Consider the following 72,089-nt stretch of genomic DNA (forward strand, 5'->3'; position numbering starts at 1 on the left):
ATAACTATAAGAAAGAAAATATCAAAATCAACAAACAACTATGAACCAGAGACACCCTATGGGAGATGGAGGGTGGGGAAAGGAAGGTTTAGGGTCAAAATAAGGGGGTTATAATTGTATGGGGAATATAAAAATAAAATTTAAATAAATAAATAAATAACAAAAACATGGGGCCAAAGGAGATAGTGCATCCTCAGGACATGCAATAGTAAAGCCAAGAACTTACCAACTACTTCATTTCTCCCTAGAGACTTTCTCACATCTCTTTGCTTGTGTTACTGACCCTTGGAATTAAATTTAATGAGCAGTTGTGATTTATCCTGTGTATTTATAGTAATCTAAACTGTGATAATAAATTTTTCAACATTGATTTCCTTGCATTTGAGACCTTTGCACCAGGTTTAGAAAAACTATTTTCTCTGTTTTGTTTATAACAGTTGCTAGAGAGCTATAGCCAAGAAAGAACAAAGCAACCATCACTTATCTCCACAGCCTCCAATCAGCTTCTCAAGTTGATCTGAAAAACAGCACAGGCAACCTTACAAACTGCACAGAAATGCAAGGGGTTCATCCTTTCTTACAGATACACAACCCCCAGTAAGTTTTTAAAAAACCTTTTATGTTCATGTGTGCTTTTTTTCCTACAGGAGCTATTTAAGTGTTTTTACAGACTTAAAATACAAAAACAATAACATGGAGTTCTTTATTATTAAAGGACTGACAGACTTAAAAAAGAGAAATAATCAATATGCAGAAGTGCCAGATGATGGACTGAAAATTATCTGCTAATTGACACAGGGTCTCTTTTTAGAGTAATGAAAATATCCTGGAACTGATTTTGGTGCTGATTGCACAACCCTGATGTATTTAAAACCATTGACTCATCTAACTTAAAAGGGTGAACTGTGTGGTATGTTGGTATGTGAAATCCTAGTGAAATCCTAGTGACTATATAACAGCAGTTGGCTACAGAAGAAGACAGGATACAGATGGTGTATATTCACCAGCAACCTCTCCACGTTTGTGAGTAATTCACATCTCAAAGTCAACATGCACAAAAGCTACCGCCTGGTCTGTCCTCAGACCATTCCACATGCAGTGCTCCCATGCACACTTGGATGGGACAGCCTTCTCGCTGCACACGTGCTGTTCAAATTTGTCCTCCAAAGTCCATTCTCAACACTGTGACAGCCTTCTCGCTGCACACGTGCTGTTCAAATTTGTCCTCCAAAGTCCATTCTCAACACAACAGCCCATGTGGTTCTGTCAAATGGAGAGTTTGATGGCACTCCCCATGGAGAAGGTCCCACGACTGCAAGTAGAAGTCCTGCTGGCCTAGACCACTCTGGGGCTGCTGCATCTGCTCCAGGCACCCATCCTTAAGCACAGGCATTTCCCTCCTTGCTTCCACTTCTTCCAACTGATAGTGTCCTGACGCTTTGTTCTTATCGCTTGTAAATATCCTTACACTTTGCAATCACTTGACTGACTGGTATCATTAACTCACAAACTGGGTGACTTTGGGAGAAAGAAAAACTCAACAGCTGCATTTCCATTTTACAAATCACAGGCTGCAAGCAGCATTTCAGACAAACTGAAGCAACTAAGTCTGAAAATGAATTTCCACAGCCAGAAGACAGCAATATATAACAAGTGGAGGCTTGGGTGGTCCTGCTTACAGGGTCCAAGGTCACACAGCTCTGCCTTGGTGGGGGTGGGGGCGTCTGCTGGGGAAATGATGGCCACTCCTTCCCGGCTCTGACCTGCACTCCTGCTTTTTCCCCTTTGCTCTTGGTTCGCTGAACCTCTTCTTCCCTCTTCTCCTCTCCCAGTGACCCTCCACCCCCAATTCCCTCTTATTGCCATCTACTGCCACTGCCAAGTTTTAGTTCAATTTAGAAATCCAACATAGTTTATAAAGGTTTTATTAGATATGAAATCAGAAATAATTTGGATCTTCCTATAAGACTTTTATTTTCAATGTCACATTGGCTGAATGAAAACCTTATTTGGGAACTTAAATTTCAATGGAGAGTATTTGTTATAGGGTCTGTGGCTCCATTTTCAGTTTCATAAACCCAATTTTCCCCAGGTTACTCAAGGGGAGAAACCCTTGAAGCTTTCTGTTAATGTAACCAATTTCCCCCAAAACTCACAGACCTGCACACTTGCAGAGGGTGACCCAGCCACCCTGAGGCGCTCCAGAGAACACACTAGGCAGCAGGGACCTGTCAATTTTAAGGTTAAAAGGAACATATTTCTTGGAACTCAATTATATAATTTTCTTATTTAAAAAGCCTGGAGTTTCTCTCACCTTCTGCATGATCAGAGCAGCACTTTGAGTCTGAATGCGGACCCCATGTGGATGAACTTGAGAGCATTCCTGTGAAGAGTCCTCTCTTACTGGACTCTCATCCAGCACCTCCAGTGTTTGAGTGAATAACTATTTCCACTGGCAAGATAACTACACTGTCCCCAGCAACTCAACTGTGTCCCATTGCATGGGGACTCAGCATTCTCCCATTTCTGAAATAAAGTGAGGAAAATCTCAGAAACTGCTTAATTGTCAGAAGGACTGAAATGTGAAATGCATAGAGACTCACTCTAGGCAGAGTGAGTCAGGGCCTGGGCTGCAGGCAGTTGTTAGCCGAGGTGGACCAAAACATTCAGGTTCTCTGGAAACCTCCACCCCCAGCTGCAGTGGGTTCCTTGGGGTGCTGGTGACAAATTCAGTGCCTCTGGGAACAGGCGATGCCAATAGTGCCTGAAGAGGCAAGAACGGAAAATGCCAGCTTGCCATAGAGATACTCAAATTCTTCTCCTTCATTAGGCCAAAGTAACCATCTGACGATTACCTCCAGCCAAATCATGATTCCCGAGACATTCTGTGATGAGGAAATTGTAGCAGATATGCAATACCTTATTGGCACAATGTGCAGTTTCCAAAAGGTTGTCTCAGGTTCTGTTTGTTTCCAGCCTCATAAAAAGTCATCAGCACAGTAGGATGAGAAATCCCATTGTTCCCTTTACAAAGAGTGAAAGGAGACACCTGCCCACAATTGACAGAAAAGCAGCAGATCCCAAGCTGGATAGGATCAGAGACACTGCCCCCTGCCAATAGCAGCCTGCCTCCCCAGGAAGTGAGTCAAGGCGTCTCCACACGTCTCTGCACTTGAGTTCTACTGAGCATCTCTAGTGGATCCCCTGGTGGATCCACCACACAGTCTGTCTAATTCCTCACTGGTACAGTCATGTTGGCCTTGAAGTATTGGAAGCTTCCATCCCTGGTGTCAAGCATCATCACTCAAAACTTGGAGCCACATATCATGAGGAACAGAAAGGATCCAAGGGACCAGCAACCCCACCCCACCCCATCCACTGCACCCCTATCCTGGTCTGGACAAATGACTTCCTTCCAGGGATTCCCTGTCTTTCTTGCATCAGAAGATAAGACTTAAAATAATTCCTGGAATACTGAAAATGCAGAGTTGTATGAAGAGAAAATGAAATAACATGTAGAGTATCTTGTGAACTTTATTTTTTTTAAAGATTTATTTATTTATTTATTTATACAAGCACTGAATACAGTCAGAAGTGTGGGAAGGTGAAAGAATCCACCAGAGCCAGAGCAGGGAGAACAGGCAGACTGACAAAGTACACTGCTGAGGGGAGCAGCGGGCATGGCAGGAGAGGTCGGCACGCCATGTGGGACCCTCGCTGTCCCGGGGATCGAACCAGTGCTGCAGAGGCTGCGGGCAGCTTCACAGCCCAGTGCTCAACCACTGCGCCATGGGGGAGGCCCAGTATCTTGTAAACTTTAAAGAGCAACATCCACTTAAGGTGTGACCCACCCCCCCCAGGGACTTATAGCCTCAGGTAGAGTCTCACCTGCAACTACTGCTGCGTTCCCTTTACAACAAGTTTTTTTCCCATGTTCTTTCCTTGCTAGTAATGACTGAAAAAATCATTGCTGTGAAACAAATTCAAAGTTTAATAGAAGAGGAATTTACTGGAGGTTATTTAGAGCCAAACTGAGGAAACTTGACCTCATTTCTTGAAGTGACTGCCCTCCACTGGAGGTTTGACCTCAATTTATTTCAGTAAATTAACTACATAGAAAGTAAACATAATGGTTTTGGTTTTGGTTTTGGTTTTTAACAAAGAAAGGACACCACTAAGTTAATTTCTAAGGTAAGGTCCAAAAGGTTTTTTGACTCTCCTGTCCGGAAACTACCCCTACAGAGAGGGTGCAATCAGGTTGCTATGCTCCCCTTCTTCCAGCACCTCAGCCTGACACCTGAAACTGTGGATTTTCCATAGGTTTTCTTTCCATTTGGACTTGGGGCCTCTTCACAGCAAAGCCATTCAGGCATTGTGTCCATTCTGTCATGTAGGGGGGGACACATCCAGCAGAACAAAATGCAGGATTCCCTTTTTCCTCTTCTAGTCTGCAATACAAAGGGACCCTGAAGAAGGAATCCTGGCCTTTCTAGGTGCCCCAGAGAGAGCTGACGCAAGTTCGAGGCTGCTAATTCAGTGCCGCAGCACCAAGAGTGGGCTTCCACAAAAAAGGCCCTGCACTTTAGTGCCAAAGCATCCCCCTGGGACACAGCAAGGAAGCTGTGATGGGAACACAAGGTAAATTCTATAGCCCGGCTCCTATGGCCAGGATGGCCTGCGCTGACCTCAGGGAGTCAAGTGCTTCTGCAGCAGAGCAGACCAGACAAACAGAGCAGCTCACCCCTGCCTCCACATGGTGGAGAGTGCATCAGGTACCTGGCAGATGGCAGCACCTAGGAGCTGTGGCCTCTGGGTCCCAGGAGACACTGGAAATATGGGGTGGGGGTGGGGATGCTGGGAAGGCGACTGGAGAACAAGGGACTGATGCTCAGAGCTCACTTCACAGGTCACCAGAGGTGATTCCCACGCCTGCGTGTGTGCATAACATCTGCTCCTCCCCCTCCTCAGGGACCTCCATTCCCACCAACTACAGGGGATTGAATTAGCTGGTTCCTGGAGGCCTCCTGAAACCCCATCCACCTGGGAGTCTCATGACATCACAGCTCCTACAGGGCCCCCCACCCACCCAGGCGCTGCTCAGGACGGAATTACCCTGTGTTACTGAGATCCCCACACAAAGGAATGAGGAGGAACAGCTGGTTTTGCCATCCAGGCCCCTGGAGGGAGCAGGAGTGTTGAGTTTCACTACACTCTATTCAATTCTGGCCTCTGGGAGGAGAGTACTCTCCCTGCTCCCAGGCCCCAAGACCTCTAGCCTCTGGCCCCAGTCACAGGAAGACCCACTGGGACACAGGCCCGCTGAGACCTCCCTGCCAAGACCCAGACTCAGACCTGTAGGAAATTTAGTCATAGACCCTAGACACACCACATGGGCAACCACCAACGTCCCAAATCCGCCCTCCACAGAGCACAGCAGGATGGAGGCCTGAGGGGGCTGCCTAGTTGAACTGCTCTTCTGGGGTGCCTATGGAACCTGTGCTCTGAGCCCAGGCACACCTCACAGGGCATCCCTGCATCCAAAGACCTACAGGCCCCAGAGGAGGCACCATTCCATTGTCACTTTCACTTTGCATCCTCCATAAAAGCAGAAACCCAAAGGAGTTGTGCTTCCCTCCCTGTAGACCTCATCCAAAAGCATCGTTCCAGGACATTGAGAGGAGCAGTGTGTGCAGGGCAGCAGAGGCTGGGGCGACAAAGACACGGCCATTCCAGCAGGCGGTGGGTACAACCCAACCGTGCTCACAGGACCAGTGCTGACCTGTGCCGTGTGCCTCGTGGCCTGGCACTGGGGTCTCAGCACCTAAGGGAGTGAATGGCAGAAGCACCCACCTCTACCTGACTGGAAGATGGGGGGAAGCTGGTGTGCCCTACTGGCCCTTGTAATATCAGTGCCAACTACCCTGCAGTGGTTCCTGGGGCACAGGATGCACCCTCCTATTTTGGGATATATTTTCTACACCAATGCTCTGTTGTGCCCAACACTCATCACCCCAACCCATGAAAATGTCAGTTCCTGAAAAGGATCCCTCCTGAAAAATAATGGGGTCAGAGGTGGTGAAAGGCAGGTCCTGGGGACTTCCCTGCCAGCTCTGAACTCTGGCTCTGCTGCGACTAGCTGAGCTGTGTGTCTATAGAAATGGTAACTCTCTAGTGTCAGTCCCCTCATCTTTAAAAGGATTTAATGCCTTTGAGTGCCCAGAAGTGGATTCCAACTGATGACTTTGAGAATCAGAATGTGAAATGGGGTGAAAATGGAGTCTCACAGTCTGTTTCTGGAAGGGAACAGTGTCCTCAGCTCTGGCTGCATGAATTATCTATGGCGCCTGCCTCTTGGGAAAATACTAAATGTTGCCTGACGCAACCCAGACCCCTTCTCCAGAGCAGCCTGAAGCTCAGCCTCCAACCAGGCTTTTTGCTCATTGTGAGGGGTTAGGGGACCAGAGGTGCTCTTTGGACAAGTCCCTTTGCCAGAGTTCTGATGTCTGCTGATCAGGGAGAGACACCAGTCAGTGGCATATGTCAGTCCATCCGGGTAGCTCCGGCCTTTAGGAAGGGATGCTGGATTTACAGGGTTTTCAGTAGCCCCTCTATGGATACTCGGGACTAAAGAATCCCACAGAGTTCAGGACCTTCCCCTGTAGAGGGGCACCTAATGGACTTCCATGTGATCACAGTTTGCACCACGCCCCCCCCCCCCCCAACACACACACATCAGTGGTGATGACCAACTTCATAGGGACAGCTTCCCACCGGGTGTCATCTCTCAGTCCCCAGTATGCAACCTCAGCACCTCTTTAGAGGGCATGCTGAAAACCCCTATAAAGCCAGTATCCCTTCCTGAAGGCTCTGCCCAGGCACACTGACACATGCCATTGACTGGTGACTCCCCACGAACAGCAGACACCTAGTCAGAACTCTGGCAGAATGACCTGTCCCAAACAGGAGCAGGGCACCTCGGGCCCCCTAACCCCCCACACTGAGCACCATGGACGCTGATGGGAAGTGACAAGAGTGTTCCACACAAGGCAGGGGGAAGACCAGGCTGCTTTGTAAGCTTGGACCATCACAGCCAAATCCCACTGGGTGGTGGCTCAGCAACACTGACTGTTCACTGTCCTGGAGCAGGAAGTCTGTGCTCAGGCTGCCAGCATGGTGGGTTCTGCTTAGAGGCCTCTCCCTGGGAACAGAAGGTCACCTTCCTGCTTATCCACACAGGGCAGTGAGAGAGTCCAGAGGAAGTTCTAGCTTCCCTGTCCTATAAGGGATCTAATCCCATCATGTGCCCCAACCCTCATGACTCTAAGCACCTCCCTAAGTCCCCAACTCCAAATGCCACCCCATTGGAGATTTGGGTACAACATATGGATTTGGAGGATATTACATTCATCCCACAGCACTGAACTTTAGGACACCATCTGTTTAAGAAATCCAGCAATGGAGAGCCTATTGATATGAAGTAAATGCCAAGCGCATGGAGATGCTGGGTGCGGACAGCACCCGCTTCAGGAGGACAATACAGCCAGTCCCACCTGCAAGGGTGATGGCAACCATGAGCTCACACAGCCTCATTATATGAGGGGTCCATTATCTGGCAGAATTAGGGGCAAAGGAAGGCAGTGGAGTTAGACCTGCCCACTCCATCCTGGGTGGAGTGGGCAAAGAAACAAACAATAAAAACCAGGCTTTGAGAATTAAGTGGGCTTTGTTCATTCATTGTTCCTCAGACTTTTGAGAAAGGAAAGCCCAATTAATAATGACCACAGGGTGACAGTGGGGGACAACTGGGCCTTTGGTCTCTGGAGGCCAGGCTTTCTTTTTTTTTTTAATTTTTTATTTTTTACATCATTGTTGATTTTTAAACAATATTTGCTTCCCCCCTTCCCCGCAGATGTAGTTCCCATAGAATTTCCTTCCCCAATGCACCCGTGCACCATCACCTCAGTCCCCTGTGCTCCTCCCTCTCTCCCTCTGATCCCTCTCCCGCCTCCTCCCCTGCAGTATGTCCCTGATTTATAACTGTCTGGTTTTGCTTTGTTGTGTTTTGTATTATTATTTTTTTAGACTGATGTCTTATTTGGTTCCCCTATATTTCTGCTATAAATGAACCCATCCGATATTTTTCTTTTTCCTTCTGGCTTATTTCACCGAGCATAATTCCTTCTAGCTCCATCCACGTTGCTGTGAATGGCACGAGTTTGTCTTTTTCGGTTGCTGAATAACATTCCATTGTGCATATGTACCACATATTCTTGATCCAGTCATCTATTTTTGGGCATTTGGGTTGTTTCTGTGCAAAAGCAGAGCTGATCTCAGGGAACTGACCCAGAAGAGTCAATTGTGGTCCTCTTCCAGGCACCTGACGCTGGTTGTGGCATTATCTAAAATATTGCATTTACCTTAAATAAAAAAATACAAAGTTACCATCCATTTTAAGATGAATCCTGAACATTACACCTAAGTGCCTCTCCTCCAGGTATACAAGGAGCATTCCAGAAAATTCTGTGTACAGCTCAGACCTCCACGAGATTGGTGAGCTGCTATGGTGGGGGAACTCTGGACCACAGAAACTTCAGTCTATGTCTCAGGGCCCTTGGGGACCTTCTACCTGGGGACCTGCTTTCAGACTTGCACTCTCATCTGAGAGGGAAAAAGAGCCCTGAACAAATTGGTAAGAGCCGTAGGGGAGCTGGAGCCTGCAGGTATTCTAGGACAGGGGCACGTTCCATCCTCTTGCTCACCTGTCATGTCCACATCCCAGGGCTCACCTCTAAAATAGTTGCTGTCCTCTGCGTGGATAATGTCCTTGGTCTGAAGATGACTGCCCAATTTTCAGGCACAAGCTGCTGGAGCCTCAGCCTGGGCCAGGCTCTCCTCCACAGTCTCATCCCACCTCTAGGACTCTTCCCCAGACACATGCCCACAACTTCACCTGTCTCCACAGCGCCTACAGACCCCACAATCTAATGACCAAAGTCCCCACTACCCCTAGCAGTGTGGACTTGTGCCATCCTGCATGGGTGCCAGACACTCTACAGCAAGGAGGGGGGTCTTGGGGGCACTAGCAGAGATAAGGAATCCAAAGACTTTTCTTGAGACCAGGGGTTTGACCAGGTACTTGTGAAAGACTCAGCTACGAGGTCTCAGGCCCAACACAGCACAGCACATCTCCAGACACAAAATTTCACCTGCCCTTCAGGGATCAGCCCAAAGATGATGCTCCCAACTTCACTGCATTTAACCAGTCTTTGGGGGCAATGAAATTGATGAGAATATTAAAGACAGGAGACTCCAATAATAAGAGGTTTCAGTAAATTAGGGTATATTTTACAGTGAATATATACACATTTTAAAAATTTAGAATGATGCCTTCAAATAATAGGAATTGATATAACACTATATTACTTAAAAATAATCTATAAAATATGACTCCCTTGTGAAGTTAGATAAAGAGGTGATGGATGGATGGATGGATGGATGGATGGATGGATGGATGGATGGATGGATGTTCAAAACGAAGCAGCTATACATCAAAATAGTTCCCTGTGAGAAACAAGACTGGGGGGATTGTATCACCACATGCTGGTCTACAACCTAGAGGTCACATGTACATTCAGGCCTCGGCCTCCTGCTCTGTGAAGCCAGGATGGTGTCACAGTGGTCACTGCCGTAGGCCATCATTACATATTTGCATTAACATGCTTAGGAAAGCACACAGACCAGCTCCTACAGGAATGTCAGCTGCTCTATCTTCTTCATATAGTGCATAGTCATCATACCTGTAGTAAAGAAAAATAATTGAGGCCATCTAAGAAAATAAGGTGAAAATTTTGACTGGATCCTGTATCTGGGTGGATAAGTCACCAACATTCTGAATGATAGTTAAACACTAACTGAGCCCCAAAGACAGTCCAGCCCAATTCAGGAAGCCCAAGCAAGTAGGAACTGCCAGAAGTGTGGCTGGTATTCTGCACCACTCCTCACAGTGGGATTGGTAAATGCAAGAGATGCACAGAGAAGTACCCACCAGAGGCATGACCCTCTGCACATGACATCTCCTCACACAAAGGTCTCCCTTCTCTCCAGAAGAGTCCCTCCTCCAGCCCTCATATCACGGCCCTGGGAGATTGGCCTGGAGCCTCAGGAACTGCACAGTCCTGTGCCCATCGTGCCTTTGGATGATACCTTGGGTCAAAGCTGAAGAATCTCCAGCAGAACAAGGACCCAGATTCTTTCAGAACTGCCTATTGCCTGACCCAGACTTGCCTATGAGAGCCCCTTCAGAAATGAAGAAAATCCTAGAAATTTTGACTGGGGCAACATAAAGGCATTTGAGTGAAAGGCACTCAGACCAGCAGGTTCACCAGGAAGTTGGTCCTGGGCGCACAACTGGCCTCTCAACTCCCAGCTTTCTCATCAGCAAAGGTGATGCCAGCATTATCTCACAAGTTTGCTACTAAATGAAAAAAATGTACAGGTGCTTAGCTCAGAGTCTGGAAAATAACCACAACGGATGGTCTCACTTATAAGAGGAATGTAGAGGATCCAAATAAGGGATCAAGGGGGGAAAAAGTAACTACAATAAAGTAAAAATAAAATCAACAGGCAACTATAAACCAGAGACATTATGCAGGTGGGGGAAGAAGGGAGTAGGATCAAAACAGGGGTGGGAAGAACACAAGGGACCATGGTGATAGTTCACAGGTGAATGGGGGTGGAAATTTCACAGGGACTATAACCAAGATGAAAATGCATACATTGTTCGGTTTTGGTATTAGCGTAATGTTGGCTTCATAGAACGTATTTGGTATTATCCCTTCCTTCTCAATTTTTTGAAAAATTTGTGAAGGATAGATACTAATTTGTTTCGGAATGTTTGGTAGAATTCATTTGTAAATCCATCAGGTCCTGGGATTTTGTTTTTGGGGAGGTTTTTGATTACCATTTCAATTTTGCTGCTTGTAATTGGTCTGTTTAGGTGTTCTATTTCTTCTTTATCAAGCTTTGGGTGATTGTAGAGTTGTAGGAATTTGTCCATCTCTTCAAGATTGTTGAACTTGTTTGCATGTAACTGTTCATAGTAGTTTCTGATTATTCTTTTGATTTCTGCTGTGTCTGTTGTGATTTCTCCTCTGTCATTTGTGATCCTATTTATTTGTGCTTTCTCCCGTTTTTCCTTTGTGAGCCTAGGGGTTTGTCTATTTTATTTATTTTTTCAAAGAACTAGCTTTTGGTTTCATTGATCTTTTGGATTTTTTTTTTTTTAGTTTCTATTGCATTTATTTCTACTTTGAATTTTATTATTTCTTTTCTTCTTCTGGTTTTGGGGTTTTTTGTTGTTCTTTTTCTAGTTCTTTGTGAGCTTTGAGATTAGGTTGTTTCTTTCAGTTCTTTCTTGTTTCTTGATGTGAGCCTCTATTGCTATATATTTTTCTCTTATTACAGCTTTTGCTGAACCCCCTACATTTAGGAAATTGGTTTCCTCCTTGTCATTCAACTCAAAGTATTTTTTAATTTCTTCTTTGATCTCCTCATTAGTCCAGTGGTCTTCCAGTAGTGTGGGTTTCAAACTCCATGAGGTAGAAGAGTTCCTTGCCTTCTTTTTATGGTTTATTTCTAGTTTGATGCCTTCATGGTCAGAGATGATGGTTGGTATGATTTCAGTCTTTGTGTATCTGTTGATGTTTGTCTTGTGTCCCAGTATGTGATCGATCTTGGAGAATGATCCATGTGCACTTGAGAAAAATGTGTACTCAAATTTTGGGGGTGTTAAGTGTTCTATAGATGTCTGTTAAGCCCATGAGCTCTAGATCTTTATTTAGAGTTTTAGTGTCCTCACTTATTTTTTGTCTCATTGATCTATCCATTGTTGATATTGGTGTGCTGAAGTCTCCTACTACATATGTGTTTTCTCTGATGTCTGTTTTCAGAGATGATAATAGTCATCTGATATATTTTGGTGCTCCTTCATTTAGTGAGAATATGTTAATGAGTGTTATTTCTTCTTGAAGTATTGTCCCCTTAATCATAATTTAGTGACCGTTGGGGTCTCTTTTTACATTTTTGAGTTTGAAATCTGTTTTATCCGATATAAGTATAGCTGTTCCTGCCTTCTTTTTTGGTCCATTTGCTTGTAGGATTGTTTTTTCCATCCTTTAACTTTGAGTCTATTTTTGTCTTTTGTAGTTAAATGTGTTTCCTGGAGACAGCAAAAGTTTGGGTTTTGTTTCTTAATCCAGCCTGTGACTCTGTGTCTTTTTATTGAAGAGTTTAGTCCATTTACATTTAGAGTTAATATTGATATGTTAGCATCTGTATTGCCATTGTGTTTGTCTGAATAGCCAAACCCTGAATAGCCAAAGCTCTCCTGAAAAAAAAAGAAGGGAATGGAGGTATCACACGCTCAGACTTCAAACTATACTACAAAGCCATAATCATCAAAACTGCACGGTATTGGAATAAGAACAGACATACGTACCAATGGAACCAAATAGAAAATCCAGAAATAAACCCACATATTTATGGTCAACTAATCTTTGATAAAGGAGCAAAGAATATGCACTGGAGGGCCTCCCCTAGTGGTGCAGCAGTTGAGCGCTGGGCTGTGAAGCTTCCCACAGCCTCTGCAGTGCTGATTTGATCTCCGGCCACCAGCAAGGGTCCCACATGGTGTGACAGACCTCTCTTGCTGTGCAACTCTGCTCCGGTCAGCAGTGTATTTCATCAGTCTGCCTGTTCCATTCCCTGCTCTGGCTCTAGTAAACTCTCTCACCCTTCCATGCTTCTGCTTGCACCCAGTGCTTGTATATATAAATAAATAACTCTTAAAAAAATAAAAAGAATATGCACTGGAGCAAAAAATATTTGTTCAATAAATGGTGCTGGGAAAACTGGGTCACTACATGCAAAAGAATGAAGCTTGACTACTACCTCACACCATGCACAAAAACCAACTCAAAATGGATTAAAGAACTAGACATAAGACCTGAAACCATAAAATACATATAAGGAACTACAGGTGAAACACTACATAACATGCACCTCAAGGACATCTTATAGACACATCACCCAAAGCAGTGATAGTGTAGGCAAAGATAAGCAACTGGGACTACATCAAATTAAAGAGCTTCTGCACAGCAAAAGAGACAATAACAAAAACAAAGAGAAACCCCACAGACTAGGAGAACATTTTTGCACACAACACTAATGATAAAGGACTGATCACAAAAATCTACAAAGAGCTGATGAGACTCAACAAAAACAAAGAAAATAATCCAGTCAAAAAATGGGCAGAAGAGTTAAAAAGAAACTTCTCCAAAGAGGAAATGCAAATGGCCAACAGGCATATGAAAAATGTTCAACATCACTTGTAATCATTTCATCACTTGTAATCATTTCATCACTTGAAATGCAAATCATACTACAATGAGATACCATCTCACACCAGTGAGAATGGCACATATTAAAAAAACTAGCAACAACAAATGTTGGGGAGGTTGTGGAGAAAAAGGAACTCTCCTGCATTTCTGGTGGGAGTGCAGACTGGCCCAATCACTACGGAAAGCTGTGTGGAGATTTCTTGACCTACTAAAGATAGAGCTTCCATATAATCCAGCAATTCCACCGCTAGGTATTTACCCAAAGGACACAGAAACATCAATTCCAAAGAGCACCTGCACCCCTATGTTTATAGCAGCACTATTTACGATAGCTAAGCTTTAGAAACAACCCAAATGCCCAAAAATAGATGACTGGATCAAGAAGATGTGGTACATATACACCATATATATGTGGTACATATACTCAGCATTCAAAAATGATAAACACATGCAGTTTGCAGCAACATGGATGGAGCTGAAAGGGATCATGCTCAGTGAAATTAGCCAGAAAGAAAAAGAAAAATACCGGATGGTCTCACTCATAGCAGGAATTTAGAAAACCTAAATAAGGGACCAGGAAAAAAACTAATTAATACAAAGTAAAAATCAAATCAACAAGCAACTATAAACCAGAGACACATGGGGGGGGGGTGTGGAGGGGCAGGGAGAGTAAGGACTAGGGTCAAAATAAGGGGGGGGGTGTGCAATTGTATGGGGAATATAACCAAAATGAAAATGCATACATTGTGCAAAAATGAAAACTGATGTAAGAATCATATAAAATAAAAAAAAGAAAATGCATACATTGCACAGAAGTGAAAAATGATGTAAAAACATATTAAATAAAATATTTTAAATTAAATAAATAAATAAGCAGATATAAAATTGCAAGCATTTTAGATTTACTCTGAGTTTGAGAACTTCATTAGTGGCAGGAGTAGCCTGAGTGGACACAGGAAGCAGCTTGAGACCAGCAGTGGCCTTCCCCCAGCCTGGCATGCTCTTAGAAAAATATACTTGGTGTTGCTTTGCAGTCTGAAAACAGTATGATTGGGGTCTTCATCGAAACAAAACCCTCCCAAGTCAGGGCCCTGCATGCAGTTGAGAGGAACCAAAAGAAGCAGGAAATGAGAGTCTAAACCCCAAAGCCACACACCCAAAGGTAAGGAGAAGTCAGGAAGCTTGCTTTAAAGGAAAGCAGTGCAGATGAGGGAAATGGCAGTGTTGTGCTCTGAGCAGGGTCTCCTGTGAGCGGGAGGAAAGCCTGGCAGCCCCTCTCGGAGGGGACAATGGGTGGGGCCACATCCTAAGCCACTGTCCATGTCCTTGATGACACCTTTTCTCCAGGCCTGGGCTCTTGATTGAGGATCTGACTGTTCCTGGGGGTGCCTCTGACTCCCATTAAGACACCCCTTGACCAGCACAGGTGACTGACCACACTGAGCCCTAAGCCCCCTGCCTGCCCTCAGTACTCTCCCCATTGATGAAGCCCTGGTTCAGCTCGCCAGTGCTGTCCTCCAGCACATGCCCTGTGCTCCCCGCCCATGCTGGGGATGTGAGCATGCCTTGCTCTGCTCTCTGTGGTTCCACTCATCATCACCCTAACTCTGCAGAGCTCTTCCTGAGTCCCCACGTTTCCTGTTCCTGCCCTACCTCCATTATCAATAAAAACCTACAACCCCAAAATTGACCGAGACTGAGTAATTAAAATAGTAAAAGTCATGTGCATAGGGAATTGCTTGTTAAAGTGAGGAGGGACCACTTTTAGTCCCATGACTCCATCTCCCATAGGCCCCCAGAGAGAACATGAGGGTGCTCCAGAATACAAGAAAGCCCATTTTCCTAAACTCTCATCTGATGAAAAGTTTCCAGATTCCTGGTTTCTGGAAGTCAGAATGGAGGTAAACATTGGAGGGAGGGTTTAGGAGCAACCAGATGCTTCCCGATCCAGAAGAGCCAAGTGCAAAAGAGAGACGGAAGATGAAATGCATTACCTTTAATATAAAAGCTTACTCTGAACAGAAAGCCTTACCTTTTATGGAACACCAACCCATTCCCGAAGTGCTCGGCTATCCAGTCTTGGTTTTTGCTGTTCTGCTGGCTCTGGTGCATGCATCTGTGACCTTGGAACGGGAGCAGATGCTCAGCCAGGCTTTATCACAGCAGGTGAGGAGTGGAGACAAGATGTTCCAACTTCATACATTTGCCAGTGTGATGGGACTATCAAGAACACTGTTTGGGGCCTCTCTGGTGGCTCAAGGGGGTAAAACACAATCTATGAAGTTATCCACAGCCATTGCAGCATGAGTTCGATCCCGGCCGGCCAGGGAGCAAACCACATGGCGCAGCAGACCTCCCCTGACTTGCCCGCTGCTCCCCTCAGCAGTTTATTTCAGTCAATCTGCTTGTTCCCACTCTGTCCCTGGTGAATCCTCTCATCCCTCAAACCTCTGGCCTGTACCCCAGTTCTTGTATGCATAAATAAATAAGTAAATCCTTTGGGGAAAAAAAAGAATACTACTGCCCCTTGGGAAGTGGACTTCTGCTGTGGTCAACACTCCCTAGCCCAGGCCCAGAACTGCCAGCCTGCTCCAAGCCCTTCCATTGGTCCAGGAAGAGACTTTGAAACAGCAAATGGGCACTGCCCCAGAGTTTGGAGGGTTGGGGCAGTGAAAGCACTTTCATCAGAAAAGGAACTAACTGACTTGGTAAATCCTTTGTCTCAACATGAATTCAGTGGATCCTGTCAGAGTAAAGAACTATATTCCAGTGTTTAAAAATAAATAAGGGCCTCCCTGGTGGCACAAGAGGTTAAGACGCAGCCTATGACACTGTCCGCAGCCTCTGCAATGCGGGTTCGATCCCGGCCAGCCATGGAGCTACCCACATGGTGCAGCAAACCTCTCCTGTCTCGCCCGCTGCGCCCCTCAGCAGTGTACTTTAGTCAATCTGCCTATTCTGTTCCCCATTCTGTCTCTGGTGAATCCTCTCACCCCCACACCTCTGGCCTGTACCCAGCTCTTCCATACATAAATAAATAAATCTTTTAAAAAGAAATAAAAATAAAAATAAATAAATAAGGATCTAGGTAGAAAGCTAAAGCTGAAAGTCATGTCCAATCTGTCTGAAAACTGTACTACACACCTTCTTTTTGGCCACAGAACTCCAAGATCCAGCCTTCCTGAAAGCCCTGCAGTGGTGCAGTTACAGCCTCCATCCCTGCTGATGGGCACAGCAAAGTGATGCACAAAGAGGGGGTTCTGAGAGCTGTTCCCACCCACTGAAATAATACCCTCCATCTCTGAAACACAAGCAGCATTATAAACCAATGTTACCTTAATTTAAAAAAAAAAAGATAAAAAAGAATAAGGAATACTTAACAAAAAAAACACCCCCCAACACACATAAGACCAGAAACTGCCTCCCTAGTCCCAGGGGCCACCTGAGGCCCTGGACCACCCACTACATCCGCCTCCTGTTGACCTAAGTTACCTACATTGAATCTCTTTCTTAAGTTTCAATCTAATAAAAATGCATTTATTCTTCAAAAACTTTTATAATAAGAAGAGTAGCTGACTAGCAACAAATCTTGGCCTTTAGAACTTAAAAGCACAGAGCACAGGTCAGAGCGGGCATTGCTGGCATCGCACTATGGCAAGGTGTTCAGCAGGATAGCCCGGGGAGGCCAAAAACAGTTAATATCTCATAAAATCTATGTTCACAGGAGCTAATTACTCTCTAGAAATATCTACTTTGATATAAAAATGATTATATATAATTATAGTTATTACCTTTTTCTCTACTTAGGAGATTTCTGTGACTTCCTGCTTCTGGTGAAGTAAAAAATTCCCCTACAGATGGTTTCCTGGTGGAATTTTTTTAGTCACTGCAGATAGCACTCCTCAGAACTGCAGAAAACAGGGCCGGGCTGTAGGCACTCACCAGATATTTAGCAGATATTTTATTTTATAAGCAAAATTGGCAGTTTTCCAAGAATAGTGCTTAGGAGCCCTATGGGGGAATCTTACAAAGGAAGCAGATGCTTGTCTTCAACCATATCAGACGAACAGAGAGAAAATGCCAACTTCTAATGGCAATGGGGTGAAGAGAAGGCTCCATTCCTCTGAACAAAGAAGAGGCACTAAAACGCCTACATGACCAACTTTTCAATGGATTCCATCAATGGCAATAACATGTTAACATTACCATATAGATTAATATAGTGATGGCTTCTGAAAAATTTCAACACCATAGGTTACTAACTATAGAATAACTTTTTCTCAGAAAAGTTTTTCTCTTCTTAATATGGTTGGCTGGGTATTTCTGGGTCATCACAATGTCTTTTATGACATTGTGTCTTGTCACACAGGTAGAAACTCCATGGTGGAGAGGACCCTGGCTGTAAGGTAAAAATCAGAGATCTAGACAGAACAGGGGCTTGTCTCCCTGGATCATAGCTGTTAGGAACCATCCTTTACAGGCTGTGTAAGTCCAAGGTATCCCAGAATTCACAGAATAAAAACCCTCTGCAGAGCTGATGTCCAGCAGGTGATGTGGGTTCAAAACTCCAGGGAAAAGGCTCTCTCCAAAAGGAAGCCACATCAGGTCTTTCTGCATGAACACAGATATGTGGATAGTATGACTTCACTTCAGGGAAGACTGTATATCCAGACCTGGTCCAACTAGAGAAGAACTTCATCTCTCAGACCCACACAGAAGCTTTCGAGCTTGAGCACCTCAGATACTATATGGCACCAGCTGATTGGAGGCTGACACACAAGGACTCCCATGGGGACCAGAACCCAGACCTGGCACAGATGAGCAGGAGCTCAAAGTTGCAATGTAAAAACACTGCAGAGTCCCCACACACAGGTTGGAGCGGAGGAGGGAAGGAAGGGCGGGATGTGGTCATGCATCAGTGCCCTGCTCAGATACCTCCACCACCTGGGCCTGCCCGGATCCCCACCTGGGCACCAGGTCTCACTCCATCAACTAAGTGAACTGCTCCCAACAAGAAGTCCCCAAATAGTTGCCTGTTGATTTTGATTTTTACTTTATTATAATTAGTTTTTTTCCTGATCCCTTATTTGGGTCTTCTAAATTCCTGTTATAGGTAAGACCATCCAGAGACATACTACAGGGGGAGAGTAGGGAGTAGGATCAAAACAAGGGTGGTGGGAATTGTATGGGGACTATAAACAAGATGAAAATGCACACATTATACAAAAATGAAAAATGATGTATAAAATATATAAAATAAAATTAAAAAAAGAAGTCCCCAAATACTCCTACCATGTTTTCTGGGCAAAAGGAGTCACCCTGAAAATGTTCAAACCATCTCCATATGGTGCCTCACTTATTGAAGATGAGGTGTGAGGTGTGACTAGGGCCTCCGTGTGCTTGGCTAAAAGTCAAGCTCTGAGGGTTTGCTATAAAGTCACATATGGATTTGGAATTTGCCCAATTACCTTTCTTCACACAGTGAACTAGCACCGAAAATCTCACAAATATGGAACTCAGGCCCTTCCAAAGCCCTGCCACTTTCTTCTGCATTTCAACATTTCCTAAATGTTGTTCTAAAGTGCAGACTGCACTTCTTGGTAGTCCCTCAGCTGTGTCTGCTGGAAATTTTTTTTTAATATTTATTTCTATTTATACAAGAGCTGGGGTACAGGCCAGAGTCACAGGAGGGTGAAAGGATTCACCAGAGACAGAGAGGGTTGCAGAACAGGCAGACGACCGAAATACACTGCTGAAGGGAGCAGCGGGTGAGACAGGAGAGGTCTGCCTCGCCATGTGAGATTCTCCCTGGCTGGCCAGGAATCAAACCTGCGCTGCGGAGGCTGTGGACAGCTTCACAGTGCTGAGTTCAACAAGCTGCGCCACCGGGGAGGCCCTCTGCTGGAAATTTTGCAATAATTATTTGTTAGCAGTTTGCTAGAAATCTTCCTTGCTCTTACTCTGTATTTTATATATTCCCTATGAATAATTTTCATGCTCAGGATCTCCAACTTGTGAAGCTAACAATGACCATGTTTAAATAAATCTCAAATTACCCTGTGACTGGAGCAAAAGGGGGCTGACAATCATAACTCTCCACACACGGTTTATTTTTCCTAACTCCCTCACTACAATTAACAGAAATTATTTCCTTCATTCCAATAAAATACAGCCAATCTTTGGTCATTAAAGTATTTGGCAATTTGAATTGATGGTTGCACCTTTGCCAGTCTTGAAAATCATTGCCTCATTGTGGCTTTAGCTATTAATTTGTTAAACTAAAAACAAATGATATCAGAAAATGTGGATTTGTATCTAAATCATATATGCATACACATCCACACATGAAAGAACACACAAGCACTCACACTTGTGCACATGCACAAATTCACACACAAACATACATTCCTGGAGGAAGGCTGTTCCAAATGGAATAGGGAAAGTATCCCAGATCAGAAATCACTTCCACTGTCTCATCAAGAAATGGACTCTTATCCAACAACAAATATTCTGACTCATCAAAAGCAGCTAATGTGCCACATGACAAAAGAAGTTTTTATTTTTTTAAGTCTCTGGTTTCACATATTTACCAGAACATCTTCCTCTTCTATTCTCTGAGGCTTTTTCTCAACCCCAGGTTCTAGGGTCAGGCTGGACTTCACCTGCAAGACATGTTTTACTCCAGCAAATCCAGAATGACTGGATCCTCCTAAGCACACAGGGTTGTGACTCCCGTGCATTTGCCAAGAGCAGAGCACCCTGAAGAGTCCCTCTCATCCTTCTGCAGGTGCGCTTGGCTAAATGAAATGCCTGCAGGTCAACACAAATTATTGAAATAATAATCAAGGGAATACGAATAGATGACTTGCCGTTATGTTAGGCACTGTAATTTTGCTCTCTCTATACTGCCAGTTTTAGATACCCCTGGAGTTTAGAGAAATGGCTCTGTGATCTGAAAATGCTGCAGTTTCCCCACCCCATGCCCAGGCTTCAAGCAGGACCTTAGGCAGTTCCCACAAAGGCAAGCGGGGAGAGGCCCTTAGCACCATTGCTCACATACGCCCTCTACACTGAGGAGCGAGCTTTCCCAGTCAGGGTCCATGTCACCCACTCAGGAGCTACTCTGTCTCCCCTGTGAGGGGCAATTAAGAAGGGGCTGAGGTGATGGTGCACAGGTGCATTGATGAAGGAAATTCTATGGGGACTACACCTGGTGGGGAGGGGAAGCAAACATTGCTTAAAAATAAACGATGATATAAAAAAACATATAAATTTAAAAAAATAATAAAAAAGGACCATCTCAAAAAGCAGGACATCAGACTTCATAAATAACCCTCCCAAGCAGTTTTACTAGTGTCCCATGGCCTCAATCACATGCCTTCTAACACCTCGCCAGGTTTGGTCCTCTAAATATCTGGATTCCTCCCTTTTATCCTACATCCTCAAACTCAGGAAGTAGCTGCACAGTTCACTCATTAAGTGAATAAGGTCCTCTGCATTGAGAGATATTTGAAATTTCATTGAAAAAATAAATGACAACATAACCATGCAGCGAAGAAGCACATGCTCGTAATAAAAGGAAAGCAAATTCCCAATATACGGTTACAATTTCTCACCAGTCAGATTGGCCAAGAGATTGGCCACCTATAGCAGTGCCAAGACTACAAGAAATGCTTTGTCACACCTACCTAGGGGTAATGCAAGTGGCACAATTCTAATGGAGGGGAATTTAATTAGGAACCATGAAACTGCCCCTTGACCTAGCAATGCCAAAAATATTCTAACCAAAACTTTAAAACTTTAAAAGATACACGCTCAGAGTTACTCATAGCACACCTAACAAAAATACAAAAAAAAAAGGGGGGGGGCAGAAGAAAAAAAAGAATGCCAAAGCCTCAAAACAATCCAAATGTATATCAATAGGGATTATTTAGAAAAGACACCACACACTCATTTGACGGATTGCGATGCATCTGCAAAGATAAGTGAGATATCTGCTTCATAGTGGAGCAGAAAACATGGTAAGAGGTCACTGTATACATCAAAACAATGAGAAAAGAAGATAAATTGCATTTTACTTAACCCCCATCAGAGAGATAATCAGGTGCATAGAAGGTAAATTAACTAAATTACAGAAGGGTTCTAATTCCCTTCCCAGATGGCAAAAGACCAATGACCATTTTCCTCCTTGAGGTCATCACAAAGCAGTAGATGAGCAAGTTTGCTGGAATGAGATTTAATGGGCTGAAATGTTGGGGTAGAATCTGGAGAGCCCTAAACATGGAGTTAGCATAAATTTCCTCCCAATTCTCTCATGTTAGGCTACAAAGAGGAAAGAGGGAGATCTCCATAGTTTCAAGGTAGTTAGAGCCAAAGCTGCTACTACAGAGAAGAATCTAGTGTCACCTGCAAGATGCTTGAAACAGAAATAAAGCCACCCATATATACACAACTTATCTTGGACAAAGGTGCAAAGAATATGCAATGGAACAAGGACAATTTGTTCAATAAATGGTGCTGGGAAAATTGTACCACCATAAGCAAAAGAATGAAACTTGACCACTACCTCACACCATACACAAAAATCAACTCAAAATGCATAAAAGAACTGAACATAGACCTGAAATCATAAAATACATAGGAGAAAATATAGGTAAAACACTACAAGATATACATCTCAAAAACATCTTTAAAGACTTATCCCCCAAAGCAAAGAAAGTAAAGGAAAAGATAAACAGCTGGGATTACATCAAACTAAAAAGCTTCTGTACAGCAAAAGAGACATTAACCAAAACAAAGAGACACCCTACTGATTGGGAGAAAATTTTTGCACTTCATATAGCTGATAAAGGACTGATCACAAAGATATACAAAGAACTCACACAACTCAACAAAAACAAAGTGAACGATCCACTCAAAAAAATGGGCAGAAGAACCTAAAAGACACTTCTCCAAAGAGGAAATGCAAATGGCCAACAGGCAGATGAAAAAATGTTCAACATCCCTCATAATCAGGAAAATGCAAATTAAAACCACAATAAGATACCACCTTATACCAGTAAGAATAGCACATATTTAAAAAAATTAGCAACAACAAATGTTGGTGAGGATGTAGTAAAAAGAAACACTACTACACTGCTGGTGGGAATGTAAACTTGTCCAACCACTATTGAAAGCTGTCTGGAGGTTCATCAGTCTACTAAAAATGGAGCTATTATATGACCCAGCAAATCCATTCCTAGGGATCTAACCAAAGGACACAAAAACATTGATTCAAAAGAACCCCTGTACCCCTATGTTTATTGTATCACTATTGAATATAAGTAAAACCTGAAAACAACCCAAATGCCCAAAAATAGATGACTGGATCAAGAAAATGTGGTATATATATATATATATATATATATATATATATATATATATATATCATGGAATACTATTCGGCAATCAAAAAAGATAAACTCATGCCATTTGCAGCAACATGGATGGAGCTAGAAGGGATTATGCTCAGTGATACAAGTCATGAAAAATATTGGATGGTTTTAGTTATAGGAGGAATATAGGGGAACCAAACAAGGAATCAAGGAAAAACAATAATAGCAAAAAAAAAAAAAAGAACCACAAAACAAAAGTAAACAGACAGCTATAAATCAGAGACATCTGCAGGGAAGGAGGAGGGATCATGCTCAGCGAAATAAGCCAGAAAGAAAAAGAAAAATACCGGATGGTCTCACTCAGAGCAGGAATCTAGAAAACTTAAATAAGGGACCAGGAAAATGAATATAAGAAAGTGAAAATCAAAATCAACAAAAAACTATGAACCAGAGACACTTTTTGGGGGGCGGGAGGGGAGGGATTGGGGTCAGAATGGGGCGTTTGCAATTGTATGGGGGAATATAAAAATAAAATTTATTATTTAAATAAATAAATAAATAAATAAATAAATAAAAATGAGGGTGGGAAGAGCATAAGGGACTATGGTGATGGTGCACAGGTGAATTGGTGGTAGAAATTCTATGGGGTCTACACCTGAGCAAAGAAAGCAAATATTGCTTTTTAAAAAATTAACAAGGATGCAAATATATATATAAATAAATAAATTTTTAAATTGTATGCCCTAGGGCCTCCCCAGTGGCGCAGTGGTTGAGCACTGGGTTGCGCCTCCACAGCGCCATTTCAATCCCCAGCCGCAGGGCGAGGGTCCCACTTGGCGCACAGACCTCTCCTACCGCCCGCTGCTCCCCTCAGCAGTGTACTTCATCTGCCTGCCTGTTCTTCTCTCCTCTCTGGCTCTGGTGAATTCTCTCACCTTCCCGTGCTTCTGACTGTACCCAGTGCTTGTATAAATAAATAAATAAATATTAAAAAAAAAAAAATTGGATGCCCTAAAAATAATTTTCAAATTAAAACAAAAATATTATTGAAACTTAAAAATTACCATATATTTTAATCCAATGGTTCTAGTTCTAGGTATTTATTATGAAAATTCTCATTGTAAGCAGTTTTATTACAAAGATATTAGAAGCAATATTCTTATAATTAAATTGAGAGGAATATCAATATCAAGCAATGAGAAAATAATGACACTTCAGTGTATCAGGAAAATGAAATTGCACTTAGCAATAAAGGATGAGCAAAAGAAAGAACTTTTAACAATAAAAACCAATACCTGCAAATGTAAGATGAAGGAGGTAGAGTTGAATTTCAGATCTTATTTTAAATTGGAAGTCTCAAGTAACAAAAAAGAGAGATTGTATAGAAAGAATAATCTCAAATAAGGGAGAAAAATCCATACAACATGTGAGCAGGTAGGGCCTCTGGGAACAGCAAGGGGATGCTGCAATGCAGGCCTGACAGTAACCATCTAGAGTTAGGTCAGGCTCATAAGAGAAGGGCCAGTTTCCAACCAGACTGCCTCACATCAAGCAACAGTCACAACTTGAGTGTTTGCTGGGCCATTCTCACTTCGGACCAACTGGCCACAAACTCAGGGACTTTCACAACCCCTGAAATTTGAACAACTCACAGAACTCGGGAAAGCACTATATTTTATGAATGCAATTTTATTACAGCAATGGGATATAAACTAAGAGAAATCAAAAGAAGAGATGCACAGGACAAGTTCTATGAGACTCTCGAATAGGAGCACCATGGCCTCTCTCCAGGGAATCAGGGCATCGCCCTCAGGGCCTAGAGATGTGTTTCAACAATCAGGAAGCTCAGTTGAATGCTAGTGTCCAGGGATTTATTAAAGTTTCATTAAGTAGGCATGACTGAACCATTAACCATGAGTTTGGACTTAAACTTCAACCCATTCTTTTTTGAGGAGTTTGGCATTCTGAGCATGGCAGCCTTCACCCTGAAACTCTCCAGAGGTGCTCCATGAACTAAAGACACCACTAGGATCAGAAGATCCCAAAGGATTGGTGGTTATTTCAGTTCTTCATTTACATGATAGGTTCTAATTTAATATTTCCTGGTTTACATTTTCCCTGATATTCTCAAATGTGTTCCATAAACATGAATTCATTGATGATTGAGGGGGGAGAAATCAATGAAATGAAAGGGGAGAAAGAGGATTCTTAAAAGTCACCTACAAGAAAATATTTGGAAAAGACAGTAAGTTGTTATTTACCTACCTCCACATGGAACAAAATTATAAACTAAATATAAAATTTATATGAAAACCTGAAATCTGAAAAGGTAAAAAAAAAAAATCCAGAAACTCAAAAGAAATTTCAATTTCCAGAAAACAATTTCTAGATATTAGAAGCAAAGAACAGCAAAAAAGGAACCAAATGTTGTTATTAAGAACTCAGGGGGGGACATTTTGAAATTTTACTAAGGAAGCAGCATCGCCCCACAGGAGCCATATGAAGAATATCTGAGACTCCCAAATCAATCCCAAATCGCTCCCAAATTGGAGTGAAGAGGAGACAAAAGGGCAGACTTCAAAGCAGGTTAGAAAGAAGAGCCTCTGGCTGCGGCAGTAGAACCTGTGTACATGATGAAAAAGCGGAGGCTCGGAGCTTTGTCTCAGCACGGTTTCTGGGACTTCAGGAGCGCTTCGTCTGTACAGAAAGCAGGATATGGATTCCAGGGGCCAGGCCAGGTGAAGAGTTAACCTCCCTAAAAAGAGAAAAAGGAAAGCCCTGCCCACCAGGAATGGGACCGCCACATCAGGTCTGGTATCACAAGGGAATTTTTCTAAATTGGAACAAAGTAGACACAGACATGGAAATAAAGTTCCTTTATAAAAATTGTTCACAGCTTCAGTTCCCTCCCTCCACTAGCCACTGTCAAGTCGTCAACCTCCAGATCCACAGATATCTGTAGAAAACAGCAAGAATTTCCGTGAGGACAGTGTTCACTAATGATTGAAAACACCATCCCCAACTAGAAGTCCATACAATTGAGAACAAGGAAACAGAAAACAAGCGGTCAATGAGAACACTTTAGCACACAAGCAGTGGAGAATCAACAAATGTTGAAAAATAATAAGTTTTACAAAACTGAATCACAGTATTTACTTTGTACCAGCCAAACTGAAAATATCTATTTTATGAAATGACACAAGGTTTAAAAAAAGGCAAGAGATTACTTAAATTATTTGATATATCAATATATTACAAAAAGCAGAAATATATAGATGAGATCATCCAACTCTTACAATAATAATTAAAAGATCACAATGTAAGGTGAGGATTATTCCATTAAAAAGTGAAATCTTATATTTTTATGACAACAGAAACTACTACAATCTTACAGAATTGATAAGAAAAAAAAAGGAAATTTTCCAAATAAAAGCTGAGAGAATCTGTCAATAGAATATAATACAAAACACTAAAGAATGTACTTCAGGTTAGAAGGAACATTATCACAGATGGAAAATTGAAGGAAGTAATCAAAAGAATATGAGTCTGTATACAAATGAACACTGACTGTATTCAAACAAGAATAGTAACCTTTTCTGTGATTTGCAATACACAGAATTAAAATAATACCAACAATAGCATAAAAATCAGGGTGGATACAAATAGAGCTATCAATATAATGACTGTGTTTTTCATTGTATAGGATCAGAATAAAAGTATCAATTAATACTAGTTTTTTAAAAAGAAGACTAATTTCCAGGGAGTACCACAAAATGACTAGCTATAACTTCAAAAGGAGTAGGAAGAAGTAAAACTAAAAGGGTAAAATGTAATCAAATAAGGACACTATTTCTGGTGAAGATGGAGTGAGACTTAAACAATTGTATCAACTACTGATTATGACAAAATATTTAGATTTTAAAAATCCAGCCAACAGGCATCCCCTGGTGGCGCAGTAGTTTGAGCGCCACACTGTGAAGCTGTCTGCAGCCTCTGCAGTGCCAGTTCGACGCCAGCTGGTGAGAGTCCCATATGGCGCAGCAGACCTCTCCTGTCGCACCCGCTGCTCCCTTCAGCAGTGTATTTGTGCCTGTTCTGTTCCCTGCTCTGTCTCTGGTGAGTTCTCTCACTCTCCCACACATCTGGCCTGTACCCCTGTTCTTGTATAAATAAATAAATAAATCTTAAAAAAAAAAAAATCCAGCCAACTATGGAGTCAAAAACACAGAAAAGTAGTGAGTGTATGAGTAAGATTCCTTATATTCTCCTCTTTCCTCTTTGCATTGATCAAAGGGCAGACCCACCCACCCACAAGCTGTATAGAGCTGGTTGCAGCCATAGAACACTGTCCTGACCAGAGCAACCAAAAAAATGACACTCAGACCAAGAACATAGGTGGAAATAGTCTGTTTTTTTCCATGATTTTTCTCTCCAAATTTTATACTGAAAGTGTGTCCTAGACTTGGAGCAGCGGCTCCTCTAGGAGACACCATCACATTTTGGACTAGAGAAATCCACCAGATTTCTCAACTGGGCCAGAGGACATGCAGCAAATCCCAGGGAAATGACTGCTGGTAAAGGGAAATGCCTAATTCTATGTAGGAAGCTCTGAAGCCATGGCTCACTCAGGGGGGACATGAAAGGAGTGTCCCCAAAACAGCACCACAAATGTTAAGCTGAACTAAGATTCAGCAGACACTCCACTTCACACAATAACCCTGAGAGGCAGGCCTGGGGACACCCAAAGCAAGCCAAATCTTTAAAAATGGAACTGAGATTGGAACCACTGCCAGAACAGTGAAATGGAGCTGTGGTTCGACCTAGCCAAGTTGACAGTTGCTGTAGCAAACAAGAACATGGACATTCTCTATTCTCTCCAAGATTGCAACAGTATCTGCAGAGAATGACATTCCTCAAGCAGAGAACACGCTCAAAAAATAGGGAAATTTCAAAAACTACTCAAGAGAAAAAACAGTCCATAAAGGTCAACCTTTGTCCAGGACAAAACTGATCAAAGAGTTTAAGTGACTAATATAACCATGGTCCGTGCAGCCAAAGAAAACAAACTTGAAGTGAAAGATAGACAATCTCAATGTAAAAAGGAAATGTAAAAATAACCCAAAGAAAATTTTAGAAGAGAAAATGTGATATATGAAATAAAAATTCACTGGGGCAGCTAAATAACAAAATGGAGAACATGGAGGAAAGAATTGGTGAACTTCCAAGTAGATTAATAGAAATCATCCAAAAACAGAGAGATAAAAGATGCAAAAAAAAAGTAAGATGGGAGGTGAGCAGAGCACCACTGACATAGGCAACAAAGTAAAAGGGGAGAAAAATTGCCACATAACAAGAACTTTTTTAAATAATTGCTGAAAATTTCCTCAAATTGGAGAATAAACAAATTTATAGATCCAAGAAGTGAATAAACATTGAAGAATATAAACTACAGAAAAACCCACCCAAACATTTCATAATCAAACTGCAGAAAGCAAGATAATGAAAAATACTAAAGAGTTTGGGAATCAGCACATTCCATTAGAAGAAATAAAGATGTAAATAACTAAGGATTTTCCCTAGAGAGTAAGTAAGAAGGTATAAACAGGTTAGAAACAGAGCTAGGGATTGAAAATAAAATATTAGCCAAGCGGCCAGGTGCTCACCCAGATGTTTGGGTGCATACATTGGCACTGGGGCCAATCTCTCATGGGCAAAAGGGAGTGCTCAAGGTTCACCTATATTTATGAAAACACAGGAACTTCCAGACACCTCTGGGGTCTCCATCAGAGCTGGGCTTGGAATATATGCCAACTGCACTTGGCTGGCTCCAGGATGGGAGAGTGGGAGCTTGTAGCATCACTGAACTGAGATTAAAGCCATATATAACAGAGAGGGCACTTGTTTAAAAGAAGCAAAGCTCTACTATCAAATTTTGTGCTGATGCCACTTTGCACCAAATTTCAAGAAAACCTCCTGACTGGAGAGTCCTGGTGGACACGGTAGACTGTCTATCATACAAATATTTAAACTTGTTTCTCAGAAGTTCTTTAAGGTAAATTGTCTCTATGCTTGTAGGTTGTCATTTATAACTCTTTGGCACAACTTGCATATTATTGTAAAGTGGATATGAATATTCATGAAAGTTTACCCTTCATGTAGCACTGCTAAAGCATTTGGTGAACAGTTAGCAATGATTTTTAAAAGTTTTCTTGCTCATAGTTGAAACTGCCTGAATGATATAGTATCTAGAATTTTTCTTTGCATGGTGATGTTTCCATACTTTTTAAAGAATGACTTCTTTGTCTAATTATGAAATAGCTCTAAAAGATGAATTGTCTAATTCTTAAGTGGACCGATTAAAAAATATAAAATGATGGGAAAGATAGCATGCAGACCATAACAACAACAACAACAAACCTAGAGTGTCTGAATTATTATCAAGTAGATAGACTTCAGAAGAAAGAAAATGAACAGGACTGGAAGGAATAAGGTGAAAAGATCAATTCACCAAGAACATCAGAAATCCTAAATGTGTATGCAGAACTCAGAATCTCAAAATATAGGAAGCGAAAGTCAACCAAACTGGAAAAAATTATTTTTTTTTATTGTGCATAGCAGAACTGGGGTGTAGGCCAGAGATGCAGGGTGGAGGGGTGAGAAGATTCACTAGAGACAGAGTGGGTAGCAAAACAGGCGGATTGACTGAAATATACTGCTAAGGTGAGCAGCGGGTGAAACAGGAGAGGTCTGCTGTGCCATGTGAATTATCTCCCTGGCCAGGGATCAAACGCAGGCCATAATGGTGATACCACTGAGACTTAACCCCTAGGCCACCAGAGAGGCTCCAGAGAATTAATTTTTGAGTTGAAATCCTGTGACCACTCCCAGCCTGCATGTTCTGATTCTTGGTCCTCTGTCTCTTTAGTTCTGTCTGTTGGGGAAACTACAACTGATTAAGTATGGTTCTGCCTGCCTGTACCCACACCTGCTCTAAATTAAGCTGTAGAATAGGACATAGTTATGCTTTTTACCCTCATTTTAAATCCATGACACTCCAGTGGGTCCTTCAAGCTGCCAACCATCTTGCTTATTGTTCCAACCCATCTACTACCCAAGTCCAGAACTCTGTACCCCTCTCCTTTCCCCTCACACCTAATTTAATTTTTCTCCTTTCTTTACAGCCTTATTTTCTTTATATAGTTCCTCCATTTGTTCTGACTTTTAAAGTCTCAGGCCTAGTGTGGGTTCTCTGTTGATCACGAGCTCACTCACTGCTTTGGTAATTTCACCCAATCTCATTGTTTTAAATGCAAAACATACCCAATGCTTAAGATTGCCTAGAATAAAAAATGTGTGATTTAAAATGAGAGTAATAAACACGACTATGTCCTATTATATATATGTCATATATATATATACATACACACACACACACATATGCAAGAAGGCATGAGTTTCAAGCAAGTCTGAGACCCAGCAAGGTCACTGTCAGGTTTTGAGACCTGACAATGATCCTCTGCTGCTCCATGCTCCCCGCTGCATGGGAAAAGAGGAAATAAAAACAAAAAGAAAACTTTCTATAAAGAATATGAGGTGCAGGGTCTTCCTGGTGGTGCAAGGGGTTAAGACACAAAACTATGAAGTTACCCTCAGCCACTGCAGCACAAATTTGATCCCCGGCCGGGGGGGTGACCCACTTGGCACAGCAGACCTCTCCTGACCTCGCCCACTGCTCCCCTCAGCAGTGTGTTTCAGTACATCTGCCTGTTCTGTCCCCCACTCTGTCTCTGGTGAATCCTCTCACCTCCCCCATACCTCTGACCTATACCCCAGTTCTTGTATGCATACATAAATAAATCTTTAAAAAAAGAAAAGAAGAAAAAAGAAAAAATCAATCTACATAGGCAGAGACAGAGGTGGTGACCCTATCCATAAAGACAGAGATGGAGATCTGCCCACAATGGATTCTGTGGCTCAGACCCTGGGAAATTCAGCCAAGAGTGAAAGAGAGATGACCTAATTTCAGTGAAGGAGAAAGATCACAGTATCCCAGAACCTTCATTCCATGAGAGGAGAGCTACTGGGTGCCTTTCCCTTCCCACCTGGATTTGCAAGCTGGACAACGAGCAAGAATTGGCTCCTTAACTGCATCAGGGGAGGGGATAGCATTGAATTGCTACCAGGGGCAAAACAGCTGCTCCACAAAACTTCCTCCTTCCCCATTTGCCAGGGAAAATGTATTGCCATACACTCATGGCTAGTTAGAAGACTGTATACCATCCCTAAAGACAGCATCCACTACAAACATGTCACCATTAGAACTAAGGACACAGATACAGGGCATGTCCCGAATCTATTTGAGAATAAATTCTCCATTTAACATTGGTTCAGGTGGTTCTGTGAACACAGGAGTAAACATTGACTTCCCATATACTGGGCAACAGCATCTTAAGGCCTAATTTTTCCCTGGATGCCATGATATATATACACGTGCCCCTATCTGGCCCTGAAATCAAGGTGTAGGACCTGCTCAATGTCAGAAAGCCAGTGAGAGAACAAGGGAGCAGGCGGGCATGCACTCAGGCCTATTATGATCAAAGGCTCCAATCTCTTTAGTTTCAAGTTTGAGCACAAGTTGGATCTGAAACAGGCACAAGAATGGTCTCTGTGTGAAAAAGCAGGACAGAGAAACAGCCCTATAAATTACTGACCATGTGAGCATGGGTGCGAGTGCTGATGACATCAATTAGGAGAGGTGTTGGGTTCAGAGAACAGGGTCTTTGGGTTACCTCTGAGGAAAACAGAGCTCCCTTAGTGGCACACAGCGAGTTTCCCACGAGGCAGAGACTTTTAGTCAGATGCAGAAGAGCGAGTTTCCTATATTAAAAAGGAAAGGATGCCTGCACAGACACAAGTGGACAGAAAGAGCCACCCCTGAAAGGGACAGCTTTGTTAAAGAGACACCTGCATTGACACAGGCGGGAAGGAGAGCTGCATTTTTTCCAGTGCAGAAATAGTACTGATAAAGTCTTTTGTGCAGGGATTCATTTCTTTGTGTAATTGTTATCTATTCTTACATTACTTCTAGGGTGTTACTAGACTGATTTATAAGGACCAGGGATTCTCTCCAATGGCCCTCCATCTCCACATCCTCACCTCTCGCCTGCTTTCTGATACTTGCTACAGCAGTTGGTGCCTAAGGAGTTTTCATTTCTATAGTTGGTTTAACAACTATGTTCATCATTTCTACCCCCCCCTCCAGTTTTTGGAATTGTGACACCTCCATCCTAAATTTTCTTCTCTTAGCTTCCATCACTCATGTGAAAGACACCATTTGAGAGCAAAGGCCATGGACAGGAGTCACTGTGCTAGGGAGAACCTGTCCTCCCTGGGGTCTTCCATGCAGAACATGCCCAACCTCTTTTTCTGGAAGCCTTTCATCCATCTCCAATTTGGGGATCCAAATGAATAGCACTAACTCTGAAGACACTGGCTCCAGCCTCTAAATTTTCTGGACCACCTTCCCAGTCTATCTTATCAAGTTACCCTCTGTTCTCTTCTAAATCTCAGGATTCCACCTTCCTCAAAAGACACATGCCAATGATGATGTCATCCCTTCTGAGTCCCCTGAGTCCCCCCACACAGAGCCAAGATCCTCACAAGCACTTACTCTTCCCTCCTGCCTTCCTCCTTCACAGGACTCTTCCAAGTCCTTTAAGAGTCAGCTCAAATGCCACCACCTCTCTGAAAGTATTTATGTCTTCCACCCTCCCCTGAATCACAAACACACTATTTTTCCTGTACTCACACTACCCAATGCTCTCTGGTCTCTGCTCAGTCTTTCCAGCAAGTCTCAGAGACCCTGAAATTGGCACATAAAGGATAGCTACAATGTTCTAAGCTTCCCCAAACCCAAAATAGATAATGGGAGGTTTCCCCAGAGGTGATCTGATAGAGGGGAAATAAGGTTCCCTCTCCCCATCCCCGTTTCCACAGCAGGGAAATGCTGAAGCTTTAGGCAGTGTGCCATCAGTCCTGATTAGGTCCCTGACATCACTTGCCAGAAGTCCAGACCATTGAGTCCAGAGTCTACTGTGTAGGTTAACCTGACAATCACTCTGGAATAAGGCAGAAAGAGTTTGCTGCTTGGGGTGGACAGTGCTACAGAGAGAAACACTGGAGTGGGATGGTCAGCTAGAGTCTAAGAGGAGGAGGCCGTTGTCTCATGGAGACAAGATGCCTATCAGCTATGGCAATGAGCTCAAATAAATGAGTGGCATATGTCATTTGGCAAAAATAATGGCTACCCCCAGCAATCACTTACCATAATGAGGCTAACCAAATTTTGTTAGTGAAAAGAGATAGTTTTAACTACTGTCTGTTGTGCCAATGGCTATATACTACTTTAAATTATTAAGCAATTACATGCCAAATATCTTCAACAGGGTAAAAAAAAAAAAAAAAAAAAAACCTTTACCAGTAACCACTGTAGCTTATATCAATAACCACTAGCATGAGATCAATTGAAAGTCTGCAAAATTAGCATGTCACAAAATTAAGTTTTATCCCACCCAAATCCTCCCTGCAACAATTACATGGGGAGAGCGTCAAATAAAATGACAACATTGAAACAATTCTCTTTGCCCTTGCAAGATTTCCTGCATAGGTCATAACTGTCTTAGTAAAATTCTGTGACTATCTTTTTAAGTGTTGCAATGTAACCTTTCCTTTTCCCAAGGTCTCTGGTGCCTGGCCCTTTGTCGCCCCCTAGAGATTTTTGTGCCTTTTCTCAAACTGCAAGGACGGGTTGGCTCTCTGAAGAGGAGGACCATGCAGGCTTAGACATTGTCTAGGCTTCCCCATCCACTGCTCCGTGATAACACTACAAAACGGTGCCATGCTGAGATGGGCCAGGGCTCCATGTGTAACATTGTACTAAACAGAAAGGCAGACCTGTCACCTCAGGAATCTTTTGATAAAGGACCGGTTCAATTTCAGAGTCAAGGTCTCCATGGCTATTTAAGGAACAAATGTAACCCCAACAGATTTGTTTTGTTTCCTTTAATTTCCCAATGAAATTGGAGAGTCTGTTCTTGGCTGTCAAAGCAGATAACATACAACTACAACAACGGGTGCAGGAGAAAGGAAAGAGCCAGCAGGACAGGCATTCCCTGGATTAAGATAAGCAGGACAAGTTTAGTCAGTCTGGACCTAGGGGGATATGAGTTCTTCGTGCCTTTGTGGGACTAGAGCAGGCCAGGATCCCCCTCTATTTGTCTCTGGTCTCTTTTCCTTTGTAAGGTTCAATTGTTACTATTTATTTATTATTTATTAGCTATGAGTAAACTGGTCTTCCCATTGTAAAAAGAGTGTATATATTAGAGATACGGACGTATACACACGTAAACCTACACATACAGAATTGGGGCGGCGGGGGCGCAGCGCGACACGTGGGTGAATGCTCACTTCACCTACCCAGGGCTGCTGTAGTGGTCTGGGCTGGGGCGTCTGGGGAAAAGGGGGACGCCTGAGGGTCCTAATTTGTCGTATCCACCACAAACTGCAGAAGACTCCACCTCCTACGGCAAGGATCCATTTTCAGCAGCATCCAGGAAAGTCCCCTCCCGCAGTGGTCTCGCTGGTTTTCACTGCTGATCACATACTCTTAGTAAGATCCCTAAAAAGTGTAATTCTCAGTTCAATCTTGGAGCACGAGCGTCATCTCTCGGTCACGTAGGGAAGGGCGCGAAGACAAGTTTGAAAGACCCGCAAGGAGCGGGCTGGCACGATTCAGCGCGCCCACCTGAGGCTCGCGCACCGGTGCAAAGTCTCACAGACGAACAAGAATTCCAGAGACCTTGGTACAAGCACACAAAACGACCTAGAAAGATGAAGGTGAGAACGGCCAACTTTAAAGACTATCTGACTATTAATCACACTTCAGTAGTGCCCGTTTTATTTTTTATTGCTATTGTTCTTTTGTGGTGGGTGTAAGCTATTTAAAATCTCCAGCAAGAATATCTAAAGCAAAGTTTTTTATGTCAAGTGTTTGAGAAGCTCTGTCCTAGAAACCCTCTCTCCGCAGGCCCCCTTTGCTAACTGGGAACTTGTGGTGAAACAGCAACTATGAGCCTTTACTTGAGAAGTGAACCTGGAAAGGGGCCAAGGCCGCGCGCTCACTTATAGATGTGTATTTGTAGGGCCTGCGGGGTGGGAGGGACGCGAACACCCACCACCCCCTGATGCAGGGGAAACCATTGTGTCTTGAGTCCCAAGACCCCGCAGCGAATAGGTCCCGTTCAGAAATTTGCTTCCGTTTCCCTTACCCAACGACTTAAACTTTGGAGAACTTTGCAAAGTACACCTAGGTGAGGAGCGGCGCAAGCAAGTTTCACCAACATTACTCAAGGGCGCAGTGGGAAAAGGGCAGCAATGTGGGGGTGGCCAAGGGCGCTCGGGTGGCTTGGCGCTCCGGACGCGCCGCGCGGGGTTTCGGGGGACAGCGGTGGCGGTGACGTACGGCGTGCGCACGGGAAGCAGGTGTCCGGGCGGAGGCGCGCTGCGCGCCCCCTCCTTCAGCCCGGCGCCTAGGGCTAGACGCCCGCCCCCCTCCTCCCCCCACACCCTGGCGCGGCGTTCCGGGGCGTGTCCTCGGCTACCATGGCTTTTATATAGAAGCCGGCGGGCCCAGGACACCCAGATGCAAACGCGACGAAGCGGCGCTGAGGACTGGCCGCCAATTGCCTCGCAGCCTCCCACACGCTCCGTAGCTCTGTTCCCGTGCGCCCCGGCCGGCCGAGCAGAGGGCCCCCGCCGAGGGCGCCATGCAGCGGGCGCGAATCGCGCTCTGGGCTGCAGCGCTGACCGCGCTGTCGCTGCTCCGTGGGCCGACAGTGGCGCGGGCTAGCGCGGGAGCGGCGGGCGCGGGGCCAGTGGTGCGATGTGAGCCCTGCGACGCGCGCGCGCTGGCTCAGTGTCCGCCGCCGCCAGCTGCGTCCGCCTGTGCGGAGCTGGTGCGCGAGCCGGGCTGCGGCTGCTGCATGACGTGCGCGCTGCTCGAGGGCCAGCGGTGTGGCGTCTACACCGAGCGCTGCGGCTCGGGCCTCCGCTGTCAGCCGCCGCCCGGCGAGCCGCGCCCGCTGCAGGCGCTGCTGGACGGCCGAGGGCTCTGCTCCAACGCCAGCGCCGCCGGCCCCTTGCGTGCCTACCTGCTGCCCGCGCCGTCCGCTCCAGGTGAGCCGCTGCGCCGTCTGGGGGCCCGGCGACCCCAGCCCGAGGGTCCGGGCGGGAGCGGTGCCGCGGTGGTCACTCTGCTGCTCCTTGCACGCTGAGAGTTGTACTTGGGAAAACCGAGCCCCGGAAAGGCGAAGGCGCCTTCGCAGCCGGCCCTCTACTCGCTCGGTTCTCCGAGCTCGGATTGCTTATAAATTACAAAGTTCTGATAGCGAAAATGGTAAAAGATTTTCCGGGGCGGGGAATGGGAGAGGATATCAAGAGTAGAGGTCAGGTGAAAGGTCCTAGACAGACGAGATTCTCGTGTACGAAAGGCCAGAGCGGCGCGGAACGTGGGCTTGGACTGTGCAACCTAACAGGTGGAACGTGCCCTTTCCCCTGAGAGCTGGGAGCTTGTGTTTCAATCTTGAGGATGCTTAGCGGGAGGCACCAGGGGCCGGATTGGACCGGGAAAAGTGGACTGGCACATTGTAGGTAATGCTACCTATCTTTAACTATACCAGTATTTTACGGTTTGCAAAGCAATGTCACTTTCCGGGGTGTCGTAGAACGAGCGGGCTGGGAATTGGATTTTCGTGTCTTTTGCGGTTGGAAAACCTTAAGTTCAGAAAGTGACTCTTCCAGTTCCCCCTTGGACAGGGAGGAGAGCAGGACTGAGTCCCACTGGAAACTTTCTGCATCCTCCCTTGTCTATACCTGGTGCTGTTATAGGACAGGGAGAGGGGCTTGTGTGGCCCTCAGACAAGACCAGGTGTGTGCGTTGCGGGATGTGTGGAACTTTGAATTTCCATTGACAGCGAAGGGAGACAGCCCCATCTAGAACGCTTTGCCACCTGCATCTGAATTGGGAGGAATGCCCTTCAGTTGAGGGAAGACAAAAGCTAAAGTTTGGCATTGTTACTCCAGGGCTCCATCACTATCAAGCGCCCATTCTGTAGAGGACATCATATCGTTCTCTTAGAAAAGAAATCCAATGGAGTTGCCGTTCCTCCAAATTCCACACGTGCGTAGCCTTTCTCCCTTCCGTGAGTGAAGTTCCTGTAGAGCTGAAGACTAGGGGAATTCTGCCCCAACCCCAACCACGCGCGGGAAAGAGCGCTGGGGGCCAGCCCCCATCTGGGGCAGGCAGGGTGAAAGCCCCTTTATAATTTGTCTCTCTGGGCAAAATTTGTTGTTTGCTGTATGTGCTTTTTTGTTCCAGTTCATTTTTTTGTTATTCAAAAAGTGATCTTAGAAGTTCCTGTAAACTTTGTCGTTTTTAATTAGACCTTAATGGACATTGTGATTGCTACGATAGTAACTCCTAAGTATAGTATAGGTTGATGTGATTTATTGTAAAAGATCTGAATATCTTCTAAAATCCCTTTGGGGGGAAGGGAAGGAAGGATAAATTTAAATGACGGTCAGTGGTTAACTGTCTATTGCTTAAATGAAAACGTTTTCTCTCCTGGCTGGAGTCAGCAGGCATTAGAAAGAAACTAAGGAAGTTTAAGAAAGTACTTAGTTCTTGGCAAAGAAATGCAAATGTTTTTATTTACATATTGTTAGCATCTCTTTTGCACCAACGCCTCCCAGAAAAAGGAAAGAAATCTAAAATGAAAGGAAATTGAAACCAAATCCTATCAATTTAAGAACCTACTGCATCAGGAATTGAGCAGCAACTCTAGAATTTGTGCTTGCTTCCCCAGGATCAAACCCCAGTCAGCTTTCAGGGGCCGACCATTCTCAGACGTAGGCTTTGCATATTTTAGCCCAGAGCCAGAAGTCTTGGCTGACTTCCAGGCTGGTGGGCATGCTGCCATCTTGATAGATGTGTTTCTGAGAGGGCAGAGAACAGTTCAGCTGGAGCAGGGCACTTGGCACCCCAGGCATAGCAGACCACTCAGGACCAGATGGGGAGGAGCCCCTCCTGGGAGTGAAGCATCGGTGCTGCCTTGGGAGCTGGGTAACCATGGGGCAGATACCTGCTGCTTAGATGCAGCCAAGAAGAGGGGCCCTCCATGACTTTTCTACTGCAGCAGCCCCAAGTTCATCCTGGAAAAGGAATGGAAAGCATTTTCTAGCTACACACCAGCCACACATTTATTTAGACAGTATACTTGAACTTCTAAAGAGATTGTGAAGATAATAGCATCAGCATAGATGTCAAGACTCAGGCTTTCTTCATTAGCATTTTTGATTGCCGGAAGGGGTCAATCAATGGGAGGTGACCTTTTCTTCAGGGAGTGTAAGCTCTTTGGTATAAAGGAGTGTAAGCTTTGATGCTGTTTGTATCCCTCACTCCTGTCCTAGAGGGGTTGGGGGGGCTCACCCAAGAAAGTGCCCCAGAATGCACAGGGTGTTCCATTCTGGTGTTCTTCCAGATGTCCCATCCCTTCATGGACAGTGGGTGTTAGAGATGTGACAACTGGCTCTATAAAAATATATATAAAATAAAAAAAGGAACAAAAATAATAAATAAGCCCTTACAAGTAAAAAAAATTAAAAATAAAAATAAAAAAAATACAAAACGCCTGCATGAGGCTGGGATGTACTGCAAAGCTACTTTGCAGAGAATTCAGTTTTGCCATTCAAACCAACAGGGATCCCTCAGAGGTCTTTGCAGGATAACTTTTAGGACAGTGCTGCAATCAGAAACCCTGCAGAACTGTTGGCACCCAGATTGCTGTTGTCACCCCAGCATTTGTTTCATCAGGGCTGGAGTGGTGGGGCAAATGTCCAGTCCAAAAAGGACTCCCCAGGGGACTTCCAAGTGACCCACCCCCCCCCAAGTCTTCCATGGCTCCCATCTGCCCCCTGCTGGTGGGTGAGGGAACACATGGAGGCTGAGAACATGCTAGACTTTGGCACCCTATCTGCTTTGTAAAAGCAGTAGATTTCATTTTTCAAATCTTGAGTTGAAGCAGCTACCATTCACATGCTACTGGTGTTATAGAATAAAACTTTATCTGTGTGTTTTGTAAACTTACCTGAATGATATTTCCACTTAGGTGTGACTTGGTTACAATAGTAAGATTTTGAAAAGACCATAATTAAAGATCAATGACTATCACATCTTTGTCTCCCCTGGGCTTTTCAAGGAAATGGCAGTGAGTCTGAGGAAGACCGGGGTGCTGGAAGCATGGAGAACCAGGCCCTTACTAGCACACACCGGGTGCCTGATACCAAATTCAGTCCCCTCCACACCAAGATGGACATCATCAGGAAAGGACATGCCAAGGACAGCCAGCGCTACAAAGTCGACTATGAAGCTCAGAGCACAGACACCCAGAATTTCTCCTCTGAGTCCAAACGAGAGACAGAATACGTGAGAGCTTTCTCTTACAGGTTGGGGCGGGGGATTGGGGGGGGGGGCCCTCACCAGGCCTGAGCACTGAAAGTATCTTGGGGGTTGCTCTTTACTCAAGAGTCTCTCAGTAAATCCAGGTGGCCCACCTGGGGTAGACAACCACACCACAGGCTATTTATACCCTTTTACCTCTCAGATCTCAGAAGGGTCCATGGTCAAGGTCAAACTTGTAAAAGCACTTAGTGTGCTTGACATGCCTTTCTGATGCAGAGAAACGCGGCTCAAAAAACTGACATTTTATTCACTGACCTGAGTGGCCTGGCCTATTGTGACTGTTTCCTGTTCTGGGCCTTGCTCTGAAGGGATCATGAGAGAGATAAGGAGGCACGATTCCCATCCTCATGGGAAAGGCAACAAATAAGTCAAAAAATTAAGGCAGAAGATATTTGAGGACACATGGCAGGCCCGCCTGTGATGGCTCTGTGGGCAAATGGGATTTTATAAGACACTAGAGTTCCAGTGTGACTGTGACTCCTCCCCAGGGACCCTGCCGCCGGGAGATGGAAGACATGCTGAACCACCTCAAATTCCTGCACATGCTCAGCCCAAGGGGTGTCCACATCCCCAACTGTGACAAGAAGGGCTTCTACAAGAAAAAGCAGGTAAGCCATGCTGCCTAGGTGAAGTTAACCCTATATCCATGTTCTGGCCCAACCCTGGCCCCTCACCTGTTACAGTGGCAGGAGATTCCACTAAATCCCCTCCACTCAATGCACTTCCTCTGTCTGTGTCTCCCTGTCTGCATCTCCCTCCCAACTCCAGAGCATGTGAGGTACCACCTGGGGAGCACTCTGCCATGCATAGAGGGACACATTGACATGTTAGCTGATATTGCACCATGGAGTAATACGGAGCTACTATAGAGAACCTCCAAGAAAGGTGACACGAGCACAGAAAACTCAGATCTCATGCTGACCCCTTTTACATTGCGGCCTTCCATGAATAGTAAACAGTCAAACACATTTGAGAAGCAGTTATTTTTAAACTATAACAAGTGCACTTCGGTAGATTACATATTATTTGAGGGTGACATTTCAGTCAGCTTTCCTACTAGGCAATTCCTACCACAACATCTGCAGAATTGGCCATGGAATAGGATGGCCACACTCAAGTCAGGTGGCCATCATCTTCAGTGACCATGGATGGGTCTCTGGCCTCTTTAGCACTTGTCACTTGGCATTTTCTATCAGTCATTATTCAACAGAACAGACATTTATTCTCATGTTCTCTTCACATATGTTTATTACCCGCTTACTCTGCAAACTCCCACTGAGAAGTAACTGCATGTATAGCTTGGATTGTTTGCAGAAAGACACAGTTGTGATGTTCGTGGGGTCAGTGGAGATGTTTTCATTCCCTCATTAGGGGTCATGCCTATGGCACCAATAGGGTCTAGTGTCTCCCCGAGACCCCAGGGACACAAAACTGTCCCCTGCTTTTCTGAAAAACTAATACACAAAATCACTTGCACCTACTTGGTATAGTAGAGCTGTTCTGAAAACATCCTGGGAGCCCCACAGCCCTCACTGCCTGTGGCCCATGGTCAGCCTCCCCATGCATCCTCCTGAGGGGTTCACTGTGGGTCTTCTGTGCTCTGCCCACAGTGCCGCCCTTCCAAGGGCAGGAAGCGGGGCTTCTGCTGGTGTGTGGATAAGTACGGGCAGCCACTTCCAGGCTACGACGCCAAGGGCAAGGGTGACGTGCAGTGCTATCACCTGGAGAGCAAGTAGTCGCCACTGCAACCATGTAAGCACTGGGTGTGTGGGGGCTCGGAGGGCAGCAACCCTGGGGGATGATGAGGGGTAAGCTGAGGACAGCCAGGGCTGGTGAGCCCAGGAGCCGCACCACCCAGGGGGACAGCTCAGGTGGGTCATTCAGGAGATGCGGAGAGGGCCACCTGACCCAGCTCAACAAGAACAGGGAAAGGTACTCCCTTAGTTATAGAACTTCAGACATGAGTTCTGTGTCTGTGCAGCGTGGAGATTTTCAAAGTGAAGCTTTTTCCACTGCCAAGGACATGACCAGCAGCTGATTTACAGCCTCAATTTATATTTCTTTTTGTGGTGAATTGATTTTTTGATTGTTCCTTTGTGGTCACAGGTAAACAGTTCTAATCCAAAAGAATTGATAAAGGAAGGTATTTCTAAATAAAGTTGTGACTGCCTTTTTCCCGAAAATTATATTATGGATAATTTCATAGTCTGTGATTAATATGATTTTAATGAAAGGTAATTTGACTTAATAAGAAAATGAAGGTTTATGCCATTTTGAAGAGTGCTCTCATATTCAATATTCATTTTGTTTTTAGTAAGTGAGATTTTATTGGGAGAAAAGAATGAATACACATTTTCCTTTATCTTTCAAGACAAATTTAAGAAAATAAAAGTTTACTTTTCGTGATAAGTTTTCTTCCCTTACAAGTTAAAGAAACAGCATTCTATGATGGTGGATATTCTATCAGGACTACATGAGAAAAGAAAGCAAACATTATAAGAATAAAAAATAAATTAATTTTTAAAAAAAGAAAGAAAGAAATAGCATTTTAGCTTCAGAGCAACTGACCGAGCACCGGGAACATCTTCCGGTGCCCTTGGTCTCATGGAAGCTGCAGGATAAGCCCTGTCCACCAGGTGCCCGGTGACCTGCCCAATCATCTGGAGCATGAATTGAGCCTTTTTGATTTGGAGGCAGTTATTTCAATGTGCTGTTTTTTCTTTTTGTTTTAGTTAATGTGGAGCTCAATACGCCTTATTTTGCACAAGCCACTGCCGAGGACATGACCAGCAGCTGACTACAACCTCAATTTATATTCTTTTTGTGGTAAATTGATTTTTTGAAACCAAAGTTTAGAAAGATGTTTGAAATGCCCAGGGTTCTTCTCAATGGTGAACTTGAGTAACTCACTGCTTTCTAGTAGTCCGTGAAACACAGTTTGTTTTTTCTTGTTGCTTCCTGTAAAAATATTTGTCAACTCAAGGACAGGGGAGCAGATCTCACACCCCCTGGAGCTGGCTCTCCCTGCATCTCCTCTGAAGCACTGGCCAGTACTTCCTGACTTAGCGACTATGTTGCTTATGCAGAGGGTGCCTTCATTCCCACTCTGTACAAATGAACACAGACCTCACCAGGAGCAGAAGCGGCCTGCACTCTGGGGGCTGCACATGCCACAGCCCTACCTGGAGCTTATATCTCTGAAGCAAGGCTCCTTCAACTTAGAAAATATTTCATACCTTCAAGTGGCCTGTACTGCCTGGAACTGGTGTAGGAAATAAGGTGGAGCCTTACTTATTTAAAAAAAAAAAAAGACCAAGAATGTTGATGAAGACACTAATTGTCTGTGATGGTGGCTCCACAGGGTAGGGGGCAGGGTGAGCCCTTCCTTTTCCGAGGCATTAAGAATAACAGCGTGGTTGTATGGAAGGCTGCTGAGAAAGAGTGTTTTCCAGCTTAACAGTTCAAGACAAAATTAATTGTTGAGATAAACTCTTTAAAGGCAAAGAAAGTTTGTTTTCACCACTACCTTTTTGTCCTCCTTGGCGCAATGTAAACAATAATAATAACTTGACCTAACCAGGAAAAATAAATGGCTTGTTGGAGGCTCTGGGAGGGCACGAGGGGCACAGAGTCACCTGCTTGTTGCACTTGGTCATCCTCCCACTTTTCTATCTAATTCACACATATACACAGAGAACACGTTCTTCATGAACTGTTAACATTGTAGACATCATAGTCCAAGTATGATAGGACCTGTACTCGCTAATCCTAGATGAGATGTTATCATCCTAGATGAGATGTTATCGATATAGAGAATGTAAATACTAGAGAATGTAAATACAGCCATGGAGGGAGGGACTGCTGCCCTGCTGGAAGCCAGCCCTCCAGGTCTGACCAGTGGGTGGGGAGCAGCCCCCAGGGCACCCCGCCCTGGAGACACCCTGCACACAGCCCCCCTTGAGAATACAAAGGGGTCTGAAAACATTCTGCCTACCTATTAGCTTCTCTTTATTTTTTTAATTAAGTTTTTGAGAAAAAAAGGTATTTTTGAAAAGTTTTGTCTTACAATGTATTTATAAATATTAAATAAAGTTTTTACTAGGAAGAAATGCCTCTGTCCTTGTTAGTGAGTGTATTGTTAATGCAATAATCCCGAAAGGATAAAACACTCAACGGGGAGTAGAAACCTTTCCTAAGTAAATGTCTTCCTCTGCTTCTACTTCTCATGAGAGAACCCAACCTAGAAAGTGCTCAGATCATCACTGGGTTCGTTGAGGCACCAGGAGGGTCCCAACTGCAGTGAACCCTCCGTGAGCCTGACCCAGGACAGGAGCAGGCAGGTGGGAGCAGAGTAGCGAATGAATCTGGCTCTCACCGCTTTTCCCATCTGTCCCATGCTGTCCTCACACCAGAGGCGTGACCTTCAAGGCTGAACAGGACAAGGGGTAGGACAGACCAGACCATTCACTCCAAGTCTTTTTTCCCTGTAGCCTTTTCGGCCCTCTGCTTGGAGAAGGGAAGTAGACAAAAGCTGGAGGTGGAAGGAGACACTGGGTGGATTATGGGGTCTCAGTTTGTTAGAGAGTGGATACTTGTGGGTCTGGGTATGTGCGCTGGTCAGAGAATAACAGCTGCCACACCAAACGTGAGAGCAAGCAAGTGTGGATTTATTGAAGCACGGTGAAAGAACTGACAGCGGTTGCGGGAGGTGAAGGGGGGCAGGGGAGGATGCCCATTTTCTCCAGCCCAGTCCATTACCATATACCATCAGACTTCCTGTTGCCCAATGTGCCAGACTATTGATTAGGCACTAGGTGGTGGGAAGTTTCCTGACGGTTGTTTTTCTGTTTCTTAATTATCCTGTAACCCAATCTTACCCTAGGTGGTGGCTAGTTTGGCAACATTGCAATAAAACACATCTATTTTCCTGGGAGCTGTTTTGTCACTTCTGTTCCTGTGTTGTTTAAAATCACTGTCCCTTTGTTAGGGGGAAAGGATGTTCTGAGCTAATTCCATGCAGGCTTTGTGGACCCCACCCCCACTCCAGACCAAAGCATCAAGACATTGGGAAAGACAAATCCCGTCACCACCAAAGGGAAGGTGGCTGGGACCTGAGGGTGGAGTTAAGAGCCAGGTTGGGTATAAAAACCAAACACGTGGGCCTTGGGGTGGCTGGCTATCGCTCGCCTCCTGGCTTCTCGGCTCCTGGCTCGCGGCCAGCTCTCAGAGTGCCATTTGGGATTCCAGACTGGCAGATCTGGTAGGACTCATTTAAAACTTTGTCTCCCAGTTTTCTCCCTGAGCTGTACATTTCCTCATTTCCCCTTCCCTTGTAAATAAACCTTTTATTAACCTTTCGCGTGTGCCTGCAGTAGAGCATTGATAAGTCCTTTTAAGCGCGCGGGTGAGGACCCACAGTCAGGCACCCTGTTTTGTATCAGGGCTGTCCTGTAACAGTTTGGCACCTCCTATTTGGCCTTTCCTATTCCCCCAGCTCTCCTGGTCTCAGTGCTTCTCAAGTTCCTTCTTCACAGCCTTGGAATAACTCCCTGGTGGTGGAGCTGCTGCAGGAAAAAATCTGAGCCTGTGTCCTTGAGACATGGAAAAATAAACTGTCTATTAAAGAACTTGCCTAGGAGGGGGCGGAGCAACATGGCGGCGAGGAGACGCTGCGAGTAAGATCTCCCATTAAAAAAAGTTAATAGGGAGGAAAAGCGGCAGGTCCCAGTGAGAACTGGGACACGGAAGATAAACGGACGACTCCAGCAAACTGCCCGAAGAAGAAAGTTGCCATAAAAGAGGACGAGAAGGGAGGGAAGCGCAGAACCCTGCTCCCATCCCCCGCCCACAGAGGCGGCACTCTCCGACCAGCAGAGACGAGGGAAACAACAAACCAAAACGCCCAACAAGAAAAACGGATGCAGCAAGTGGGACTGTGAGTGGAAAGGAACTATTTCAGCCACCACACCCCGTGAACGGGAGCTGAGGCGAACCCTGCAGGATCCGCCACGGAGGTGAGCTCCAGGCGCCATTAAAGAGCCCCGCCCCCCAGGAGGAGACCAGCACCAGCACACAGCCCCGGCCGCCCGGTAAGCTTGCGCGAAAGCGGCGCTCGGATTGCAGCTGCCCAGGTCCCCACGCCTGCGACCTAGGCTTGCAGGGAGACGGCGGAGGCCCTCCCTGAGTGAGCAGGAACAAGGTGCCCAGGCAGGGGAGCGGGATTCAAAAGGCGCCATTCCCGCGCCACTGATCTGGGCTACAGCCCGCGTCCTGGAACTGAGGGCTTTGGAACTGAGACCCGGGCGGAGGCCCTCCCTGAGTGAGCAGGAACAAGGCGCCCAGGCAGGGGAGCGGGATTCAAAAGGCGCCATTCCCGCGCCACTGATCTGGGCTACAGCCCGCGTCCTGGAACTGAGGGCTTTGGAACTGAGACCCGGGCGGAGGCCCTCCCTGAGTGAGCAGGAACAAGGCGCCCAGGCAGGGGAGCGGGATTCAAAAGGCGCCATTCCCGCGCCACTGATCTGGGCTACAGCCCGCGTCCTGGAACTGAGGGCTTTGGAACTGAGACCCGGGGCACGAAATTAGGGGCGTGGGTTCCCCACGACGGTGGGGCACAAGGCAGACACAGCACCCCAAAGCCGTTGAGGTGTACCCTACCATCCCCGCTCTGCTCCCTGTCCCACGGGGTGGAAAATCAGCTCCCCAAGGGCTCTAGGAGAGATCTCTGGTGCCACCTAGCGACTTGACCCCAGCACAGGCTACTGAAGGAGCTAGTGGCCAGCTGGGGAGTTAGCCCACACCGGGCCCCTTCTGAACAAGTAGTCTGAGCCCACAGGGAGAGCGAGCACCCACAGCCGGGGCAGACCAGGCACGCAGAAGAGTGTGCCTGAGACCAGAAGCGCAGGGAGTGTGTCCCACATCACCATTTTAGAACAGGGACATTTCTTCAGTAAAGACTACCTGCAGAAGGCTTCCTCAGGAGCCAGAGGTGAGCGGGGGAAGTTCGCCCACGCCAGACCCCCTCTGGCCTGCAGTCCAAGCCCAGAGGGGAGCAGGAACCCACCGCCGGGGCAGACCAGGCGCACAGGGGAGTGTGTCCCCACATCGGCATTTTAGAACAGGGACCTTTCTCCAGTAAAGGCTGCTTGAAACTGACAGATGACTCCTGGAAGAACCAGAGGGGAACAGAGAAGCCCACCCAAGATGCCGGCAAGCCCCAACAACACAGTGTCCCAACGCATACGGCAAATTAGAAAACAGACAGTAGGGAGGAGAAGAACCACACGCAACCTAGCAACTCTCCAGAGAAAAAGCACACCACAAAAAGAAATCCAGCCCCCAGATTGCAACGACAATAACTTGGAAGAATTTCTGAGCCTTCCAGAAAGAGAATTTAAAATTGCCGTGATTAAAAAACTGACAGAAGTCATAAAGGAAAACAATGATAAGGGAAAAATAATCAACGATCAGAAGAATGCAATTGAGTCCCTAGAGAGGGAAAACAATGGTCAGAAAAAGAAATTGAGTCCCTAAAGAGGGAAGTAAAAGAAATGTAGGAGATCAAAGAATTAATGGAAGAACTAAAGAATTCTGGGAAAAGCAATGAAAGCAGAATAGATGAAATGGAAGAACGAATAAGTAATCTTGAAGACACAGAAATAAAAAGAACCAAAACAGAGAAGGAAAGAGAAGTATGAAGGAAAAAGAACGAAGAAAGACTTCGGGAACTATCTGACTCCATGAGGAAAGGAAATATAAGAGTTATAGGAATACCAGAAGGAGAGGAGAGAGATGTAGGAACAGAGAAAATATTCAAAGAGATAATTGAAGAGAACTTCCCAAATGTGAAGAAGGAGCTGAAAATTGATATACAAGAAGCAAGAAGAACACCAAACTTCCACGACGAAAGGAAAAATACAGCAAGACACATAATAGTAAAGCTCCCAAGAATCCAGGACAAGGAAAAAATAATGAAGCTGGCAAGAGGGAAGAAACAGATAACATTCAAAGGAAAACCAATCAGGCTGACATCAGACTTCTCCGAAGAAACACTACGGGCAAGGAGAGAGTGGAGGGACATAGTCAACAGACTCCAAGAAAACAGATGCCAACCAAGAATACTCTATCCCGCAAAGCTCTCCTTCCTCTTTGAAGAAAGAATATGGACCTTCCCAGACAAACAGAAACTCCGGAATTTCATTGCAACTAAACCCCCACTCCAAAAAATACTACAAGGAGTCCTAAAGCCAGAACCTCAGAGCGATGAATAACAATGAAAGAAGGCCAAAAAAAAAAAAAAAGTTATTAAAAGAATAAATAAATAAAATCAAAGGAAAGACAAACACAATGGCAAATACAGATGTTAACATATCAATATTAACTCTAAATGTAAATGGACTAAACTCTTCAATAAAAAGACACAGAGTTGCAGCCTGGATTAAGAAACAAAACCCAACCTTTTGCTGTCTCCAGGAAACACATTTAGCTACAAAAGATAAAAATAGGCTCAAAGTTAAAGGATGGAAAACAATCCTACAAGCAAATGGACCAAAAAAGAAAGCAGGAACAGCTATACTTATATCAGATAAAACAGATTTCAAACTCAAAAAGATAAAAAGAGACCCCAATGGTCACTACATTATGATCAAGGGGACAATACTTCAAGAAGAAATAACACTCATTAACATATACTCACCAAACGAAGGAGCACCAAAATATATCACACAACTGTTGTCCTCTCTGAAAACAGACATCAGAGAAAACACATACGTAGTGGGAGACTTCAACACACCACTATCAACAATGGATAGATCAACAAGACAAAAAATAAGTAAAGAAACCAAAGCTCTAAATAAAGACCTAGAGCAATTGGGCTTAACAGACATCTATAGAACACTAAACCCCAAAAAAACGGAGTACACATTTTTCTCAAGCGCACACGGATCATTCTCCAGGATCGATCACATACTGGGGCACAAGACAAACATCAACAGATACACCAAGATTGAAATCATATCAACCATCTTTTCTGACCATGAAGGCATCAAACTAGAAATAAACCATAAAAAGAAGGCAAGGAACATTCCTACCTCATGGAGATTAAAAACCACACTACTGGAAGACCATTGGACTAATGAGGAGATCAAAGAAGAAATTAAAAAATTTTTTGAATTGAACGACAAGGAGGACACCAATATCCTAAATGTATGGGATGCAGCAAAAGCAGTAATAAGAGGAAAATATATAGCAATAGAAGCTCACATCAAGAAACAAGAAAGAACGCAAAGAAACAACCTAATCTCGAAGCTCAAAGATCTAGAAAAAGAACAACAAGAAAACCCCAAAACCAGTAGAAGAAAAGAAATAATAAAAACCAAAGCAGAAAGAAATGAAATTGAAACTAAAAAAACAATCCAAAAGATCAATGAAACCAAGAGCTGGTTCTTTGAAAAAATCAATAAAATAGACAAACCCCTAGCCAGGCTCACAAAGGAAAAAAGGGAGAAAGCACAAATAAACAGGATCATCAATGAAAGAGGAGAAATCACAACGGACACAGCAGAAATCAAAAGAATAATCAGTAACTACTATGAACAGTTATATGGAAACAAGTTTAACAATCTAGAGGAGATGGACAAATTCCTACAACTCTACAATCACCCAAAGCTAGATAAAGAAGAAATAGAACACCTAAACAGACCAATTACAATTAGCGAAATAGAAATAGTAATCAAAAACCTCCCCAAAAACAAAAGCCCAGGACCTGATGGATTTACAAATGAATTCTACCAAAGATTCAGAGACGAATTAGTGCCTATCCTTCACAAACTCTTTCAAAAAATTGAGAAGGAAGGGACAATACCAAACACGTTCTATGAAGCCAACATTACACTAATACCAAAACCGAACAAGGACAACACAAAAAAGGAAAACTACAGGCCAATCTCCCTAATGAACACTGATGCAAAAATCCTCAATAAAATTTTAGCTATCAGAATCCAACAATGTATCCATAAGATAATTCACCACGACCAAGTTGGATTCATTCCAGGGGCACAAGGATGGTTTAACATCCGAAAATCAATCAACGTTATCCAACACATCAACAAAAAGAAATATAAAAACCATATGATAATATCAATAGATGCTGAGAAAGCTTTCGACAAAGTGCAACACCCATTCATGATAAAAGCCCTTGACGTTCTTGGGATACAAGGAACATACCTCAACATCATAAAGGCCATCTATGACAAGCCAACAGCCAGTATCATTCTCAATGGTGAAAAGCTGAAAGCAATTCCATTAAGATCTGGAACAAGACAAGGATGTCCACTCTCACCATTGCTTTTCAATATAATACTGGAAGTCCTAGCCAGGGCAATAAGACAAGAGAAAGACATCCAAGGAATCCAAATAGGAAAAGAAGAAGTCAAACTATCACTATTTGCAGACGATATGATATTATACATAGAGAACCCCAAAAACTCCACAGAAAAGCTAATTCAACTCATCAATCAGTTCAGTAAAGTGGCAGGATACAAAATCAACACGCAAAAGTCAGTAGCCTTCCTATACACAAACAATAAATCTGAAGAAGAAGAAATCAAAAAGACCATCCCTTTTGTTATTGAAACAAAAAAAATCAAATATTTGGGAATAAATCTAACAAAAGAGGTAAAGGACCTATACAAAGAAAACTATAAAACACTGTTAAAAGAAATAGAAGAAGACACAAAGAAATGGAGAGACATCCCCTGCTCATGGATTGGAAGAATAAACATTATTAAAATGGCCATCCTTCCAAAAGCAATATACAGATTCAATGCTATTCCAATCAAAATTTCAATGTCATTCTTCAAAGAAATAGAACAATTATTGATGAAATTCATATGGAATCACAAAAAACCCCGAATAGCCAAAGCTCTCCTGAAAAAAAAAGAAGGGAATGGAGGCATCAGACTCCCAGACTTCAAACTATACTACAAAGCCATAATCATCAAAACTGCATGGTATTGGAACAAGAACAGACATACAGACCAATGGAATCGAATAGAAAATCCAGAAATAAACCCACAGATTTATGGTCAACTAATCTTTGACAAAGGAGCAAAGACTATGCATTGGAGCAAAGAAAGTTTGTTCAATAAATGGTGCTGGGAAAACTGGGTCGCTACATGCAAAAGAATGAAGCTTGACCACCACCTCACACCATACACAAAAATCAACTCAAAATGGATTAAAGAACTAGACATAAGACCTGAAACCATAAAATATATAGAAGGAAATATAGGCGAAACACTATGTGATTTGCATATCAAAGACATCTTTACAGACACATCACCCAAAGCAGTGATAGTGAAGGCAAAGATAAACAGCTGGGACTATATCAAATTAAAGAGCTTTTGCACAGCAAAAGAGACAATAACAAAAACAAAGAGAAACCCCACCAACTGGGAGAACATTTTTGCACCCAACACTAATGATAAAGGACTGATCACAAAAATCTGCAAAGAGCTGATGAGACTCAACAACAACAAAGAAAATAATCCAGTCAAAAAATGGGCAGAAGAGCTTAAAAGAAACTTCTCTGAAGAGGAAATGCAAATGGCCAACAGGCATATGAAAAAATGTTCAACATCACTTGTCATCAGGGAAATGCAAATCAAAACTACCATGAGATACCATCTTACACCATTGAGAATGGCACATATTAAAAAAACTAGCAACAACAAATGTTGGCGAGGGTGTGGAGAAAAAGGAACTCTTCTGCACTGTTGGTGGGAGTGCAAACTGGTCCAACCACTGTGGAAAGCTGTGTGGAGATTTCTGGACCTACTAAACATAGAGCTTCCATATGACCCAGCAATTCCACTCCTAGGTATTTACCCAAAGGACACAGAAACATCAATTCCAAAGAACACCTGCACCCCTATGTTTATAGCAGCACTGTTTACAATAGCTAAGCTTTGGAAACAACCCAAATGCCCAAAAATAGATGACTGGATCAAGAAGATGTGGTACATATATACCATGGAATATTACTCAGCATTCAAAAAAGATAAACACATGCAATTTGCTGCAACATGGATGGCGCTGGAAGGGATCATGCTCAGCGAAATAAGCCAAAAAGAAAAAGAAAAATACCGGATGGTCTCACTCATAGCAGGAATCTAGAAAACTTAAATAATGGACCAGGAAAATGAATAACTATAAGAAAGTGAAAATCAAAATCAACAAAAAACTATGAACCAGAGACACTTTTGGGGGGGGGCGGGAGGGGAGGGATTGGGGTCAGAATGGGGGGCTGCAATTGTATGGGGAATATAACAATAAAATTTATAAAAAAAAAAAAAAAAAAAAAGAACTTGCCTAATAAATACCATTTAAATAAATATCCAAGATGGTCCCCTACCACAGATTATTCGTGGAGTATATTTTATAAATGTTCAGAAAAGAGTAAGGGTGGTCGTCTAAGGTTGTTAGGGTACTTGGGTCCCTCTGAGAAAGAATTCAGCAGACGTTCCCATTCATCAGCACAAGGCAAATTTTATAGAGGAAAAAATAATGGAAAAAGGACACTTGCATAGACACAGGTGCAGGGGAGCTGTTTTGTGCCAGAGCAAAGGGTGTTCTTTAATGAAATTATTTGGGATTTATCGCAATGGGGTCAGGTTGGATTGGTCAGTGATTGATAATCCTCTCTGCTCCCACCTCTGGCTGATAATCTTTTCTGACCCCACCTCAGATTCCTGGAAACTTCATAGCTGGTTTAGTTTAAAATTCATGAATTGTTCCTATCCCAACTCTGGTATTTGTCCTGGGAGACCTTCCATTCTAAATTTTTTCTGCTCTGAACTTCCATCAAGATCACACAGGAAGCCAGAAAGAGAGGATAAATCCTTCAGGGTGCTTTATTTGCAGGAGCCAGAGAAGGGAGCTGAACTGCAGAGCAAGATCATGGAGGAGGGCCTCCCTGGTGGCTCAAGGGGTTAAATTTCGGAACTTCAAAGCCATCTGCAGCCACTGCAGCATGAGTTTGATCCCCTGCCAGGAAGGTGACCCACATGACACAGCAGACTCCTCCTGACTCTCCACTGCTGCCCTCAGCAGTGTATTTCAGTCAATCTGCCTGTTCTGCTCCCCACCCTGCCTCTGGTAAATCCTTTCACCCCTGCGTCTTTGGCCTGCACCCCAGCTCTTATATGCATAAATAAATATATCTTTAAAAATATCATGAGGAGACAGGCACCAATGGGCTAAGGGTGCATGGGACTGTTACTGGGTCCTGTAGACTGGTGTTTTACAGCCACCTGCCTGGAGAGTGGTATTCATTGGGGAAACATGGCAGTTATTCCCTGCTTGTGCCAAAGGCTACTGCGTGTAGGCATTCCAGCCCTTGAGCAAGCACTGGCCAAGTTGAATGGTCCAGCCAGGAGATGTCAATAGGGGAGGGGTGCCTCTTGAAAAGGAATATAAGGAAGCTTGGGGGGTCCCCAGATCTATCCCCAGCCTAGATTCCATGTACTCTGTACTTGCGTTGAAAAGAAAAGAGCTTCCGGCAGCTGGTCTCCAAAGAGAGAGAAGCTGAAAACTCTTGCAGGAACCAGGAGACTGGGCCTGCCTCTGTTCTTGTCGCTGTAAACACCTGGGAAAAGCACTGAAGTCACCAGGCCTGTATCGCAGAGAGCTGCTTATAAGGTCTTGCAGCACCACCTTTTGGAGCTGCTGCCTTTGCTGTTGTTCCAGCATTCCGTGCTGTTCATCCAGACCTTCAGACTGCTGCTTCCAGCTGCTGGAGCATCATCTCAGTGAGCCTGGCTGTGGGCACCTCTGGCAGGCTGGCCCCTTCTTGGATAAGCAGCCTTTGTTTGGGACTTCTGAACACTGGACTCTAGGAGATAGCCAGTCACGTGTGGCCTTAATAACTACTTGTTTCCCATGTTTGTTTAATAAAAACCCATTGGTATTGTTCCTGAACCTGACTAGTAAGGTCTTACAACAATGCATGCAGGTGAAGAACTCAGACAGTGACCTGTCCTCTACTGGCACTATCCTTGGAAGTCCTTTCAGACATATTTTAAAAGCGAAACAATTGATTCAAGAGCTTCGTATGATAGCCCTGCTTCAGGGCCACCTGTAAAACACCTTGGTGGCTCCATGGTGGCTGGAGACCAAGGCCAGCTACTGCAAACTATAAGCTACACATTGTTGTGGGGAACAATCGGTGTAGAACAGGGGCACTGTGGCAGCAGTGCAGCAGTGAAAGAATTCACCAGAGGCAGAGTGAAGAACAAAAAAGGAAGATCTATTAAATATACTGATAAGAGAAGCAGTGGCCAAGGCCGTGTAGAGAATGAGGGTCCCAACTCCAGGCATCATAAATAGGTTTGTGTGACTAGTCTTGGGTGTGTCCTGACTCATGATCCAGTCAGCTTAATGGATCATCAGCTTAAGGGCCCAGTCCCCAAGGCAGTCCCATCCACTCCCTCTGTCTTTTCAAGCCTCCCAAACTTGCTTGCTAGGAAGGAGCAAGGACTTAGTTTTTAAATTTAGTAATAATACCACAACACACCTGATGCTGGCTCTTTGCATCTACCAGCCTTGCCTCCCTGGTAGCATAATTGGGAAGTACCAAATTTTATGCCCTCCATAACCTCTCACCTCTGTTTTATTCATACCGTTGGTCATCTTTCCTTCTAAATACTCTCATGTCTGTTCAGTGCAAATTGTAGAGTTGTCCCCAGCTAGACCCTCAGAGCTCATTCTACTCTCCCAGCTTCAGCTTTCATCAACCGCAAACATCATATGTTCCCACCGCTATCCATGTAGAAGTGAGCGCACAAGGTGCTGGCTCTCTGGGGTCAGGGCGATGCAGATGCTATGAATGACTGACCAGGGGTCCACTATCAAATTGACACACTGGAAAATAGCAATCACCTACACTGATGAGGGAGTCATGAAACAAGTCTCTGCTGTGGCAGCCTGTCCAGAAAGACACCTCCTCATATGAACCTCTTGAATCAATTATTTCTCTTTTTTTTTTTTTTTTAAATTGAGGTTCAATTGTTTCTTTTCAGAAACGTGTCTGAACGGCATAATGGAGATGTGAGCAGAAAGCACAAAAACATCTAACCTGAAATACATCCATAAACGGAATATTATGACACAGCTAAAATGCTGTCAATGTTAATAATATGAAGAAATGCTTATGGTGGGTTGGAAGAGCAGAATGCAATCATACATTGTGCGCATACACACACACACATACTTACACTATCATGTACATAAAACTAAAAGGAAATACACTAAAATGTTAACCGTGGTTATAGAAACATAGGAAAGTTCCATATTTTATTTCTACTTTGCTACAATTCCAACAATTTCTGTGGTGAACACAAATATCTCCCTTTTTATTCAGTAAACCATGCAGCTTGCTTGCTGCCTCTATCCAACCCCCTACCCCCCACCCACCACCCACCACCCACCACGTCCCCACCTCCCAGTGTCTGAGCAGGGAGACCATCAGCCACCGGGCATCTTCCCTTGGAGCCAGGCTTCTCCAGTTCCCACTCCAGCACCCCCACCCCCACCCCAAGGCTTTGCCACCTCCCAAAACCTGGAAATAGCACCACATCCCACCTACACACCCAATCACATACAATGAAAAGGTGCAAAATCACTCCCCTTATAGAGAAAGACAAGCAACAAGATTAGCAATTGGATATTCAATGGTCTAGTTTTAACGCTAGGGAGAAAAATATAAATGGGGGCACAGAATGTCCTGGGTTGCTGTTGCTGTTTTATTTTTTCTTAATTTGGTAAAAGCTACTCCATGAAGGCTTCATTGAAAAGGTGACTTTTGAGCAGCTTCAAGGGGAGCAAGGAAGCTAGCTGTCTGACACCTAAGGGTGAGCCATTCCAAGCTGGAAGTGCAGACAACATAGGTGACAAGAACAATAAACAGGGGCTGCAGGGGCCGTGTGTGGAAGTGAGTGTTCGTGGGAGAGGGGAACTGAGGCCTGGGCAGGTCAGGTCAAAACCCTGGGAGCCGTGGCATTTGTGCTGACAAATTGGCTGACAGATTGGATAGAGCCCACCATGACAAGACACTCCAGCTGTTCAGAAGTGAAGACCTTGAGCCACAGATCATGCTGGATCAGAACAGCACAGCCAGAAGGCACCTGAGATGGGGTTGAGCCAGAGCATGTTTTAAAGATTGGGCCCCCATATTTGTGGACAGCTAGGATGTAGTGGGTGAAAATGCCAAGAGTGATAAGTTGAGCAACTAAAAGCAGAGTTTTCAGTCAAGAAGCCACCAGGAGAAGGCAGTTTGGAGGAAATGTCAGGACCTCTGCTCAAGTTAAGGCTGAGTTACCTATTAGATGCCCCCTCAGAGACACTGCAGTCACCTCCTCAAAGTAGCTGTGGAAGAGTCCTAAAGGAGAACTTCAAGATCATTGGAAACAGAAGCCCCAGCCAGGGGGAGGCTATATTTTAAAGGGGAGAAGAACGCACAAAGGCACTGATGTGGGCCCAGGGCAGGAGGCAGGCAGTGGTGCTGCAGCATGAACCCATCAAAAAAGGTACTGCTGTAGCCTGGCCTCTTTGGAGCTTCTCTGTGCCTGGAAGCAATCAGTACCTGCCCCACACCTGAATAAATGTTGGTTCAGGTGTCCTGAAGGTGTGAAACACAAGTAGGGCAGAAACCCTGCCTTTTTTTTTTAAGATTTATTTATGCATGCATACAAGAACTTTGACGGAGACCAGTGATGCTCTGCCAAGCTTGGATTATCCCTTTCCTGCATCCCTCTCCACACCTAGGAAGTGCCCATCAAAGTGTGCCCTCCCAAAGTTCCTCTCCCTGGGGGAGGGCGGGTGAGAATGATCAACTGCAGACTTCAGGTGCTGGGGCACATGGGTACCTGCGCCACTGTGCCCTTGAGCTTCAGTGCAGACCCAGACCCACATGGGTCACATGAAAGAGCACCCAGAGAGCCTCTGGGGCAGGAGCTCGCAATTATGAAACAAAGAGCACAACAATATCAAAAAAAAAAAAATAGATTCATTTCTGGAAATGAAAATAATTGGTATAAAATGTCTAGTAGTCAAAATAAAGAACAAAATAGATGGAAGAAATAATGGAATGGACACAACTGAAGAATGACCGTTGTGGAGCAAGCTGAGAAAACTCTTGAAAGGAAACAAAAGAATAACAACTTGAAAACACAGAATAGTTAAACAAAATGGAAGCTAGAAACTGATGCACCACATCCAGATAACAGAAGTTCTAGGAAATAGCTAAAAAATAAGAAAGTTTTCATATTTTAAAAAAATGAAACACTTTATATTTATAAGCCCCACAAAATATAAAAAAGGGATATTTTGAAACTTGATAGATGAATTATAGTGAAATATTAAGATATCAAATCTTCAAAAAGAAAGAGCAGATTATAAATTGTTAGCAGGCAGAATGAGGGACACCCCAGGACCCCCATATCTGCCTGCTCTAAGTAGGTTCTACCATCTGCTGCAAAGACAGCATACTCTTAGTGTATAAGACCTTCAATAGAGAAGAACTTTAATACAATTAGTGTGCAATAAAGAATACAATTAGTGTGTACTAGAGAGAAGAGAAGGAAAAGAACGTATAGTTTCCAAATACCACATCCAGAGCTACCCATCTCCTGCTGGGCAAATGCCCAACCAAACAGGGTTGGCCCAAAGCAAGGCCACTGAGGCCCAAAGTCTAAGGCATCTTCTGGTAGGAACACATAAAAAAGGGGAAGAAGGGGCCAGGCAAGTCTGTAAGGAAAAGACAAAATCAAACATTAATTCAAGATAAAGACTGACAAACGTACAGTTCTCCCACACATGACTCTGTCTCTTTTAAGTGTCTCCTTCCATATCCCACAACTCCCTGGCCAAGAAGCAGGGATGGCTTCTTTACATGTCTCTATGTTCCATGTGCCTCCTCCAACTCTTTTCCTTCCATCCTTTTTTTCCAAGTCCGTTTTTCAGTCTTTTCTAGCTTCTTCTCACTGCCAGCGCCACCTTCCTTGGGTGGAACAGGGTACCTGGAACCTCCCTTTTCTTTCTTATTTTTTAAAAGACTTATTTTTATTTATTTGTGCATACAAGAGCTGGGGTATAGGCCAGAGGTGCAGGGGAGGAGGTGGGAGGATTCACCAGAGACAGAGTGGGGAGCAGAACAGGCAGATCTATTGAAATACAGTGCTGAGCGGAGCAGTGGGAGAGTCAGGAGAGGTCTGCTGCACCAAGTGGGTCAGCATCCTGGCGGGGGATGGAATTCATGCCATAGTGGCTGGAGATAACCTGATAGCACTGAGACTTTAACCTCTGTGTCACAAGGGAGGCCATGGAACCTCCCTTTTCTATGGGGATTACACTGTTACAAAATCAGTACAATCTTGTGTGCCTTAACAATACTGTGGTCACTGACTTACCACAGAGACTCCAGCAGTCCCACAAGCTCTACCAGTTGTCTATGTGAGCAGCAGACTATAGCAGGGAGTTTGGTATATGCTCTGCGACATTTGCACTAGGATGAAATTGCCTAAGGACTTTCTCAGAACCTATCCCTATCTTTAAATAATACATCATTGTATTCAGTGGACACCACATTTTTTTGTTTGTTTGTTTTTCTGTTTGATTTTATTTTTTTTAATAATAAATTTTATTTTTATATTCCCCATACAATTTCAACCCCCCCATTTTGACCCCAATCCCTCCCCTCCCACCACCCACCCCCCCAAAAGTGTCTCTGGTTCATAGATTTTTGTTGATTTTGATTTTCACTTTCTTATAGTTATTCATTTTCCTGGTCCCTTATTTAAGTTTTCTAGATTCCTGCTATGAGTGAGACCATCCGGTATTTTTCTTTTTCTTTCTGGCTTATTTCGCTGAGCATGATCCCTTCCATGTTGCTGCAAATTGCATGTGTTTATCTTTTTTGAATGCTGAGTAATATTCCATCTTCTTGATCCAGTCGTCTATTTTTGGGCATTTGGGCTGTTTCCAAAGCTTAGCTATTGTAAACAGTGCTGCTATAAACATAGGGGTTCAGGTGCTCTTTGGAACTGATGTTTCTGTGTCCTTTGGGTAAATACCTAGGAGTGGAATTGCTGGATCATATGGAAGCACTATGTTTAGTAGGTCCAGAAATCTCCACACAGCTCTCCATAGTGGTTGGACCAGTTTGCACTCCCACCAAGAGTGCAGGAGAGTTCCTTTTTCTCCACACCCTCGCCAACATTTGTTGTTGCTAGTTTTTTTAATATGTGCCATTCTCACTGGAGACACCACATTTTTAAATGCCACCTCTAGATACAAGAACAATGGAATAGCTTGGAAACTGGAGTTTTATATCCAACTTATATCCAACAATGGAATAGCTTCGAAACTGGAGTTTTATATCCAACTTTAAATATGAGGCGGTGAGAAAATAGTCTCAGGCTCTGGAGATTTCAGGAAGTTCACCACAAAAGCATGTGAAAAGCATTTTGGAGGAAAACCTTATATAAGAAAGGTAAAAATACATGAATATTGCAGACATTTATGACTTGAAGAGGAATAAATGCTATGGCACACTAAATTCCTAGAGGCTGTCAAAGGATCTTATCTAGTAAAAATAAATAAAAACACAAAAAAGTAAGACACATGGAAATAATAAAACTAAGATGGTAGAGAGAGATTTGACTGTCAATGCTATAAAATGAGTAATTCTCAAGTAGGGCCAGTTTCCCTCCAGCCCCCACCTGGCAAGGACATCTGGCAATGTCAGGAGATGTTTTTAGTGTCAGAACTGGGAGGCTTTATTGGCATGTAGGAGCAAAGATGCTGCTAAACTTTCTACAATACACAGGACAGCAGGCCCCACTACAAAGAATTATCTCACCTAAAAGTCAATAGTGCTGAGACTGAGAAACTCTGACTTAACTAAGGGTCCAATAGTGCCAGTTAAAACACAGTATTAGAAAGAAAACAACAGTTTCAAAAGGAGTCATGCTAATCCCACCAAGACTTAATTCCTCATCTAACTTTTTGGGAATGTGGTTCTAACTCATCTGTATGGAATTCCTGGTCAGTGTCAATGAGGTAATCCTTCCATTCCCCAAAAGAAAATGAGCTAATCTATGAGAAAACCCTTTTCCATTCTCTATAGGTAGGTTCCATAAACCTGAAATAACCCCCTCTTCCCTTTTTGTGTCTTCTTTCTGCCTAGAAAAACCTTGTATTTTATACAGCTTGTTAGAATACCTGCTGGCTAGATGGGATACTGCACAACCATGAATAATTTAATAAAGTCAATACAAGCTTTTAAATTAACCAGATTGTATTTTTGTAATTTAACAATAAGTAGCTTCAATTGCTAAAATCAAGACATATTTTATTACAGCAGACAGCAGACACAGATTGAAAGTAAAAGGATGGAAAGGACACAGACAAAACTGCCCAAGCAAAGCCAGTTATTAACATCAAACACAATAGATTTTAAGATGGAAATAGAAAAAAATCACTACATGATAATAGAAGGGTAAACTGACCACTTCTACACATGTTCACTTAATAAAATATCAACATTTTGCTTAAAAATGAACAATTTTAGAAATCTTACTCTTGTCATTATCAGAATTAAACAAATCCTCCAAAAAGTAGGGATTTAAAAGATCCAGAACATCAAAACAAACACGTTTAACCCAATAAATACATGTGGAGCAGTTCAAGAATGTAAGTCCTTCTCAAAAACATTTGGAACATTAAAAAATCAAGTACTAGATCATAAAGAAAAACTCCACTTAAAAGAAAAGATGTCACATAGACAATGTTTTATGACTACAACATGGTTAAATTTAAAGTTAATAAAAGGAATAATCTATTTAAAATTCCCACAATTTGGAAAATTAAAAAACTGCATATGAATAATTCAAGACTAAGTGAGAAATCAATACTGATATCAAAAGCAATTAGGAAATGTAAAACTACCCAGAAACTATAACTCCCAGATAATGTCAATGAAAGCAAGCAGGAGGTTCAGAGAAAATATGTGCCTGAAACACATCTGTCAGGTGACAGAAAACACTGAAACTCAGCTGAGAGATCACCTAAAGTATCCCTATCCTAGAACAAATCCAGAAAACACAAGAGAAGAGGAAATGACCAAGGAAAAAGGTAGCAGAGATGAACAAAGCAAAAAAGGCGTTTCTTTGAAAAATCTAACAAAATAGACAAATATTTCAAAGACTGTCAAGAACAAAATAGAAGAGTTACAACTAATATGAGTGAGGGATGGAACATAACAGATAAAACAGAAAATAAGCAGATCATAAACAACTATATACTATCACTTTTGACCACTTAATATGTCAAATTTCTTAGAAATTATAATTTCCAAGAATAAATCAAATGCCTGAATATTCAACTAATTGTGACAGCATTTGAAAGAATAGTTAAAATTATTACTCATAGCAGGAATTTAGAAAACCTAAATGAGGGACCAGGAAAAAGACTAATTAAGACAAAGTAAAAATCAGCAAGCAACAAGCAACCATAAACCAGAGATACACTATGGGGGGGGGGGCAGGCCCCCTGGGAGAGGAAGGATTAGGGTCAAAATAAGGGGGGAGTGCAATTGTATGGGGAATATAACCAAAATGAAAATGCATACATTGTGCAAAAATGAAAAATGATGTAAGAATGATATAAAGTAAAATATTAAAAAAAATATTACCATAAAGAAAACATAAGATCTGATGATTTGATGAGTTCTACTAAATGCTTGAGGAAACCATCATCCTATTTAATAAAAACTTTTTAAGATGCTGTAAAGGAAAAGAATATGTCCATTCAGCCTACAAAACCAAAATAACCCCAAAGCCAAAACCACAGAAAGACATTAAGACAGAATATGGGCCTATTTTTTTCATCAGTATAAAAATTCCAAGGAAACGCTGAAAAGTTCCAATCCCATAGTCCACATAAAAGATATTATACTGCTACCAACTTGGGTTCACTGCAGGCATACAAATAATATTAGAAAATTTATAACTTTAAGGAAACACACTAATAAAGAAAAAAAGAAAATATTTCAATGTTAAAAATTAAGAATGTAAGAGAAGTCCAATTGTTTGAAAATGTGTGTGTATGTATATATGTATTTAAAAATTAACAAACATTATTCTAATGGAGGGGTATGATGAGAGAGAGAGAGAGAGAGAGAAAGAACAGTGTTACTATTTTCAGATCTTTTACATGGAAATTGTAACAATCTACAGAAAATTTCTTGTAAATAAAATACTTATAATTTAAAATATTTTATAATATATAATTTTGCATATTATATATAATACCACAAAGGTGAATTTTACTCCTGTACACCAGTTACAACCAAAAGTAATTTACAAAAACATTTCATGTAAAATAATCTCAGAGACTATCAATTATTAACACATTTAAAATGCATGGACATAACCCAATTTCCATCAACAGGAACCTGGATGAATAAACTGGTACATTGACATCTGGGTGAGATAATTCTCTGTAGTGCGGGTTGCTGTCCTGTGTATTGTAGGAATTTTAGCAGCATCTGTGCTCCTACATGCCAATAACACCTCCCAGTTGTGACACTAAAAATGTCTCCTGACATTGCCAGATGTCCTTGGGGCTGGGAGGAAATTGGCCCCACTTGAGAATTACTAATTTTATAGCATTGACAGTCAAATCTTTTTCCGTCATCTTAGTTTTATTTTTTCCACGTGTCTTACTTTTTCTGTGTTTTTATTTATTTTTACTAGGTAAGATCCTTTTGTAACCTCTAGGAATTTAATGAGCCATAGTATTTATTCCTCTTCATGTCATAAATGTCTGCAATATTCATGTCTTTTTACCTTTCTTATATAAGGTTTTCCTCCAAAATGCTTTTGTGGAATCCTAAATAAATAAACTTGGTCACTGTTGTGCAACCATCCCAGGCCAGGCAGGCTCACTATTGGTTTGGGCAAACAGAAAAAGAATCTTGGATCCTCAGGTATTATGACATGGCTTTAATGCTGAAGCAGAGGACCAGATACACAGGCAAGGAGACAGAGACTGAAAGACCAAAAGGCCAACTAGCAGCTGAGTCTCCTAGCCCCCTTTATAGTGTCACAAGCCCATAATCACAAAGCTGATAGACGGTTGTGCATGCAAAGTCCGTCTGTTGTTTGCTGGAAGTCTGAAAGGTGGAAAACATTATTGATACATTTCAAGGTTTTGGGTTGTCTGCTGTTTGGAAGGCAATAAAGAGCCTGAATTAATTATTTTCCCTTACAGTTATGGAAAAACAACGGAGACACATAACTGCAACATCCAGTTTAAAAAGCAAGTCCTAGGGATCACCCCCTGAAGTGCATATTTTTTATGATGTAAAAAAAATAAAATAAAATTATCTAAAATGAAAACATACCTTTAAAAAAAGAAGATATACATGGGATAAGCCATATTCAGTGTGAAGCAATGAGTGATGAATTCAATTAAAGATATTGCTGAAATTCCAGTTTTCAGATTAAATGGAGAGACCACAGATCTTCGTTATTATTAATAATAGAGCAAATAATAAAAGATCTCAAGTATGGAAAAATAACAAAAGTGTTTTATAAACCAGGGATTACGGAGAGTCCTTGCAATTTAATGGAATAGAGTTCAAAGAGGATGGGACTAGAGAAGTCAGGGCCAGCGAACAAGGGTAACTTTCTAGAAGTTGATTGTTTTTTGTATGTTCCATTCCCCCCTAACTGACAGTTAAGTTTTTTGATAACTTGATCTTCAGCATCTACAGCCTTCATAGTACCAGACCCCTAGATGGTCTTCTTGACTCCTTTATCTTCCCCTTGAATCCATCACAATCCCTGTTTCCAGAGTGTTCCTCCTACAGCTCAGTTCTGACAATGTTGCTCCCATCAGAACAATTTTTTCAGCACCGTTATTGAGATTTAATTCACATGCCACACAATTCTCCACTTTAAAGTGTATGATTCAGGGCCTCTCTGGTGGTGCAAGGGGTTAAGCACAGCACTGTGAAGCTGTCTATAGCCTCCACAGCACAAGTTCGGTCCCCAGCCAAACAGGGAGCTACCCACATGGAGCAGCAGACCTCTCCTGTCTCTTCTGCTGCTCCCCTCAGCAGTGTTTTCAGTCCATCTGCCTGTTCTGTTCCCTACCCTGTCTGGTGAATCCTCTCACCCCCCCACACACACCTCTCGCCTGTACCCCAGTTCTTGTGTGCATGAATGAATGAATCTTTAAAAAAAAAAAAAGTGTATGATTCCATGGTTTTTAGTGTAGTCATAGACATGAGTTACCATTAACATGATTTTAGAACATTTTCTCAACTTCAATAAGAACCCTCTTAACTATCACCCCCTTGTCCCTCCCCAGCCCTAAACACATACTTTCTGTCACTATAGGACATTTATGACTGGCTTCTTTCATTAGCATGTTTTCAAGCTTCATTCATGTTGTCGCATATATCAGTCCTTCATTCTTTTTTTATGATAAAATAATTTTTCATTGTATGACATGATTATTTACCTATTCCTTAATTGACAGACATTTGGGTTACTACTACCTTTTGGCTATTATGAATAATACTTCTATGAACACTTCTGTATAAGTTTTTGTATGAACATATATATTCATTTATTTGGATAAATACCTAGAAGTGGGGGCCTCCCCAGTGGCGCAGCCGTTGAGTGCTGGGTTGTGAAGCTGCCCACAGCGTCTGCAGTGTTGGTTCGATCCCCGGTCGCCGGGCGAGGGTCCCACACGGCATGCAGGCCTCTCCTGCCGCCCGCTGCTCCCCTCAGCAGAGTATTTCGTTGGTCGGTCTGTACTATTCCCCGCCCTGGCTCTAGTGAATTCTCTCACCCTCCTGGGCTTCTAACTGTACCCGGTGCTTGTATAAATAAATAAATTAAAAAAAAAAAAAAAAAAGAAGTGTTCTGACAGCAGAGAGCACACAATTAAAAAAAAAAAAAAACACACCTAGAAGTGAAATTGTTTGGTTAGATGGTTTAATCATTTGAGGAACTTCCAGACTGTTTGTAAGTCTGGATTCCTATCAGCCTTGTTTATTTTCCATTCTCCATATCCTTGCCAGCATCTGTTATCTGATATTTTGATTATAACCATCCCAAGCATCCCAGTGGGTGTGAAACTGTATCTCATTATGGTTTTGATTTGCATTTCCCTTGTGACCAATGATATTAAATATCACGTGCTCATTGACCACTTGTATTTCTTCTTTGAGAACTGTTTATTTACATCATTTGCCCATTTTTTTTAACTTGGTTATTTTTATATTATTAAGCTGTAAGTGTTTCTTATATGTCCTAGATACCAATCCATTATCAGATATGTGATTAGCAAATATTTTCTCCCATTCTGTAAGTTATCTTTTCCCTTTCTTGAAGGTGCCTTTTGAAGCACATAAATGTTTAATTTTTATAAAGTTTGATTTATCTTTTTTGGTTTTGTTGATCATGTTTTGGGCATCGTACATGTCTAAAAATTATTTGTCAAATCCAAGATCATGAAGATGTACCCATGTGTTTACTTCTAAGACTGTTATCATTTTAGCTCTTATTTTAGATCTTTTAATGATTTCAAGTCTACCGCATGTTAGTATGCAGTTTTATCAGCCATGTTTATTGAAATAAATATTTTACCACTCTCTCATCAAGTGGTCATCATTCTCATCAAAAATCAGTTAACCATCAATATATGCAGTTAATCAGTGGACTCTCAATTCTAGTCCACTGATCTGTATTTTATTCCTTTAATCCTTATACCAGTAACACTATTTAGATTACCATTGTTTTGTAGTAAGTTTTGAAGTCAGAAGTATGAATTCTCCTATTTCTTTCCTTTTCAGATTGATGAGCAATCATGGGTCAATTCCATATGAACTTTATTTTTTTTAATAATAAATTTTATTTTTTATTCCCCATACAATTGCAACCCCCTTATTTTGACCCCAATCCCTCCCCTCCCGCCCCCTAGCCCCCATAGAGTGTCTCTGGTTCATAGTTTTTTGTTGATTTTGATTTTCACTTTCTTATAGTTATTCATTTTCCTGGTCTCTTATTTAAGTTTTCTAGATTCCTGCTATGAGTGAGACCATCCGGTATTTTTCTTTTTCTTTCTGGCTTATTTCGCAGAGCATGATCCCTTCCAGCACCATCCATGTTGCTGCAAATTGCATGTGTTTATCTTTTTTGAATGCTGAGTAATATTCCATGGTATATATGTACCACATCTTCTTGATCCAGTCATCTATTTTTGGGCATTTGGGCTGTTTCCAAAGCTTAGCTATTGTAAACAGTGCTGCTATAAACATAGGGGTGCAGGTGTTCTTTGGAATTGATGTTTCTGTGTCCTTTGGGTAAATACCTAGGAGTGGAATTGCTGGATCATATGGAAGCTCTATGTTTAGTAGGTCCAGAAATCTCCACACAGCTCTCCATAGTGGTTGGACCAGTTTGCACTCCCACCAACAGTGCAGGAGAGTTCCTTTTTCTCCACACCCTCGCCAACATTTGTTGTTGCTAGATTTTTTAATATGTGCCATTCTCACTGGCGTAAGATGGTATCTCATGGTAGTTTTGATTTGCATTTCCCTGATGACAAGTGATGTTGAACATTTTTTCATATGCCTATTGGCCATTTTTACTTCCTCTTCAGAGAAATTTCTTTTTAGCTCTTCTGCCCATTTTTTGACTGGATTATTTTCTTTGTTGTTGTTGAGTCTCATCAGCTCTTTGCAGATTTTTGTGATCAGTCCTTTATCATTAGTGTTGTATGCAAAAATGTTCTCCCAGTTGGTGGGGTTTCTCTTTGTTTTTGTTATTGTCTCTTTTGCTGTGCAGAAGCTCTTTAATTTGATGTAGTCCCAGCTGTTGATCTTTGCCTTCACTATCACTGTGTTGGGTGATGTGTCTGTAAAGATGTCTTTGATGTGCATATCACGTAGTGTTTCGCCTATATTTCCTTCTATGTATTTTATGGTTTCAGGTCTTATGTCTAGTTCTTTAATACATTTTGAGTTGGTTTTTGTGCATGGTGTTAGGTAGTAGTCAAGCTTCATTCTTTTGCATGTAGCGACCCAGTTTTCCCAGCACCATTTATTGAACAAACTTTCTTTGCTCCAATGCATATTCTTTGCTCCTTTGTCAAAGATTAGGTAACCATAAATCTGTGGGTTTATTTCTGGATTTTCTATTCAATTCCATTGGTCTGTGTGTCTGTTCTTGCTCCAATACCATGCAGTTTTGATGATTATGGCTTTGTAGTATAGTTTGAAGTCTGGGCGTGTGATGCCTCCATTCCCTTCTTTTTTTTTTCAGGAGAGCTTTGGCCCATATGAACTTTAAAATCAGCTTGTCAATTTCTACAAATTCTTCAAATTCTGAATCTCAATTGAGACAAAAAAAGGAATGTTTTCTCTGTAGGTCAGTTTCAGATACATTTACAATGTTGACATGTTTGGTGTTATGATCCAAAAATGTAAGATGCTCTCCATTTATTTAGAACTTCTTTAACTCTTTAATATTTTGTGCTTTTCAAAATAAAAATTTTGTATTTCTTTTGTTCATTGTGTTGCTAATTTCTTCTTCTTGATGCTATTGTGAAATTGTTTTCTTATTTCATTTTTGAGTCATTCATCTATTTTTAAATATTGATCTTGTTTGCTACAATGCTGTACTTCTTTATTAGTTCTAAAAGAATTTTGGTGCATTATTTAGGATTTTCTATATGTAGGACCATGTCACCTTACACCAGATATAGGTATACTTTTTCCTGTATCTTGTCTTTTATCTCTTCTTCTCGCCTAATTGCCCTGGCTAGAACCTCCAATACAATGTTAAATAGAAGTGGTAAGAGTAGGCATCCTTTTCTCTTTTCTGACCTTAGGAGAAAGCATATAATATTTTACCATTAACCATGATGTTAGCTGTTAGGTTTTGCTAGAATTCCCTTGCCAGCTTAAAGGAGTTTCTTTCTATTCTAGCTAGTTTTCATTTATTTATTTATTTTTTAAAGATTTATTTATTTATTTATTTATTTATTTATTTATTTATTTATTTATTTATTTATACAAGCACTGGGTACAGTCAGAAGCGCGGGAGGGTGAGAGAATTCACCAGATCCAGAGCGGGGAGCAGAACAGACAGAAGGACCGAAGTACACTGCTGAGGGGAGCAGCGGGCAGCAGGAGAGGTCTGTGCGCCATGCGGGACCCTCCTCCAGTGGCGGGGGAGTAGCCGGGGATCGAATGGGCGCTGCAGAGGCTGCGGGCAGCTTCGCAACCCAGCGCTCAACCGCTGCGCCACCGGGGAGGCCCTAGTTTTTATTTTTTAATTATAAAAGTATATTGGAGCTTATTGATGTTTTTCTGAGTCTATTGAGATCATTTTTTTTTAATTCTATTGATATGATTTTTTTTACATTAATTGATTTAGGACCTTAAAAGAACCTTGAATTCCTAGCATAAATTTCAACTGGTCATGGTGAATGATTATTTTTATATGTTGCTGCATTCAGTTAGTTAATATTTTGATAAGGGTTTCATGTTTATATTCATAAGAGATATTTATCCATTGTTTTTCTTTTCTTGTGATGTTTTGTGATGATTTAGAAGCAGGGTAAAACTAAAGATAGCCTCATAAAATGAATTGGAAAGTGTTCTCCCATCTTCTACTTTTGGAAGAATTTGTGGGGAAATGGTGTTAATTCTTTAAATGTTTGACAGAAATCACCAGTTAAGCCATTTGAGGCTGGACTTTTCTTCATGGGTGTTTTATTAATATTACTCAATTATTATTACTACTAATTTAATTGCTTCACTTTTTATAGATCTAGTCAGATTATCTAGTTCTCATGTCAGTTTTAGTGGCTTGTGTGTTTCTAGGTGACTGTGGTGCACAGGTGAATTGGTAGTAGAAATTATATGGGGACTACACCTAAGAAAAGAAAGCAAACATTGCCTAAAAATGAACAATGAGGGCCTCCTGGTGGCACAGGGGTTAAAGACAGCACTATCAAGCTATTGGTAGCCACTGCATCCCCATCCCAGCTGGCTGGCCAAGGAAGCAACTTACATGGTGCAGCAGACCTCTCCTGTCTCACCAGCAGCTCACCTCAGCAGTGTTTTTCAGTACATCTGCCTGTTCTGTTCCCCACACTCTCTGGTGAATCCTCTCACCCCCACACCTCTGGCCTGTACCCCAGTTCTTGTATGCATACATAAAATAAATCATTTAAAAAGTGAACAATGATGTAAAATATATATAACTTAAGAAAAAAATAAATAAATATATAAAAAAGAAATGTTTCCATTTCATCTTAGTCATCAGTTTGTTGTTGTATAATTATTCATACTACTTCTTTATAATGATTTTATTTCAGTGAAATCACTAGTAATGTTCCCTCTTTCTGAATCTTGTTATTTTAGTGTTTCTATTTTCATGGTCAATATTGTTAAAGGTGTGTTAACTGCGTTGACCATTTCAAAAACCAATCGTTTGTTTTGATAGATATATTCTATTGCCAATCTTTATTTCATCATTCATTTCTACTCTATTCTGTCTCATATTGATTTTAGTGAAGGCTAATTTCCCAAACTAGGAAATAGGGGATTACTTTCTCCATTTAGACCACAGAAGTGAGTGTACAAAAACCAGTATTGTGGAATGACAGAAAAAGGGACTAATTCTGTTACAGAATGAGTCCTTGAAAGAGGAAGGATCGCCATAGTGCAGTGAATTGGTGCCTTTTCCTCACCCCATTTAAATACACTTAAATGCAGCTGCCTTGAACTACAATTCCCAGCATGTCATGCTGAATGGGGGACAACTGGGAATGAGCAAGGTGGATACACATTGGAGGTGGAGTGAAAGAGGAGGGGGGATGCCTGGGAGAGACATTGGAGGAGACATATGGAGGAGAGACACTTGGAAGACAAACATGGGTAAGAGATACCCGGAGAGGCTCCTTCTGCTCCTTGGCAGAGACAACGGCAACTATTAATTTGACCTCCTGGTGGATTATATGGCACATTTCTGGTCTTTCCTTCTGTACCAGACCTGTCTAACCCCTTTCCTGTAGTTCCCTGCCAGAAAGTATCTTAGACTTGTGACAAGCTTTCAACCTCAGCTACCCAGTTTTGGACCAAGGCTGACTGAGTCTTTGCCCATGAGGGGATAGATAATTTTTGGAGTTTTACTGGGAATCTCTTACTTGAAATCCTTCCTTCTCTCTCTTTCTCTATGCACAATAATTCTATCTTTCACAGTAAGAGTATGCTTTTTTTGCCTTTGGGCAAGTGGATGGCTAGACCCTTTCAGAATGTGTACCCCTTAACAGTTTGGGGTCCCTGTGTATCCCCTTGTCACTTAACTAGAACTTGGACCTACTTTCCAGTGCATTGTAAGGACTACACAAGGTAATACACATAAAGCTCAGAGGGAGACAGAGCCACAGACATCATCATATTAATAACATAAAGATGCTCCCACCGTTTCTCAGGGAAAGGGTTTGCTGGTCCTGTTACAGCATCTCTTCCGCTGTACTATCTACTCTGAGTCTGAGTCCTGTTCTTCAGATCTATGGTGAACCGTACCCAGAGAATCCCATTCCCCCTGCTCTGTGGGCACTTGCTGTTGTAACTATGTTCTTAAAAATAAATGTATGACAGGTATGTGTGAACAGAAAGAGTTGTCCTGCCCATGATGGAATTGAACAAGGGCGCTACTAAGAGTTGCTGGCAAATCTAGAGCCAGTAACAATAAAAGATGGGATGGGCATTGGAATTGTGAAGGCCTGATCAGTTCAGATTGCCCATAAACCCCTGATTCATTTAAAGAAATCAGAACTAGAAATATGAGATGGTATCTCGGGTTATGATTGATTCACTAGAGACTCTATACCTTTGAGAATGGACCAGGATGAGACCTTCATCAAGGCCAACATGTACTTATAGATGTCATTTTTTTGGTTAAAATACAGCATTTTATTATGAAGATGTTGGGTTTCTTTTAAAAATTATTTTCTAGTTTAACTGATACTTTTGATTTACCATTCGATCTTGCCTTGATCAAAATGAAGACAGACCCCAAGTACAACTGGGATCCATGAGAACTCATTATAGATACTGCCGAGCTGGTAACTTCAAGTTTAGACTCCTGTCAGATATATATTTGGCCTGAACTTGCCTCCAGCTCATCTTGGGAAGGGAAGTTCATCGTCCTCAGCTCCATTCCCAAGTACTGAACCTGAGAGCATGTGCTGTACGAACCCCTGGGCCCTCGGCAGTGTGGGCTAGGGTGGAAGTACAGCTCCTGGGTAGGATGGAAACACCCCATTGCATTTTGGGAGGAGCTGGAGATGACATGTCCATATGGTTATTTTTATTAGGCTGGGCTAAAGCTATTACTTTCCCACATTAATATGGTCGCTGCTCTTTAGAGGATACATTTAAAGACTGATTTCACAGATGGGTCCTGGGGACTTGGCAGAGAGTGGATGGCAGTCATGAGGTCAAAAAGTGAAGGGAGACACCCAAGATGGGTAACTGGAACCCACACCAGAGAAGGGGTGGAGGCCCCCAAGCCAGTACTGAGGGGAGGGGCCAAGTGATATAACAGAAGTGACCCTGGGAGATGAGAAGTAGGGGTTTTTCTCATGTATCTGATACATGAGCTGGAGGTAATCAAGAGACAGGGATGGGATCCTCCAGAATGGGCAAAATAGCCATGCAGGGAAGAGATGGAAGGAATGGTGAGCAGGGTGGGTGAGAACCAGGAGTTAGGGGACAGGAGGAAGGGGGCAGCATCAGGAAAAGCAGGTTTCAGTTTAAGGACAAAGGAACCAAAATGCAAAGCTGACTCACACACTTAGGGTTTAGCCATTCAAACAGAAGAGGCAAGCAGCATGCTGGCCTGAAGTGTCTAACTCAAACCCCGTAGAGGACAGAGACTGGATGGCAGAGTGGGGGACAGGAGAGGGAGTAAATTGAGGAAGAGCGTCTGTCTCATGGGTAAGGTGGGGGAATCCCCCTCTTGTTTACAGGTGGAAGAGAAGGGGATAATCAAGAGGAAGTTCACAAGGGGTGGGAGGGGACAGCAGCCTGGGCCTTGACACCACTTCAGGGAAGTCCCTCCAGCAGTGACGATGAGGAGCCTGCAGACTTGAAATACCAAGGCTGCAGGAGACCAGAGAGTGATTTCAGAAACAAAGAATGTGATATGTCCAACAAATGTCCACAGCCATGACAATGTTCCCATGTGGAATATTTATTCCAAATACATTTGCACTGTATGTCTGACCATCCATTGTGTGTTTTAACATTAAGCAACATTACCATGTCTAGCTTTATTATAATCAACATTTATTTATAATCAACATTTAACTTACCCTGCAAATTTATACCAAACATGGATGCCTGGAATATACAGACTATATCATTTGTCAGCATGGCTTAACTGTCTTCCATTAAGCCTCTTGAAAAAAAATCACTGCTGTACATGTGATTTTGCATTTTCTGTTCTTTAAAAACAGAAGCACAAAACTTTGAAGAGCTAAAGTACAAGTATTTTTCACATACAACATAATGAAAAGAGTTTCATGGTACATAAATTAATATATAACACAAGTTACTGTGTAGAAAAAAAATAAACTTACAGTGAATAA

General features: G+C 42.9%; 1 protein-coding gene across 2 annotated transcripts; it reads left to right on the forward strand.

Moving 5' to 3' along the window:
- Positions 1-35,595: 35,595 nt before the first annotated feature.
- IGFBP3 (insulin like growth factor binding protein 3) lies at positions 35,596-41,083 on the forward strand (the record flags this gene model as incomplete). 2 transcript variants are annotated; one of them, XM_084247270.1, is made up of 4 exons in its annotated part: positions 35,596-36,064; positions 39,085-39,311; positions 39,836-39,955; positions 40,958-41,083. In XM_084247270.1, the coding sequence occupies 4 exons, from the start codon at positions 35,596-35,598 to the stop codon at positions 41,081-41,083; spliced, it is 942 nt and encodes a 313-aa protein (XP_084103396.1). The 2 variants fall into 2 exon arrangements, with proteins under 2 accessions (XP_084103396.1, XP_084103397.1); XM_084247271.1 differs by having other exon boundaries at positions 35,596-36,004.
- Between the last annotated feature and the right edge of the window lie 31,006 nt (positions 41,084-72,089).

This window comes from Talpa europaea (genome assembly GCF_964194135.1).
Source record: "Talpa europaea genome assembly, chromosome: 11".
Classification (NCBI taxonomy): Eukaryota; Metazoa; Chordata; class Mammalia; order Eulipotyphla; family Talpidae; genus Talpa; species Talpa europaea.